This window comes from Malania oleifera, chromosome 8 (genome assembly GCF_029873635.1).
Source record: "Malania oleifera isolate guangnan ecotype guangnan chromosome 8, ASM2987363v1, whole genome shotgun sequence".
Taxonomy (NCBI): domain Eukaryota; kingdom Viridiplantae; phylum Streptophyta; class Magnoliopsida; order Santalales; family Ximeniaceae; genus Malania; species Malania oleifera.
Window position 1 is genome coordinate 26907492 of NC_080424.1, and position 72089 is coordinate 26979580.

At 35.8% G+C, this 72089-nt stretch overlaps 1 protein-coding gene across 4 annotated transcripts; it reads right to left on the reverse strand.

The window, feature by feature from the left end:
• Positions 1-1654: 1654 nt before the first annotated feature.
• On the reverse strand, positions 1655-37637 carry LOC131161964 (uncharacterized). Of its 4 annotated transcripts, XM_058118041.1 has the most exons (10): positions 37270-37637; positions 37088-37135; positions 21759-21864; positions 20249-20562; positions 19902-20007; positions 19408-19764; positions 19260-19336; positions 19058-19182; positions 2830-3102; positions 1655-1879 (listed from the first exon to the last, which is right to left on the reverse strand). In XM_058118041.1, exons 1-10 carry the CDS (start codon positions 37506-37508, stop codon positions 1860-1862), a joined length of 1665 nt encoding a protein of 554 aa, XP_057974024.1. In that variant the 5' UTR covers positions 37509-37637; the 3' UTR covers positions 1655-1859. The 4 variants fall into 4 exon arrangements, with proteins under 4 accessions (XP_057974024.1, XP_057974023.1, XP_057974025.1 ...); XM_058118040.1 differs by lacking the exon at positions 37088-37135; XM_058118042.1 differs by lacking the exons at positions 1655-1879; positions 2830-3102 and adding an exon at positions 16952-17164 and having other exon boundaries at positions 37270-37615.
• Between the last annotated feature and the right edge of the window lie 34452 nt (positions 37638-72089).

Consider the following 72089-nt stretch of genomic DNA (forward strand, 5'->3'; position numbering starts at 1 on the left):
ATGACCTACAACTTTAATTAAGCAATAAAATTCCTTCTCATGCCACACGATTTGAGTGTTTCTCATAATTATATAAACTACTAGAAAACAAGTCATTTTATACTCAATATCTGTTTTACCGAAAATACCTGTTTAATTATCTCCACTATTTATTTAACTCAAAATATGTATTTAAAGGAAAAATGGAGATAACCAACCTTACTTTAATTCTTTACAAAATATGTATAATAAATCAAACTAATAATTTTAACCGGTCAAATCATTCAGAAAATCTACTACAATAATCTAGAAATCAAATACTTTAATTCAATTGGTTCAATTTTAAAATAACAATTATTATAAAATCCTTAGACTCACAAACACCAATTCTATTAACTCAAAATAATAATAATAATAATAATAATCCAAAATTCAATTTCCATATGCCAAAATATTCAGATAACGTGTATATAATTCTTGTAATCTCATAGTACAATTTAATCAGTTAAATTATAAAAATTCCTGATATAATTTATTCCCCTTAATTTAACCTTGGAGTGATGCCTAAGAAGCCTAAACCTAAAATTTATTTCGATTAACTTGCTAAGGATCGAAGTTGGGATCTCATGGTGGTGTTCGTTTTTAGAGAGAGAGTGAGAGACGGAGGAGAGCGAGAAGATGACAATCTGTGGGAGGGATTTGGTTCTAAATCTCAGGAATTCAATTCCTAAAGCTTCAAAAGAAACTTCAGGATGTGCTATTATATATATATATATGTATGTATTACTTTAATCCATATATATTTATGTATGTATATATGTATATTTATCATTTTATTTTTTTAATAGATTTAATTTAATAATATTTAATTAATTAAGTAATAATTAATGTTAAATTCCTTTTTTCCCCGGGTTACTAGATGTACAATTTTGATTGCTCTCGTGCCACTCGCTTCAACAGAAATGATTAATATGTCCTTAGGGTTGTATAAGAAAACATGAATTTTAAGTACCAAATTTAAATTTGTTTAAATTTAAACAAAACTTCATATAATGCATATTTTATTCTATTCAAATCCATATAAATTCAAATCAAAAATATAAATTGTAAACTCGCGGACATCATATATCATGCCATCACAAACCAGCTTCGTAGTCATTATTATAAAGCATGTTACGTCCACAAATTAATTTTTCCTTGAAAATGAACCCTGCCCAAAGTATTGGGAAAAAAAATTAGGATCAAATATAGAGGGCCTTTCATAGTTTTTCTACAAATTATATGTTACACACCCTATCAAACATCAAATTTGTTGTAGAACTTCTAATTCGTTGAGAGCACGAATCTCGAATTTTTAATTTAAATTTGCGTAAATTCAACAGAAATTAAATATAATTTTACATTATAATCTTTTTAAATTCAAATAAAATTCAAATCCACTTCAACACTACCCTGAGAGAATGTCCCGTGGCCGCATTCAGAATCATGGAATTGGAACCTTACAATTAGAATTATGAGACTACACCAAAGTACAAATTTGCATTGTGCAAGACACCTTTAAGTTGTACACAGCCAGAGAAGGAAAAGGTTTACACATAACTCTCCTTCAACTGAAAAATCAAACTCTGTTAGAGGCAAAGATAATCGCCAGATAATGAAAAACCGTTACGAACAATAGCAAAAATAAATAAATATATTATCAAAAACTAAATTAGAAGAACCTAATTGGCAGAGTTCATGCAAATTTCCCATCAAAGGCCATCAGTTTCCACATCCAAATTAAAAAGATAAAATATACGAAAATACATAATACATTTTTTACTCTTTAACAGGAGAAACCTACTGTCATCAGTCACTTTACTATTCAGCTCGTGCAGGATTTAATCGCTGTCCTCGTCATCTGTGAAAACAGCGAAATTCACGTAAGGAAGCTGAAAAATTACCTCAAATGATACAACCTAGGGGGGAAGGGGGCGTCTAATTACAGTAAATAAACAAGTACGGTATGGCAGCTTGCGCTGTAACACACCCTGATATTGCAAAAGTTCAATTTAGAGTGTGTTTTAAAGGACTCATCTTCTCTCAATTTGCATTCTAAAGTCTCAGAGGAATCCGTTTATTTTTCCCCCCAGCAAGTTTCCACTTTTGCCTGATGAATAACCAACCAAGAAATATGCACAGCAAGAAACTAACTTCTTTTAATAATCATTTTAATGATTAGGAGGAGGATTTACCTATGAATCTCTCTAAAAGCCAAAGCCAAGTAACTGACAAGATAATCTACTCCAAACTCCGAACAAGGGCAATTATTGCTATATGTATTGACGCTTCTGAGACTTGCATATCTCAGGATAGAAGGGAATTAGTTTTTTTCCAACATTTTTTTTCCAAACTTACTCCATTTATCCCAAAGTTCTGATTTTATTAGATTCCTTGTGTTACTAACCCAACAATCATCTGAAAACTAACACAGATACAATATCCCTAAATTAAGTATTGGGAAACATACAATAACTTCCACATTGATGTTGAATAATTTCACCGCCTAAATATGGAAGCACAAGCTTTATCAAATATCCCTCTACCAATCAACAACAAAATTAAGTATTGGGAAACATAATTTCACCGCCTAAATATGGAAGCACAAGCTTTATCAAATCATGGATGCTGTGATATATGGTACTGGAACTACATAGTCCAAGCAACAGTGAACTTCTCAAATTGTACAGCTACAGCACCACTAATCACAGGATCCAAGTTGTCAGAACCCTGTGGAGAATTCATATTTGGAAGTTTATGAAATCACTAACCATGAACAGCAAAGCGCAAAATAAATCCATATTTGCTTACCTTCACTAAACTCTTCGCTCTGGCTCTCTTCATCGCCATCATCATCATCATTCTCATCATCCTCATCATCCCCTTCATCGTCATCCTCATCATCCCCTTCATCGTCACTATCTTCTACTTCATCATCACCACCAGTTTGAACTGGCACTATGGGCTTTGGAGGAGCAATAAAACTTGTCGTGGACCTTCTGCGTGAACTTGAGACAATGTTGCCCATGTCAATGCCTTCAAGTTCTTTTGCTCTTTCTTTTTTCTTTTTGACTTCCTTAATTTCTGTGCAGAATATTTCATGACAAAAATTATAAGCAACTACATGAATTTAGGCAAGGAAATGCAAACACATGCTTTCGGTGCAGAATATTCACAACAAAAAAGTATTAACTACATGAATTTATGTGTTTCATATGTAGATGCACAGCCTCATTGTCCATAGGGCCTTAACAGCTCAAGGTACCTTTGCAACCAAATTTCAGGAACCAAATTTCAGGATGAATTGTCTAATCTTAATGAAATAAATTCTAAATGAACTTCGGAGCAATTGCCACCAAAAATTATCTTGCAATTCTAGTAATCAACAATCACACCAGATCACATTACCAGAGACTGCTTAGTTGTCCATAAAATATCATTTGTCAAAACCACAGTTCCCACTTGAGATTCAAGAGAATTGCACAAAAAAAGTAATAACAGAAACTACTCAACACAACTGCCCAATTTGCATATGAGAAATATGATTCATAGATACACTCCCCTGTAACCTTAATGGACAGCCAGAGCTAATTTCTTTGTCAAGGAATTACCGCAATGATTACATTCAAGCAAATCATTCACCTCATTGTAAGTAGGTATTTTATAGGAATAGCATACAAACTACCAATCTAACTACCAGTTGATCAATTTTGCACATTTTGGCACCACAGAGTTCGCTACTCAACATTTATTTCTAAAAAGTCCATTCCCAGTAGGCACCTTTGCACCACTATGCAACCACTTTGTATAAAGAGTTGGTATGATCTTTTCAAAACATTTAATGAGTTTTTTTTTTTTTTAAAGTAATGGAGGGTGCACAGAAGTATTAGTTCCACCTTTGTTAGCCTTGAGCCTAAAAAGGATCAGTCTAACGGGCTCAAAATACTAGCATTAGGTATTTTTAGCACATTAGTTGTTGATTATAAAATTCTACCTAAAGTCCTCTCCGACAGATTGGATGAAGTGTCGACACTATTTCTCAAAGTCAGAGTACTTTTATTGGTGGGTTGCCAACTTATAAATGTAGCTTCAGTGGCAAATGAGGTTATGGAGGATCTTATAATCTTATTAGAAGAGGAAGGCATTGAAATGGGACTTGGTGAAGGCAAATGATTGTGTATGTTAGGCTCTTTTTTATAGGATTTTAGAGAGGGCAGGCTTTTGGCTGGATGAGATGGAGCGAGAGGATTCGAAGATGCCTTGCTTCTGTGGTTTTTATAATCTTTGTGAATGGAGAGCCCAAGGGGAATTTGTTTGATCTATGGCTTTTTAAATAAAGGTTATATCTGAACAGGTTCACTAAATAAGTGAATTGACTAAATATTAGAATATTTGGTGGCAGACCTGAATTTTCTCAAAATTCTTTTGATAGAGACAAACATGGAATCATGTCTGATTCAGTAAGAAAGAAATTCAGAGATTACTTTTCCAATTTTATCCCCTATAAAAAAACAAAAATAACAAAAGAACTCAATACCCAAGTGATTAAAATTAAAATAATAATTTTTAAGCTTTTACAATAATAAAATATTATATTTATAATTATTAATTATATATATGACAACAAAATATCATTTATGTTAAGTTAAAAACTTTAGTTTATGTAATTGCTTGTTAAACTTATCACATATTTATGGTCCCAAGTGTTCAGAAGGTTAAAATTGGAAAACAATATATATTCAAATATTAAATACAAAATAGTTACAATAATTCAGATTTTTTTTTGTTTGGATAATAAAAGAAGATATATTAGGAGAGAGAATGTACAATCATAGCTAGGATACTAAATCCTCAAAAAGAAAGGAAAAATAAATAAATAAAAGCGAAAAAATAAAAAGATACGAAAAATATAAAAATAAAAATAAAAGGGCATGAGGCGTCCTTGGGTCATAAGGCTCCCCGCTTTGTGAGGATAAGAGGAGGGTCGTCACAATGTAAGCAACCTTACCCCTACTTTTATGCAGAGAGGTGAAAAATTCCATCCTTTACCTTATGTTCTTCTATAGGAAAGTCGTCATCAAAAATATTAATTCCATCTAACCCTTTTAAAGGAGGCAGCATGTAAAATAAATCCCCAAGGTGATCAGTAGAAGAATCAGAAGAATAACCATGTTGATCTAGAATTCGATCCTAAAGTAAGCCTTGTCACAGTCAAAGTCACTACTGTCTGCACTATCGTCATCCAAAACATCTCCCCATCTCTTACGACCCTTGGTATAATTGACCCACCTTTCAAATCTCTCTTAAGATTTATTTTTATTTTTTGGTGATTTTGCTAGATGAATCTCAATTTTTTTCAATATGCTTCCTCATTTTAAAACCCTTTTGCGCTTCCTTATGCAGAACATAAACCTTTTGATCTATCTGATTATCTGAACTAGCTTGACATTCCTTCTGGACCTACAATAAAGTATTGAATTTCATTCTCACAATAAGTAATATTCGTAGATGAATCTCCCTCAATTTCATTCTCAGAGCCCTGCCCACTAACATACTTCTTCTGAACAAGGAAAAAAATACCCTCAATAATATTAACAGACTTTTTAGAAACCAACCTTTCTATTCCCACCTCACCTCCTTCTCTTTTATGTTATCAGAACAACTACTCCTCTCCTCTTAACCATCATGGGTCTAATTTGATGTTGACTGAATCGCTGATGCAGTTGCAGCTTGCTTCTGCTCCGAAGGAAGTTGAAGTCCTACTGCATCACAGAATTTAAAAGCACTATGGGCTTCATTCAAATAGGGAGCCTGACTTTCATCAGGACTATTAACACCAGTAGGAATAAGCTTTTGAGTCTGCCCATTAAGTTGGCCCAACTGAGGCCTAACCAGATTGCTTTCTTTCTCAATAAACAAACTCAAAGTAGGATCAAATTTCTGATTTTGGACCTCCTTAGTCGAAAGGCCCATCATGTGCTTTCAAAGGCCTATGTTACTGTCAAACAGTAGGCAAAGGTCTAACCTAATTGTCAAAAACCCAGGCCCAACCCATCCAATCTTCATCACACCTTCGTCCAAGCAGGAAGCCTTAGCTGCTTCTAGACTCAGCCCCTTGGTCAGAGTCCTTGTCAGAATACTCAGCCACACTAGCATCTTCCCCCACAGTGAACACACACCACCTCCAGCTTACCCTTAGAAGTTGTGTGGGCACCAGCATCAGCTCTATTACCTGAAACTACCTAACTCCATGAATGATTATTATTACTCCCTACGTCATTAGTGACAGGATGAAGAGAGTTTACCAGAGCACTGAATTCTTCTCCAAATCAAAGCCACCCATCGCCTTTGGACCCTTCAGGAACAAATATAGAATATCTCTTTCCTCTCCAACCATACCCTAATTACAAGAACTTACTTGCCTTCATGGCATGTATCACCATCCAGTATTCACAAAGCCTACTCGAGCATACATCCTTGCTGGACCTTCCATCGAGAGATAAAAATACCTGCGAGAACTGTGTTGCAGCAGCCAATGAAAGTCTTACCCATCGATTGCATAGCTGATTCTTCTCAAGAATGAAAAGAGCTACCACCTTACCCATTTTATCCAATCTCAGATCCTTCAATGTCCATTTGTCCGGAACATAAAAAAACCCCACCATTGAAATCTACAAGCTCCATGACAAAGCACGATATCGACATGGGAGATAAGAAGGTTTTTTCACATGAGAGAAAACCATCAGGAAATAGCATCAGCGTTGGAGCACAGCTAGGCCAGCATCGGAGCAGCACCGACTACATTAGAAACCCTAAGGACATTTGTGAGGGAGGGAAAATCATTTCGTGAGAGAGAAAATAATTTAGATTATAGATTCAGTAACCAGTTCAAGTTCAATTCAGAATTGGTTCACAAAATCATAATTAAATTCAATGTTCAGAACTTACACTTAATTTTACAAAACATCCTCTAAATCTTGTTTTTAAGCATCTAGGGGTGTTAAGACAAGGGGAACCACTTTCTCTCTTTCCATTAACATTGGAAATAGGTTCTATGATTTGAGTATATGGAAGCCTAGTTGAGGGATTAGGGTGGGATATATGGATTCATCTATCTGCCATGTGCAGTTTGAGCATCAAAAGCATTCCTTTCATGTCATATGATAAGGACAGTTTCATAATGTGTTAACCATCTGTAGATTTTGTCAGGCCTGAGAATTAATTCTCAGTGGTAGTGGGAATGGGGGTAGAGCCAACTGTTCTTTCTCATTTTCATTAATAGCAGATTATAGCTTCTTAATTTCGCTTATTAATAATCTACATGTCCCCATGGACGGTAACACATAGCATCTTAATTATTAGATAGTCTCTAGGAGATTAGATGGATGAAAAGGGAGCTTTGGTTAAGTTAAAGAGGCCATATTACTCTTATTCAGGTTTGTCCGTCGTATATCCCATTGTATTTCTAGACCCTATTTAAGATTCTTGTGAGGGCAGTCACTAAGAGAAGTTAAATCAGAGATTTTTCTTAGATAAAGAATAAAGTTATATTGTGATTGAAGTACAATTACATCACAATGGAGGACAAGCAGGTCCTCCTGAAATAGATAGTAATGAAAAATAAACCGTAAAATAACAAACCCCTCCAGTCACGTCGCATCAATAAGCTGCAACCCCAGAAATGAATCAAACTTAGAACACCATAAAGAACCCTGCTACACACCAAATCTGATTCTATCACCCTCCAAACATCCAGCCTCCAAGCAACCTTTTCCACCACAAGATTCCAAAAGGAGAGAGCACTAGGGTTACCACCTAAAGGAACACCTAAATAAGAAATGGACTAACTATAAATAACATAACCTGCCTACTCCACCAAAGTCGTGTAAAGAAACCATATCTAGATTAATACCAGCTCAATAGAAAGATCTGCAGACTTAACCCTGAAACTTTTTCAAATACTTGGAAAAGAGCAAGCAAATTAATGAAAGAGCCTAACCTATAAGAAAGGTGACAGACAGCATCCTCAGAAAACTGTAAATGAGAAATAATCACCTCTTCTGGCCCACCCTAAAAGGCTAAGACCTTCCACTTTAGCCCCCTCCATGCCACGGCTAATGTTCTTACTCAGAAAGCAAGAAGGGGGATCATGAATCCTCTCAACAAGAACCTACCCCACCCCCACCCCAAGGGGCACAATGCAGAAAACCACAATTTAGGTCCACCATTAACCATCACTGAAAATATCACTGAAAGATGTCCCCCAATCCACTTCTAGCCAAACCCATGATCCAATCCAAGAAACTCCAACTTACACTATCATTAGTTTTCCCAAAAGTTCAACTTAAACAACCCGCTTCCTATGAATTGAGAGATGGTTGATCAAACTAAAAATCATTGGGCGATGGCAGGTCTACAACAGAGGGATAGTTGAGTTTAGGTATTTTGGTGTCTAAAAAATTTACTCGGCAGAAAAGTGGTTAAGGTGGCACAAGATAATGCACTTTAACAAAACAGGTGGGATAATAAAGTTGAAATAGCAATTACTATATGAAACCCTGTAAATTTGTTTCACATATACTAGCTATGGAGCATGCATGACTCAAATTTTCTACTATTTTTTAATTTTAAAAACCTTTAAAACATTTTGGTATATTTTTATCATTATCTCACTATTTTATCCTCTCAAAGGGCATTTAAGGAATTTTAAGAATGAAATTTTTTCTTACATTAGCAACAAATACTATTTTTCCCCAAATGTTCATTATATAGTTGGTAATGAGCATCAGCTTTTAGGAGGATCATTGGGTTCGGGTTGTTCATTTCATTCAAGCTTTCTTATCGTTTTAATTCATCCAACCCAATGTTTTAAAAGGCAAAGGCATAATGCGGGGCGTTTTATCCGTTATGAGGCAAAACATAAGCCTTGATGCATTGAGGTGTAAGTCTTTAAAGAATTTTATTTTTATAAGAATTATGTAAATAAATTATTTATATATTTAAAAATAAAAAAATTAAGAAAATTGCAAATAAAATGTAAACTATCTAATGTAATTTGTAAACTGCTTTTGCCACTTTCAAAAGTACTACCAATCACAATAGATGTACATCAAGGATATGCTTTGATCCCTTATCTTTTTGCTTTAGTCATGGATGAACTGACTAGGAGTATTCAAAATGAGGATTCATGGTGTATGATGTTTGCAGATAATATCGTCTTGATTAATGTAACTAGGGTGGAGTAGAATCTAAGTTAGATTATGAAAGTTAGATTATGAAGAGAAGCTTTAGAATTTAGAGGCTTTAAGTAAAAATAAGACAGAATCTACGAAATGTAATATCAATCATAGCAAGAGGAATATTAAACAAAGTTAAACTTGATGATAAAGAAATCAATAGTACTAGTAGATTTTGATACCTTATATCTATTATGCAAGCTCAAGGGTAAATTGAAGATGTAACGCATAAAATTAAAACAAGTTGGGCAAAATGGAGAAGTGCTTCAAGTTTGCTGTGTGATAGTAGAATACCCTTAAAATTAAAAGAGGAGTTTTATAAAACATATGTAAGACTAGCTATGCTATATGGTTTAGAATGTTGGACGACTAAGAAACAACATATTCAAAAAGTAAAAGCTGCTGAGATGAGAATGCTAAGAAGGATGAGTGGTATAACATTAAAAAATAAATTAAGGAATGAAAATATTTCCAATAAGTAAGGTGTAGCCCTTGTAGAAAGTAAGATAAGGGAGGGACAACTCATATGATTTGGGCACCTGCAACATAAGCCACATAGTGCGCCAGTGAGGAAGAGTGAGTTAGTTACTGTGAGACATAATAGAATGGATAGGGGTAGACCTAAAATAACTTGGAATGAGATAGTGAGTAAGGATTTAATAGCCTTAAATTTGTCAAACGAAATTATCCATGATTACATAAATTGGCAAAAAAAGATTCATGTAGCTAACCCCACCTAGTGAGACTTAAGGCTTGGTTTGCCGTTATTTTTGTTTGGTAAAATCAAGTGTTAAGTGTTGAACACTAAATTCAAATGTGATTTTGTAAACCAGTTTTGAATTGAACTTGAATTAGTCACTAAATCTAAAATCTAAACTATTTTAACTGTTTGGTATCTAAAATATGAATATGTGTTGTTTTTCAATTTTAACCTTTTGAACCATAGTTGTCAAATCAAGATTCAAATCATGAATTGAAATTCCAATTTTAGGAATCGAGAATCGAATCGTAAGATTCGGTAGAAATTTCCAAAATCAATTCTAAATGACATGCATATCTTGACATACAAACAGGCAACAAAATAATAAATTTAAATTTTGAGATTTAAAAAAAAATCAAATTTCATGCTTATGTTTTCCCTAAAATAATAAAAAGAGAAAGAGTTAGGAAATACTAATAAAATAATGAATTTTATGTTGTCTAAAGGACGAAATCAAGAAAAAAAAATTTAATGAACTTTGGCGTTTATCAACATTTTAGGGAAAGCATATGCATTAAATGTTCTTTGTCGAATTAAAACAATAATAATTGGCCAAAAATTGATAATAATTGAACAAACTACTAAAAAAACTACCTTTTGAATCTGAACAAAAAAACGAAACATAAGTACCACCTTAGCTAGTGAGTGTTCCGCCCCTTCTTCTCAATGGTAGAACACTATACTCCTAGAGAGGAGAATGGTTTTGTGAAGGCAAGTAAGCAACATAAGACCTAAAGTTCTATTTCTCCTTTTTTAAGCACAAAAGTGATGCACACAAGGTATTGATTTTAATATGAAAAAATAAAAGCCATAAAAAAGAAAGAGATGCTGTGTTGGGGTTTTAAACTAGTCAAGTTGGTTAGGATATGATAGTTTCCAGAATCGTGTGAAATGATAGATTCAATAGATTCACGAGGAGAATCGATAGATTCGGCAATGATTAAATTGTTTTTAGATTCTCTAGTAAGATTCAAATCAATTTGGTGTGGAATTGATAAGAATCGTACGATTGAATCGTGAATTGTAAGATTCTAACAACTATGTTCCCAACACTTGGAAGCATAAATATTTGATAAAATTAACAAGCAATTACATAAGCTAAATTTTTTAATTTAACATAAATAATATTTTCTTGTCATATATTTAAGTAATAACTATAAAAAAAAATAATAAATATATTATAGTGCAAGAATAAAATGTATTATTTTAATTTTAATCACTTGGGCATTTAGGTTTTGGTCATTTTCATTTTTTATAAGGGATAAAATTGGGGGAAGAAAAGGACTTTTGAATCTGAATCAAACATGTTTCCATGTCCAATTCCATCAACGGAATTTTAAGAAAATTTCGAGCTACTACCAAACACTAATGTATGATTGATTCACTTATTTAGTGAACCAATTCAAATATAACCTCTATTCAGAGTCCATTCAAATCAAACACCCCTTAGGTCATGCCAATGTGAAGTTATCCAAGGATGTTGGACCGTTGAAGACAAAAATCTATACAGCCAATTGGTTGGTAAGTTGATCCACTGAACTATCACTAGACCTGACACATTTTTTGCAGTGGGGTAGTAAGCTAGTTTATGGAAAATCCCAAACAACCACATTGGGATGTTGTTTCTAGGATTTCGCCCTATCTTAAGGCTATCCTAGCAAGGGTTTGATATATAAATGTAATAAAAACTATGAGATCATGGGATATTCTAATACAGACTCAGCTTACTCTATTGATGATCGAAGGTCCACTACTGGATATTATATATTTGTGAGAGGTAAACTTGTAACTTGGCATAGCAAGAAACAAACTACTGTAGCAAGATCTAGTGCTGAAGCAGAATACTGAGCTATGGCTCGTACTTTGAGTGAGCTTTTGTGGCTCTAATGTTATTGTATTCTTAATAAAAGATTCAATAGATTTGTATTTATGATTAGTCCAGTTGCCATTCTTTACATAAGGCAGAGTTTGGTTTTTTGAAGGTGATAATGGAAAAGCTGACAGATATGTCACCCTTACTGGCACTCTACAGAACCGTACATGAGATTTTCACCTCATAAGGCTCCTCATTCAATTCTTTCGAAGTCATGGCATCCCTTACCTTTATATTGCTTGCAGTTCAATGTTCCATGAGAGGACAAAGCACATAGAAATTGACTATTATTTTGTGAGGGATGCTATGTTGAAGAAGATCATGAGGACACCATTTGTGAAATCTATGGATAAATTAGGCGATGCTTTTACAAAGCCTTTATTTAATCCCGCCTTGTCTAATGGTTGTTACAAGCTGGGGTTAGGTGATATTTATACACCTCCAACTTGAGGGGGAGTGTTAGAAGAGAATATACTATTTTAGCAATTAGGTTGTCTTAATAGGGGTATTTTCATTCTTAAGTCTTTATTATTATTAATAATATATAAGAGGGCAGACCTAGAGCTATACTTTTACTCCAGGAAACAGCCACTCAGTTTTTCCCTCTTTTTCTATTCTTCTCCTCTTCTCTTCTCTTCTCTTCTTTTCTTCTTCTCTCCTCAATCACTAACTTTGCAATAGAAAATTTTGTGAATTTTCTGGCATTTCTTTATTTGCTTTTTTGCTTTTCTTATCCTCTCCTCTGCACCAAGAACTAAGAACATTCCTCTCTCTCACGCCACAAGCTTGATGCCAGAGTTTTGGCAAGATACGCAAGGGAGACGCACTTGCACGACATCTTCCTTAGACACCATGGAAGAGTCTTGCATTATGATAAACAAAAATAGTTTTTTGTTTTTTCAATGACAAAGGAAAAGTTATCAAATTTATCAATGTTTTTCTCTATCAAGCTATCAACCGAGGAATGAACATTGTTAGAGATGTTCATTTCTCTTCACAAAAAACACCGATTCTGTGGGTAAGGATTTTCAGGGCATCTAATAATTTTATTATGAAACAAAGAAGGTGAATGGCCATGGACAATTCCTCTCTCTTGAGAAGATTCCAAAGAAGGCAAATGATATGCACACCAGATGGAAAGGAGGCAGGGGATTGGAAAAGGTTTTGGGGGGAACTAGAAGCAGAGCAGAGAGGGCACTCAACATTAGACACACAAACAGTGCTGCAACAATACCAGGATTGTGGATCACTGAATGTGGATTGAGGGATTAAAAAGCTAGAACAGTTCACACGTCACCAGACTATATTTTTGAGGGTTGACAATCCCTTGCGTCGGCAAAGGTTGGAACTCCGGAGAGGGCAGCCAAGGAAGGAATGCAATGGAAATGGGTATCCTTGAACAAAGCGAAAAAATAGGAACTCAATCAGAAAGTCCACGTTATTCTCAGGTAAATATTTCAAATGGCCCAGTTAAGTCAGCTCAATCGAGCGGGAAGGATCAGTCAAACATAGCAGTCCTTTATGCCCACAATGAGAGGCCTCCGGGTTTTAGACCTAGCAGCAATCAGACCTTATATACCAATCTATAATGAATGTGCTATCTGTAAAATCCCACGATGAGGCTCATTTAATTATGGGAAGGGCCCAAAGAGTGAACACACCCTCTTTGTCCAAGGCTCGCTTTATTTGGATAGAGAATGCCTTTGTTCTCCGTATTGCATCTCTCTCAATAAAATTCTTTATTTACCAAAAACTAGAACAGTCGAAAACAGCTAGGACCATGTAATTTTTATATATATGAACTACCATGGAATAATATTTGAAACATAATTTAATAATGATACATAAAAAGAAATGATGCAATAACTTATCTTAATAGTCTAAAATACCCAAAATGATAGCTTTTGTTACTCATAGTCAATTACCCACACTAAGATGGAGACATTACGATAATTTTTGTCATATGCAATATTGGAAGGCATCACTGTTATGTGTTCCTTGCTATATAATTCACTAGGAAATGGAACCAACACGTCCATTTTTGAAGAAACAAGGCAATTGATGTTTGGAGCACTATGAGAAGAGACTAACATATGATCCTCAACTCTTCAATCGAGGCTACGTGATATTAAGCAAGATGATAAACAAAACAAAAAAAGTAAGATGGTCGAAATGATAGGCAGACTAAGGATCTTGTTCAGTGGGAAGAGATCAAATCTTGGGTTCGGACTCTTCTATACTCATCTCACATGTGTTCTTGATATTGTTCCTTTTTGGTCACATTCCTTTGTCGAGAAATCTAAGATTCCTTCCAAAGTCAGGGCTTTAATGTGGACCGTGGAAAGTATTACTACAAATAATGTCCTATAAAGGGAAAAGAAAAATAAAGCATTGTCTCATGATGCATGCTTGCTCTGTTATCTAAGTGGTGAGACAACTTCCCATGTGTTTGTGTATTGTTGCCATTCATGGGAAATTTGAGCTGCCTGCAGTATTTGAGGAGCAGCGTGGATTTACCTTTCTTTTAAGTGCAAGTTTTCTCTTTCTTTTTGGGCTATTGGTAAAGGGAAGGAGAGGAAGGTACCATGGAAAAGTGCACCATCATATGGGATATAGGCCATTTGGTCAGGAGCTCAATGCATATACTTTCAGGATACCTCAACTTCTATTGAGCAGACTTGCAGAGGAATTGGCAAGCAGCACTTTTTCTTTATAGTTTCTTTCCATTCAGCCCTTTTATCTTTATGTTTTTCATTCAACTGGGCAGGATGCCTCATTCTCTCTTTTGATTATTTTCTTTTCACTCAGTATATAACTTTTTTCATAAAAAAAATCAAAAAATAATTTAAAAAATGACCTAAAACGTTTCTTAAGTGTTGTAAGCTAATAAGGAACGAGAAAATTCTGCAAGATATCTATTAGACTAGTTTTGCACAAATCAGAATCTCTAAGCAGTAACAACCAAGGTCTTAAATTTCGATTTCGACTCAAATTTCAAAGCTCCAAAAGTACAGAAATTTCGATTTCGATTTTAAAAAATAACAGAAATTAGTTGTAAAGCATGAAATTCTTTGTGAAACTTAAGAAATGGTTAACAAACATAATAATATAAGTTTTAGGACTAATATATTACAAATTAAATCCATCTATGTTTTGTGTAAGGTGGAAAAGTTGTAAAATAGTATGTGTATCAAACATACTTGTAAGATAATGTACATTAAACATATTCAGTGAATACAAATGAAATTCATAAATCATTTAAATATTATTTATTATACAAATAATGATAATTTAGACATGAATGGTTAAATAAAATGTTACTGTAAGTTTATTTTTTCATATAATTACAAAAGCACTTGTAATAATCTTTTGTTTCGATAAAATAAATTAAGAGAGAAATTTTACTTCACTCCTAAATCTCTCATTTGAATTCCAACAAAATTTCATTGTATAGTTAAAATTTCAACAAGTTTTGCTAAAATTTTGATATTTCGATAAATTTCAGATGATTCATTGCGATTTTGACGAAAATTATGCAAGACGAAAATTGACTGCCATTCGATTTCAAGGGTGACGGAAATCGAAAATTTCGACAATTTCGTGGAAATTTAAGACCATGGTAACAACCAAAATTTAGAGAATTAACTGTAGCTGAAGCCATGTTATTGAGACTTGAGATGGATGACTGACAATATGAAAAATTCAATATAAGAAAAAATTGCACACACAAGATATTAAGAGTAACAGACAACATTAATTGAAAATAAGATGATGGCAAATTTTGCAACAATATCAATTTTCAATTTATTGAATGAAATTTCTAGAGCCAACAGCATCCTCAAGATGATATCATAATTCCTATCAGATGGATTTCATTAACTGTGACACATTCATTCAAAGAGTTGCAAGGACATGGACAACAAGCTACTAGCAAGATTTGAGTTTCATAATCTTCCTTGCAGATCAGATGAGGCTACAGGGTTTTAAAAGGCAATTTTGAGGTGTGCTTTAATTCCTTTGAGGATAAAACACTCCAATGCATAATATGAAATGTGCAACTCTTGAAAGGCAAACACCTTTGGGAACTGGGCATATGCCTCGGGCCAAAAAAGCACACTTCTCACTCTTCAAACCATCAGGCATGCACATATATGGATTCCCCCCCCCCCCTCCAATCAACTTATTTTTGCAATATATAAAAATACAAAAGGACTTAAAAAAAAAAAAAAACAAGCAGTCAGCACACGAGCAGCCCTGCCTCCCTCAACGAATGCTCTCCCTCCTTTGACAAACACCTTCATATATTCTCTGACAAGACTGCTACTCCAACATGATGACTGAGCCATCATCCCTGTCTGGCCAGTCAAGAATGAGGTTCTCTCTTCGAGAATCTGTCATTTAGATAGTTTCCCCTCTCTATTCAACCTATTTCCTGCATTGAGGACCTGATTCAGATCTTTGAGACTCAACTTGATTGAGATCTACTCCAGATCTTCGCACTCTGGAAGCCTCTCTTTTCGCCAACAACTTATCTTTCGTGTCAGCTAGCCAAAATGAATAAAAGATAATCTCTTCAATGAGAGTCAAAAAAGAGAGACGAGGAAGTAACTTTTTCTTTAAAATATTTATGTCTTTTTGGCAACAGTGTGGCTCTCTTTAACAGGTAAGGCAACCACAATAGTACAATATTTATGCCCATTGGATGGGCACATGCAGTGGTCCTGTAATACATGGGCCAGTGCACCCATTGGCAGCTTGAGTTCCTCAGTTTTGACTCTCTATGCTGTTTCTAGGGGTACATTTTACATAACAAATTTTATTTAACTATTTAATAAATTAATATTATTTTTTTGTATGCATGGTTTAGTTACATATACTTTTAAATAAAGAAATTAAATTCAAAATGCCTTGAGGCTTATGACTTGCCTTGTCACAAGTAAAATGTCTTGCCTTACATCTTCACCTTTTAGGCTTTTAAATCACTGGATGAGTACAAAGAGTCTTTCACAGCAGCATTGCCAACTTGATTGAAAAGTCATAATATGATAACAAAATTTTCCTCACCTTTTTTGTTTGAGCTCAGGACAGAATAGGTCTGTTTCTTCTTTCATTGTAGATCTGGCCAGTCCTTTATCTTCATGGCATTTTCACTATCTGAGACCCTTGAATGATAGAGAGACGAAAGAGTTATCCTCTTTGTTAGTCTTGTTGAGTTTCTGTTGGATCTCTTTGGAAGCTGATAGTCGATCCTGGTCTTTAGATCCTTGAGGCTTTATCCTGCAAATCTTTTTGTGAGTTCTTCACTAGAACTGATTTTTCCTTCCCTCTCTATAAAATTATTCTGGAGGCCAAAGTACCCCCTAAAATCAAAGCTTTTTCTCTGGTTGATTCTGCTTAATAGGACCAACACCAATAATTTGCTGCATACTAGGAGGCCTTTGAAGGCTCTCTCTCCAGATGTATGTGCACTTTTTTTTAACGGATCGGAATCTGTTCCACATTTTTTCATGCATTGTGATTTTTCCTGGAGGGTATGGAACAAGTTATTTAATTATTTTGGAGAATGTTGGGTTTGTACAAAGACAGTGGAGGAGTTTTTGACAATTTCTTTTGTCGGCTTCAGTAGGAAAAAGGAAAGAAAATGGAAGTGTGCTTTATTTTGCAGTCTTTCTAGGGCCTGTGGACAGAATGAAATGTGCATATTTTCTCAGGGAAGAAGTTGTCATTTCTGTTGGCTTGGGAGAAGATTCATGATTTAGCTTCTCTTTGGTGTGTAGGTAATGGGAAATTCAAGGTGTGCTTTTTGGATATTCAGTGCAACTGGCATTCCTTGTTGACTTGTTAGGGCATGTTGATTTTTTTGGGTTGTTTTTCATGCCTTTTGGTTTTCTTTGTCGCTTTTTCTGGGGCTACCCAAAGCTTGTTAAGAAGATATCTTATTCTGCTGTTTGCAAATTCATAATCCATCAATGAATTTCTTTTACCATCACAAAAAATAAAGATGTAAGAAAACCTATTCTACTCCCAATGGCCAAGTGACTTACAAAATGTATCAAAACCACCACCTTCTAGCATCCTTTTCCCTCCAGAAACCTCTAAAAATAAGTAAGCAAAAAAGCCTCCAAAAAGCAATGTGAAACACTTAACAATCTCCAAAGTAAGCAAATGAAATATTAAGCAGCTAAGAAATGCAGAAAAAGATTAGAATGTGACTCATCACAACCAAAACCCCCACACAAACATCAGGGAATGAAGCATTGCTATATCTCCAAGTCAGAAACAGTTCTTTGTACACACACTGTTAAGGGCTTCCATCCATATAAAAGCCTAACCTTTAATAGAACCTTAGCACTGTTGCAATTGACAAGCAGACAAGGAGTAAGAAATGAATCAAATAAGGGTAGAAGAATTTACAAGAGTAAACGCTATAAATATCCAAAGTCAATTTTCCTATCCCTCAAAAAAGAAGACTGGAAAGAATCCAACAAATTAAGCAACAAAAAATGAGCTCCATGACCTATCTTTATTCTTTAACTCTAAGATTCTTGTGACAATGGAAAGTCCAAGGAACTGAATCCTCCTTAAATACCCAAAAAAAAGTAGGAGCATTATGAGAAGGTGACAAAGACAAGGGCAGATATTAGTCATTTCACCCATTCTTTTGCTAGGTGAATTTGCTTCAAACCATCTTATGCCAAAGAAAGTTAATTTCCAAGGAAAATGCCACAGCCACATCTCCACAGTTTTTTCTAAGACACCAAATTACCAAGGTCCAAACCCCATTCAGACTTAAAGTAGGCAACCTCTCAACTCACCAGATGATCCCTCCTCTGACCTACTCTAGACCATAGGAAATCACTATTCATGAGTACCTTAGCAACAACCCCAACACAAAATTTCAAACTGCTTTCAGGCTATGCAGTTTGAAATAAGATTCAAATCATGGAAGTAGGAGCAGTCATGAAGATGGTCTAAAATATGAAAAAAAGTCAGAGAGAAAATAATTCAGAAGATTCTCCCCTCCCTCAATTTCCTTTTAGATTTGCCTTATAAATAAAGAAGTCCAACTTACCAAATCAGCAAAGTAGTTATTCCTATTGAAGTGAAAGCTTTTATACTGCCAATCACAACCAAATGCAAGTAAAAATGGTCAATGGTACTATTGCTCACCTTTTTCAGAAGGATTGGGAGATAAACCTTCTCTTGAGAGAATTTCCTCTAGTTCCTTAATCAAGCGGGCCTCACGTTTATCTTCAGGTGCCTGTTTAACTCTCTTGTAAATTGCAGGGGGAACACTGCAAAAGGAAGACAAAGTTAAGGAATGAACATTGCAAAAAAAGCAGGGCTCATGAATAGGGTTAATAAACAAAACCTCATCCCACATGATTTGATAATTGATTTCAGATGCTCCACACGCTTTCCATAAACAGGAGTTAAAACTTCCTTCTTCTGCATTTCAATAAGAATATTACAAAAATATTCACTTGATCAACTTGAGACTTGGCAAGACAAAGCATCACCTTTACAAGTTTTTCATCAGATGACAGGAGGCGACCGTCTTCAGATAAATTTCCATCTTCTGCATCACTATCTTCTTCTGACACTGTTTCTGCAGGCTTCTGCTTCTTACTGGGCAGCTTGGTTTCCTTTGTGAGTCTCTTACGTTTTTTCTGCTCTTCAGACTGCATTTTTCCTTTGGGAGCGATTTTCCTTTTTGGTTTTATGTCCTCTTTTTCCACTTCCTCACTCCCATTGTCAGACGAATCAGAACTTCCATCATTACTGATCTTTGCAGATGCTTTGCTATGAGAATTTTTCCGAAGACTCTTATTTTTAACCACAGCTGCAACCTTAGACACTTCATGCACTTTTAATACCTGATAAATAATAGCATCAATAACAAACCAGGGTAGATGTATCTTGTAACAGTTAGCATCAATGGCAACTAATGTAGATAGTACTATTTGCTAGATCCAGAACTTAAAAGCAAGCCTTCTGACCCAGTTTCACTCACCTTATCTACCTGTTCCCCTATGAACTTTTTGTAGGGATCAAGGGTCTTCTCTTCAAGTTTAAGATCTTCCTCCAAAAATCGACGAACTGAGGCCATAGTAATTTTCCTTCAAAAAGCAAGTCGTAAGTAATAGTTTTAATGACCTCAAAATTAAAAACATTTGTGCAAGGATTACAGAATCATAGCCACAGAAACTCATAGATAAAAGAACAATAAATCAGATAGGTTATGCAGCAATGACTCAGGTGAAAATAGTCAAAATACAGTTAAATTGCATGTGTTTTGTGGGTGCATGAACGAGAGAGAGAGAGAGTAATATTGATAAACAATTTTTAAAAATAACATACTCAGAATTTTCCCTGATATGGGAAGCCCTTTTCAGAATGGCCTTCTTTATTGTGCTCTCACTTAGAGCCACTTTATTTTTAGTGGCTTTAGCTTCCTCAGTTTCAGACTTGGTTTTTTTCTGTCCTGTCAGAAGCCCCATCACTGGAGAGTCTTCCATTTTCTCCTCGCCTTCAGAACTAGGCTCCTTTACAACTTTCTTCAACTTTGCTCCTTCAGGTGACTCTCCTGCTTCACCTCTTCCAGAACTGAGTTCTTTTTGAACAGTCTCCTCAGAGATATTGGAGGCATTCTCATCATCAGCACCATCTAAGCACTAGCAGTTAGAACAAAATGTAGATGTTGATTAGACTGCTTCTAATTTCATTACAAACGAGATGATAAGTATTAAACAAAAAAAAAAAATACTTCCAACTTCAATTTTCTAGATGTGCACACAATCAGGAAGTCATGAAGCATGATTTATGGGCAGAGAATTCAAAAGAGCCTTTTGACATTAGACAATATATTTAGTCTGAGAAAAACCACCGAACTCCAACTTCAAGGACTCAAAGATTAAGAGACTGAGTTATAGGATATTGCATCAACAATTGATGAGAAATATGACACAGATAAATGAAATGCTAATAAACCTGGTCGTGCATTTTAGGCTGCATAATAAACAAAATATTCTACCCAAACTTACTTTTTGGAAACTGCTTTTTATTTTATTCAAATTTCTCCAATTACCACCACTTGTATAATAGATTATTGCGAATAATTTAGAACATAAAATATCTCAAATTTTGCTTCCTTTTTTTGCTTTTATTTTAAATATCCAAATTCTCAGGCGAACTCCCCCCAGTGCCAAAAAATAAAAACCAAAAGTTTGAGGCACATTTTGAGCTGTGCAGCCATCATCTTATCACATTCTTGTGAAGGATAGTTTTGTAGCAAAGGGAAAGGGGTCAGTGCTAACGACAGAATTATGTGTTGGGGTTGGAAATAAGCCAATTAGTGATGGACAGTCTACTCTTGATGTGACTATCAAAGTTCAAATTGTCGTGTGGCAATGCAAGCAAACGACTTGATACTGATCCGCAGATCAAAAAAGAACTTTAAAGCAAGAAAATTACAGTAGCTTTACTATTGTGGAGACCCTAACAGATCTGAGAATGCAATTGGATGAGGGTCATCATTTAAGAGAAAAAGAAATGAACTGATGAGTCTGATGATGAGTGATTTTAATAGTGGATGTGTGATACATTTAAAGAGACATTAACCAACTTTTTTCAAACATAAAAATGGAAAAGATTATTTTTTTTGTGTAAAATTTACAGGTTATATTTTTCAGAACATTTTAGTATTACGTACATAACGACCCAAGGTAAGCAATTAAGCATACACTATCCAATGTTTTCGCAAGTTTTACAACTAAGAAGAACAATCATCTTATGAAAGCAACTTAAAATGAAAGGAAATGTAAAAAGTTTGATAGGATGTTCAGGACAGTTGTTAAATACAAAGAGGTACCTCCGACAAACACTGCTTGACAAATCTCTTATGCACATCCAATGCATATGTCTCCAGCCCTAAGTCTTTCTCTAATAATCTTCGAACCCCCTCAAAAGTCAAAGAACTGCAACCAGAGACAACAACCATAGCCTTCAACCCATAAACAGAATAATATAAATTAAATTATTTGGTTCCAATTTTTATTCAACAAATAAAATACAAAACATGAACATAAATCATTACTCAAAAAAAAAAAGTTTTGAGAACTGATGAAAAGATATATTCCCAAAGAAAAAGATTAAACAGATAACTTAACAAGTTTTTTAAGATAAAAGAATAAATATTATCAAGATAAAGGAGTAATTATGAGGGGCAGAGGACAAGTGGTCTTAAAAACTAGAAAACAAAAGCAAGAGAAGTACAATAAACTAATAAAATCATCCAAAGCCGCCTTTTTTTTGTAATAGAAGTTATATTAGATATAGAAAAAGAAGTTACAACGAAAGAGGACAAGAAGTCCACCCCATAAAAATAAAATAAAATAAATTAAATTTAAATAATAATAAAAAATTAGCAATTAACCAAGGAACCCCCACTTCAATCCTTTTCCTTCATAATTCACTGAACAATTCAAATTAGCTAACTCCCTTTGACCCTTTTAGCTCTGCTTTCACACCCATCAAAACACACTTCATTTCCTCCAGGATCACCAAACGTTAAATCCAATTTATCCATAAGATCTTAAACTTCTAAATCCTTCCTTGAATTTCCTCCACTAGTGCTGGTAAAATTCAATCCTTGCACTGCAGATCATTAATCAAACCATCATTTACAAATATAGAAACACCTCCAATCCTTCCAAAGTGGATGGATGAACATATGATAAGTCCCCTATAATGTCACTGGAATCAGAAAAAATCCATATTGTTCCTTAATTTCATCCAACAATAAACCCCCACCACAATCAAACTCACTAAGACGGTCACTTTCATCATCTAACAAATCTCCACCCCCACCCCCAATTTTGTTACCTCCTTTCCTTTGCTAACCCTATCACAAGGATTGTCCATCTTCTTAGCATATATGTCTTCCACCATACTTAACTTCCTTTTAAATTCCTCTTTAAAATCTTTGGCACTACCTCACCAGAGTGCAGTCTCTTTCTTTGGACAATTTTTTCATTTCTGCACCCATTAGTGCAATCTTCCAACAAGCATAAACCCTGGGATCCTTAAATCCCTCTGCCTTAGGTACGAGGTATTATTTCCATCCAAAAAAACCATCACCTTGTAAACCTTTGCTGCAGCATCCTCTTGCTCCTCTGCAAAACCAGAATCTTCAACCACTTTGACACCTAATTATTTCTTCTTTATTGTCAAGAGACTTTGCCGAAACCGAGCTACTGGCATCCTGTAACTGCTCCACAATATGATACATTCCACATCAATCTTGGGGAGCTGGAGTGAGATTTTGACCTTCATTTACAAATGGGTGAAGATCCTTCTTCCTATATTCTCCACCTGCACACTGGGGATTGGGTGTTGGGCTGGCCCATTATGATTGGCTTCAATCACCTTTTCCCTTAGGATGGACATCCAAAATTTGGCCCTGAACACAATGGGCCTGTTCTATTAATAAGCCCATTTTATATAAAAAATGAGGCTCCTCCTTTTTTCCATTAAACTTGCCAAGGTCCAACATAATAACTAACCGGCCCAGCCCAGACCTTTTATCCCCTATTCCCCTATTGTAACCCTAGCCGCCTCAACTGGAGTTGCACCGTCATCTGAAACCCTAGCCGCCTTAGCAGTTTCAGCAAGCCCAATTGGCTAAGCAGTACAAATGTTAGTCTTTGAATGCAGATCTTCTGACTCAGCACCCCGACAACCTTCAACTTGAACCCACCCTCACATCAGATGCACATCTCATCTATCTCATTCAAAACAACCTACTTCACTTGTCGGAACTTGCTTTCGCAGCCTTCTCTTTCACCTGCCTTCCCTTTCAAAACCACTTGACTCTACAATCTAAGCATAGAAGGGCTCATCACAACAGCGCTCAAGATTGAACATGCAACTCTTTGGCTAGTTCTCAGAAATAACCAAAGAGAAAATCATACCATTCCATCCCAACCCTAACTCCAAGAATGCTTAACCGAATGAAATCTGGAAGACTATTGGCAAACCAAAAACTGCCTCCTTCGAAAGTTTAATCCATTGAGTCCAAGAGGGGATTTAAATTAATTGATATCTCCCACCTTGTCCAGTCTCAAGTCTAAGGTCTTCCCTTCAGTCTAAATCGTGAGCTTTGACATCTCCTATTACATTCGAAACAATTGGGAGATTCGTGAGAGAGGGGAAGTCATTTCGCTAGCACCCCCCATACCACAACGAGGAAGAAAATTAGATTGAAGCTGAAAACTATGGAGAGTAAGCCCATCAAACTTCGAATCTGTTTGAGTAGTGGCAAGGATAACTTCCAAACACTTGACCAGAAATTTAAGTACACCAAATGCGCAAGTTTCCATAACAAACTAACCTCCAAAGCTATCAAATTGCTGAAGAAAAAAGCTCTCCAATAAAAATGGACACACCAATGCTCCCCAAACACATCAAAAAGCCTACTGAAAATGCCCAATGAAAAAGGACGGCAAATATAAATGTGCATTCATTTCACTGAATCACTGCCTTGAAACACAAAAGCAAACAACAAAGCTCTAACTGGGCCTTCTAACCTTAAGTAAATCATTAGCATTAATCCTGTTAACTGTTAAGAACCACAGACCAAATAAAATAATACCCAATAAAATTGCGGATAAGATTATCCAATATTTACAAGAAAAAACCACTCGAATCAATCCAAATCCTACAATCATGTCCAGAAAAAAGATCAAAAGAATCAAGCTCTCCTAACAGCTAGTTGAGATCCATTGTACTTTCTCATTCAGATTTCTTCATAAATAAGAACTCCAAGAAACAATATCTACCTCAACAAGATAGTAGATGTAGTAGCAAGACAATGAAGACATGGAAAAGAAAAAAAAAAAGAAATAGTCAAGATCCAAAGCTCATCCCAAAAATAAACTCTTTTCCATTACCAAAATGAAATCCAATGCAAGGAAGAGATGGAAAATTCAAAAAATAAGCTTTCAAATAATTTGCACAAGTGGCATGAATACCAACCTATCGAAGTGTATATATATATATATATAAAATATACATATATACATATATATATATATATGTACATAAACATATATCTAAGAAAGCATATAAAAATTGCTCAAATACCTATACCTTTTCAAAAATATTCCTGCAAATATCCAGTAGAATGTGCAAGCAAATACCTATACCTTTTCAAAAATATTCCTGCAAATATCCAGTAGAATGTGCAAGCATTTGAAACACAGTACACATTGTCACACGTGTTTTTGTTTTTTAACTCATTTGACTCCAAATCATCCCTTAGACAAACAGTATTACCAGGTAATGAATATAGGACGGGATACAGATAAGGCTTAAGAGAGGGAGTCTGATCAAAATTTATGATATATATATATATTTATAAGAAAGAGTGTGTGTGTGATGCCAGCTGTCAATGTCAAAATTAGCAAGTCATGAGCAAATATCACAAACCATGGTCACCCTATGAACAGCATAGTTTAAAGCTCAAACTGGACTGATCCAAGGGATGTCACAAACATGGAAATGTGACAAACCATGGTTAACCTAGGCAACTCAGCGCAACCAGGCCGGACCTAGTGAGTCGGACAGGTTGACTCAGGCTTTCATTGGGGGAAAAAAGTTTGTTCTTCTTCGGCAGGCAGTAAACCCAGGACCTCCTGGAAGGAGAAGAACTTCCTTGCTGCTAGCGCTAACTTGGTGACACTTTGCCCAATAAATAATATGTATATGATCAATTTATTCATCAATATATACTCATATATTTACACGCACAGGCATATATTTTAACTCTTTACCTTAAATAAACATTTTCAATTGGAATCAAAATCCCCTCTCTCTTATTCAATTTTGTTTTAATAGCGAAAAAAAATTTCATTAATAGATTAATTAAGAATATACAAACAAGAGAATAAGACTCCTTGACAAACTCTAGGATAACCCAGAAAAAACAAAAAGGAGAAACCAAAGGCAAGGAGAAAATACAGAAAAACGAGCACATCCTAACAAGTCAAAAAAGAATGCTGATCATGCCGAATATCCAAAAAGCACACCCCTTTGAAGTACACACAACCCACGCACCAAAGAGAAGCCAAATAACGAATCTTCACCCAAATCAACAAAAACAATTTCTTCTTGCGCATTACATTCCATCAACAACAACAAGAAGACTAAGACTTAAGTCCCACTAGGTGGAATCGGCTATATGAATTCTTTTCCGTCAATTTATGTGATCATGGACCATTTCTTTTGAAAAATTCAGGGCTATTAAATCCTTACTCACTATCTCATTCCAAGTTATTTTAGGTCTACCCCTATTCCTTCTACTACCCCCCACAGTACCTAACTCACTCTTCCTCACTGACACACTATGCGGCCTACGTTACAAACATTCATACCATCTGATTCTTCCCTTCCTCATCTTATCTTTTATAAGAGCTACACCTAACTTACCGTGAATATGTTCATTCCTTAATTTATCTTTTAGTGTTATACCACTCATCCATCTAAGCATTCTCATCTCGGCAACTTTTACTTTTTGGATATTCTATTTTTTCGTCGCCCAACATTCTGATCCATATAGCATAACTGGTCTTATAGTCATCCTATAATACTTCCCTTTAAATTTTAAGGGTATTCTATGATCACAAAGCACACTTGAAGCACTTCTCCATTTTACACAACCTTCTTTAGCTCTATGCATTACATCATCTTCAATTTCTCCATCAGCTTGCATAATAGATCCAAGGTATTGAAATCTACAAGTGTTATTTATTTCTTCATCATCAAGTTTAACTTTGTCTCCAATATTCCTCCTACCACTACTAAAATTATATTTCATATATTCTGTCTTCTTATTACTACTTATCCTAAAACCTCTAGATTCCAAAGTTTCTCTCCATAATTCTAACTCAGTCTCTACTCTGCACCTAGTTTCATCAATTAATACAATATCATTTGCAAACAACATATACCATGGAACCTCATTTTGAATACTCTTAGTTAGTTGGTCCATCACTAAAACAAAAAGATAAAGGCTCAAAACAATTACATCATCTTCAATTTTTCCTTCAACTTGCATAACAGATCCAAGGTATCGAAATCTACAAGTGCTATTTATTTCTTCATTATCAAGTTTAACTTTGTCTCCAATATTCCTCCTACCATTACTGAAATTACAACAACAACAACAACAACAAAACCAAGCCTTAGTCCCACTAGGTGGGGTCGGCTATATGAATCATTTTCGGCCAATTTATGCGATCATGGACCATTTCTTTTGATAGATTCAAGGATATAAATCCTTATTCACTATCTCCTCCCAAGTTATTTTAGGTCAACCCCCCTACCCTCTATTGCCCCTCACATTACATTCCATCCAGTCCCAAAAATACTACAAAGAAAGCACATTTCCATAACGCTGTCCCTTCCTTCTTCCTTCAAAAACCGACAAAAGAAACTGCCAAAAACGCCTCTATTTATAAATTTTCAATGGGACCAAATCCTCTATCATTTAATATGTGTTTGACTTTAAAAATTATTATCATCAACATTTATATACATATATATTACTCTTATATCACTGGTTTGGCCGACCTGGTGGCATCATCCTGTTGGTCACAAGTTTTAAACCATGATCAACGGGCATGTAGTTTTAAAAAAAAAAAATACTGATCAGCTGGCATCTTATCACATGGCCAAAAAGGTACTTTAAGAAACTCATATCATGTTTACCTTGTTTCCAGCTTATGCCCTGTACAAGCCCTATCTTCTATTTGGCTAGTTATAATATGTTCACTAAAAGGACCAGATATGAAAGCCTTTATGAGTCCCACAAAAGCTTCTCAATATTTTTCGGGATATTTCATAATCTGTATCTTATTAGACTAACTCCAACTTACAATTTCCGTTAACAGATTTTTGAGTTTGAATAGACTCCAAACATAATCTTGTTAAAAAATTAGGCCATTAATCCTAAAGGTAAAAACCATTGAACACAGATAATGGAGACCAAATCCTATGAATAACTCACACAACCAAGGTTTTAAATCACAATTACAACTGAAATTTTGAGGCTTTGGAAGATTTGTTAAGATTGAATTTTCAAGTTCAGGTTTTGAATCTCAAATATCAATTTCAAGAATTTCCATATTCAAATTTTCAAAAATTTCACTGAAGGTTCAAAATTATGACAAATCAGAGATGATTCATGGAAAAATCAACACAAATTTTGTAGGATGGAAATTGACTCTCATTTCAAATTCAAAGGTGATGAAAGCGAAAGTTTCTTTGTAGAAATTTAGGACCATGCACGTAACGTAGGCTACTACAAGTCAATTGGGCATCACTTGCAAAGTCAACATTTTGAAATAATATTAACATTGAAAAATGATTGTAACCTCAAGGAAAGCAGGAAGTGAGTGAGACATAAACAGACCATAATAACATTGGACATCAGCCATACATAAAACATTGTTTCATTGACACAATTTTCAACTTCCATTAGGGAATTCAATTAATATGATCTCACCACTTTACAAACCTTGGGCTTCAATTCACTAGATATAGCAACAAGCCTGCCCAAAACATAAATCTGGTCTGATCAATAATAAGCAAGATGGCGCAAAATTATTTTTTAGATAATAAAACAAGTCTATTAAAAAGCATAATTACAATGAAATGATGATAAGAAATCCCCCAATAAAAAGCGCAAAAGGGAAAAAAAAATTTCAACAACCTAAAAGGGATACTTTTAGATTTATCACGAAAATCGACTGCCTAACTAGGTGGCCAAGAAAAAATAATTGGGTCCCTATGCCAAAAGCTAACCGCTAAGATAAGTGCAGATGACACTGCCAAGAAAACAAACAGGACACTTATTTGACCTCAGTGGATTGATTGCCACAATTGAGTCTTTTAAGTATTCATCGAGGTTAGTTTGATTGAAAAGAGAGGACAAAATAGAAAAGACGCTCCAGCAAAGATAGATGGAATCATAAAACCCTATCACTATTAGTGGTGTCCTCACTCCAAATTTCTTGCACCTCAAGTCTCCAATGCTATTATCTTGTTAATTTTGCTGTTAGATTTTGCCTTTTGAGTACCGAAATCATTTTAAATTCATCCTTACCTGGTGTTTGGGAACTCGGAGTTCAAACCTTGGATTTGGATTGTGTGGGTTTCAAAAAAATGCAGCACAAGATTTTATTGATTTGTATCCAAATTCATCCTCCCAACACAACATTACTAGAAATGCTTTATGGGGGGTAGTGCAGCGCTCGTTGTTATCCAGTTCCTGGAGTTACTATTTTAATTTCAATCAGTTCTTACATCCTCCTTTCATTTACTTGTTTATTTTCCTTTAGACTAGACAGTGGTTGACTCTAAGTGTCCTTCCATTGGATGTAATTTGGCCGATCCACATACACTTTCACCATGAGACACGCCAGTTTCAAAATCCAGCCAACATTTCGACAAAACTATTAACTAAGGGCAAAAGCTAGCATAAAGCAACCTCATCGTCCAAACCCACGATTAAGTCTCATTTCCATCCATCTTTTCCTACTTTTGGCCAGAATTTGCACTTAATAGTTTGAAAACTACAGCCCATGACTTCAATAATGTTAATTGTGTAAAATGGAAGACATAAACGCAAGGATAGATCTCTCCCTCTACTTATTATATATTTAAGTTCAATAGGAATAACCACAATACCCTTACTAACTCACACTTATTACTAACAAAACTCTAACACATAATAATAATGCTAAAAGACTAAATAACCATTAACAATACCCCTCAAGCTGGAGCATATATATCATATGCTCCTAGCTTGTTACAAATGAATTTCACACGAACACCACCCAAGGCTTTAGTGAACAAATCAGCAAGCTGAAACTCAGACTTCACATGAGTGGTCATAATGAGCTTTTGTACAAATTTCTCTCAAATAAAGTGGCAATCAACTTCAATGTGCTTTGACCGCTCATGGAAGACAATATGAATAGCATTTCAATTATCACACATCAACTCCATAGGCTGAGAATTGGAAAACCCAATTCTTTCAACATGTTCTTCAACCAAACAAGTTTACATGTAGTGTGTGCCATAGTCGTATACTGACTCAGCACTCAAACTGACCACCAGAGTTTGTTTCTTACTTTTCTAAGACACCAAATTACCATTGACAAAGACACATTACCTCATTGTGAATCTTTGATCGAAAGGTGATCCAACCCAATATGCACTTGCATATCCCAAAATATAAGTGTGACCCTGATCCTGATGTAAGAGACCTCTCCTGGCTCACCTTAGAGATATCTCAAAATGCAAATTACTGCATCCCAGTGACTTTTTCCGACAACAGCTAAGGAGAATAGGGTTTAGCTTGGATCACACTCTAATACCACGTTGAGTAATTAGGTAAAATGGAAGACCTAAACTAAATGGTAGGTCTCTCCCTCCATTTATAATATATGCAAGTACAATTGGAATGACCACAATACCCTTACTAACTCACACTTATTACTAACAGAACTCTCACACATAATAAAAATGCTAAAAGACTAAATAACCATTAACAAATAGAACTAACAAAGTTTACTTGTATTTTTCTCTCTTCTCACATTTACCCTTTTCTAGTAGCATAATTTTGAGTATACTAATTACATCATCTCAACAGTACACCACCAAAGCCCTTAATCAACACAATTCCTTCTAGGTAAACTATATATAATCTTAACAAAGCACTCGGCAAAGTTGACGCGATGCTACTCCACAATGCCTCCCTTTTGCCAACAACCCTCGCTACTTCCCTTCATTGTCTCCCTTCATTAACGACAATGGAGGTTCTCTTCTCACAATTCAACCTAAACAGAAGACTCCATTCGACCTCGCCTTCTCTCTCGCTCAAGCAGTCCTCTTACTGTCCTCTCATCGCAAGCCCTAGTTTGAATCCCCTCTCTAGTTTTTTCCTCAACTTTTCTCTTTACTTTTCGATGCTACCAAGCTTCCTCCTGTTCAAAGCTACCCTCAGTAACTGGATCTAGTTTCTTGGTGTTCGAAAGCTTCTCTTTGTTTTTTTTGCGCTCACAAGCTTCCTCTTGTTCGAAGTTGCCTTTCCGTTTGGCTCTGCTTCACAAACTTCTATTTTCTAGTGTCCGCAAGCTCCTCCAACTCGAAGCTAGCCGCTAGTTGTTCCCTGGAAGGTATTTTTCTCTCGTGGACTTTACACTCTCGAAGGTTTGGCTTTATTTGTTTTCTGACTACCTTGAAGAGGTGTTGAGAGATCATAAGCATACTATGGCAGTCGAAAGGAAACCCTCCAACCTAGTCATTGAAGGGGGAAGTTCTTATTTCCTTAGAATCACTGAATACCGCAAGGGAAGAAGGATCTCCATCTTCCTAGAGATGGAAGAGTCAGATAGTTCTTTGAATCTTGGAAGGATTCTAAGCTTTGAAAAAAGCCATACCTAAGCACTTCTTAGTTTTGTTGAACAAGGAACAAGGAAAGAACCCCTACTTTGCAGTTAAACTCGAACAAATATGGGGACTACCTCGTCCTTATGGAGACCAATAGTGGTGCCTGGAGAACCCTCGCGTTTCCAGAGGGTACGAATCCAAGGGTTGGATGAGGATCTCCTCCTCGGTAGCCGAGCTGAGGCACCGTCTTTTTCATCCCGCCAAGAAAGGTTTAACATCTTCAGTCGTTCAACAGGTGGAGAAGAAGCCTACGGCCTCCCCAACGGATATGAACCTATTCCACAATAGATCAGCTCCCTTTGCCCTTGCCCTCATTGTGGTAAGCCTTTGAGCCTATTGCTGAGATGTGGCTTGACACCCAACTCACAGGTAGTGGGGAAGACAAGTAACCTCATGTGATCCTTCTCGAGTGTTGTACTAGAGAAGAGCAATGTTGCATACGGCTTTTTCGATTTCCCTGAGTAGGATAAAGGCAAGCCTAAATCTTTTGTCTTGTTTGAGGATGTCAAAGTGGGCCTTAACTTGGGCCTTGGAACCCCAAATATAGGGATTATTTTTGGCCTTGCGATCGCACTTGACTACTTGAAGTCCCAACTAAGCTCTTTTTCTCCCGTTAAGCTGCATGATGGTCCTTCTAAAGCTACTAAAAACATAGTCCACTTTGGGAATGTTGTCCCTTTTCAAGATCTCCCCTCACAGGCAGTTGTAACTCAAAAGGAGGTTGTACTAGAGCAGGAACCTCCTAAATCTCAAACTAATGCGAAATGATTAGCCCTTGTCCAGCCCCAAGCATTGGCTACAACACTTTGTGTGTCAATCCCAACATAGTAGTCAAAAGTGTGGCTGAGGTGCGTCTAGGAACAAGGCAGAGAGGGGCGATGGGGCTAGCACCTCACCAGGGCTGAGGCAAGGCGACCTTCAAGAGGCGCAGTGAAGTGCAGTAAGGCTCAAGGCGCAATGAGTTGCACCTTGCTGTATCTGACCTTTAACCTTTTTTTTTTTTTTCCTTTCAATAAAGAAAAAACTGACTTCAAGCTAGAGCTAGCAAAAGAGACCCCAGCCCTAACGCAAGAGAGGCTTCGCCTTGAACCAGCACAAGAGACCTTCGTCTCTAAGTCTTCAAGCCTTCCGCCAGCAAGAGAGCCTTCACAAGAGCCTTCAAACAAGCAAGAGGCTTCGAACCAATTGAGTCGTCATCGCCAGTCTTCATGAATCGTCAAGCTGCTTCAAGCAAGTAAGTCGTCTTCTTGTTCCTGTTCTTCTTCTTCTTCTATTCGACCATGTTAGGCTTACTGCCAGATCTTGGTGTTCTTCTTATTACTCTTTTTCTTCTTTGTAACTTAGCCTCAAGGCTCAGTATTTTGCTGCTGCAGCCTGCTGGTGGCTAGCAGGCTGCCCTGCTTTTGGCCAGTTATATAATAACTTGTATTAAGCCATTAAGTTTAATATTATATAATATGTAATTTATTAATTATGTAGACAGTAGTATTGTAGCTTAATGCAAGTTAATATATACATTTTTTACTGAATTTAGCTGCTGTTTTTTTTGGAAATTGTATACAAACTATACATTTTCCTGAATTTAATTTATTTATCAATTTAAGTGATGATTGAGGAGGATTTTTAGACTTCAGACTTTGGAATATTAAATTGTACTATTTTCTTCTGATATTGATGTGTTTATATATCAATTACCCATCAAATAGGCTTTGTACACAATTTTAATAATTGTGTGCCTCACCTTCATGAGCCACATGCCTTCACCTCATGCCTCGACTCCAAGTAACCTTTACACCTCGGTGCACCTTGCGTCTTTGACTACTATGAATCCCAGCTTTGAGGATTTGATTGATAGACCCAAATTTGATAATTTGAATGACTTGGTCTTTGAAAACATTCATTTCAAGAATCAGGTATCTGTTTGGGTTCTTCAGAATCTGAAATCAATAAGTAAAACCATAGGCGCATCCTTCAAAGGGTTTGAGGACAAAGCCTTACAATGTTTGAGGATACAAAAAGAAAGAGAAGAAAGGAGATGGAAAGTAATCTCAAAAAACCATCAGGCAGTATCAAAAAATTGGATACCAACAAGGAATTAAAGCACTTAAAATTCATAGTGAACCATGGAAAAATAGGAGGAAGCTCTGAAATGGCAAAGGCATGCAATAGCCAGAGCCCTTGTGTTAAATCATGTTAAGGAAAATCATCTCCTAAAATATGAGGGGTCTAAACGACAAATTCAAAAGTATTGTGACTAAGTCCTTTCTTAAGGATTGGGGGGCAATGTGGTGTGCTTGCAAGAAACTAAGGTGGTGACAGTGAAGCAGCTATTGAACAAAGATTTGGAGCCAAGACAGTTGAGATTGGATATCCCTTGGAGCAGTAGGTAGCTGAAGGAATATTCTTGTCTTGTGGAAGCATAGTGTTGTGGAATTGTTGGACCACTCCATTAGTTCCTTCTCAATCTCCCGTTCGTTCAAAGCATGAATGTTAACTTTTAGTGGATTTCCACAGGGATCTATAGCCCAAGTGAAGGACGCTCCAAGTCTCTTTTCTGGAATGGGCTCTTCAAGATTAGGAGTAAATGGGATGGTCCTTAGATCATTGGAAGTGATTTCAACATGATTGTGTATCAGCACATAAGAAGTGTGAGCAGCCTTGAAACTAGTAACATAAGAGAATTCCTTGACTTTATCAGCGCAAATGCCCTTATTGATCTCCCTTTCATTGGTGGCAACTTCGCTTGGTCTAAGTCAAGCAAGCCGCCTTCCTTTTCATGGATCGATATGTTCCTAATTTTGGTAGACTTGGAACTTCACTTTCCTCGGAGGATTCAAAGTCTGCTTCCTAGGCCCATCTCAGATCACTTCCCTATTACCCTTGACACCAAGAGAGTTAAATGGGCGCCAATCCTCTTTCTCTTTGAGAATATATGGTTAAAGCATGATGATTTCGAGGAGTTGGTCAAAACTTGGTCCTCTATTCAAGTCAAGCAAAAGGCTAGTTTTTTGCTCATCTCAAAATTGAAAGGAATAAAAGAAAAGCTAAAAATATGGAACAGAAACACCTTTGGGAATGTCCAGGCGAAGAAGATTGTTATCCTTAATGCCATCAAAGAACTTAATAAGCAATAGATAATGCAAGGTCTTGATGATGAACAAAGAGCCAAAAGAACTATGCTTAAGAAGGAATTGAAGAAGGAATTGAATGAGGTTATCAATCTTGAAGAAATATCTTGGTGGCAAAAATTTGGAGCTTTATGGCTCAAGGAGAAGGACCATAATACAAAATTCTTTCATTAGACAACAAATGCTCATCCTAGAGGCAACACCTTATCCAACATGAAAATTGGGGAAATCACCTTAACCAGGGAAGAGGATTTTAAGGTTGTGATTTATATAAAGACCTTCACACTAAACCTAAGACTTGGAGACCTACAATGGATGGCATCAATTTCAGATCTCTCAGCTCATTCACTACGGGGTGGCTTAAGAGACCCTTTGATGAAGCAAAAGTCCTCCAAGCTATTAAAATTTGCAAAGGGGATAAAGCATCTGGACTAGATGGTTTCTCCTTGGCTTTCTTTCAGGCCAATTGGAGCCTTTTCAAGCACAACATCTTAAACGTGTTCAAGGAGTTTAATAGATCAAAAAATTCATCAACTGCATCAATACCACCTTTGTCACTCTTGTTCGAAAGAAAGTTGGGGCTATTAACATCAAGGATTTCCGTCCAACTAGCTTGGTGCGAAGAATTTATAAAATGATTGCCAAGGTCCTAGCTAAGAGGTTCAAAAAATCAATACCAGAAGTCATTGATTAGCATCAGCACACTTTTGTGGCTGGAAGGCGGATAATGGATGTCAGCGTGATTGCTAATAAGGTAGTGGATGCCTATTTGAGGGAGGAAAAAGGGGGAGCAATGCAAAAATTGGACATAGAGAAAGCTTCTGATCATGTCAACTAGAACTTCCTTCTTTATCTCCGTAGGAAAATGGAGTTTGGGGAGCTCTGGTGTAGTTGGATTGCTCAATGCATCAAAACTTTAAACTTCTCAATGCTCATAAATGGTCGTTGTTCTGATTTCTTTCGCTCCTCCAGAGGCTTGAGACAAGGAGATCCCTCGTCTCCTTTTCTGTTTATTTTGGTTATGGAGGTGCTTAGCCTCGTGCTGATGAAAGCAACTGAAGAAGGGATCACTAAAGGTCCCAAGGTGGGCAGAAATGGAATGCTTACAAAAGTTTCTCATCTTCTTTTCGCAGATGATACTATCATTTTCAGAGAATATGATTCCCTTTATCCTCTCAATCTCCAATGCATTTTTTTAGGGTTTGAGAGCGTCTCATGCTTGAAAGTGAACCTTGGTAAAAGTGAGCTTATTCCAAGTGGAGAGAACATGCACCACTGCCGAGGGGGGGGTGCAGACCTTCCTTGTTGTTCTTTCGGGTTGCAAGATGGGATCCTTTCCCATTGATTACCTCGGTCTCCCTCAGAGCCAAATTCAAGGATGGGATTTTTTTCCAATAGATGACATTTCAAGTGATAAATGGGACCAATATTTTCTTCTGGCATGATGTGTGACGTGAGAATGGTAATCTTAAAGTTGTCTTTCCTTCTATCTAAAGCTTAGCTTGTGACAAAAAATGTCTTTATCGGACATCATCTTTGAATCAGTGACCAAGGAATTTTTCGAAATATTCCTTTTACTAGGAATGTGTCAGATTGGGAACTTCACGCACTCTCTAATTTTTACAAAAATCTCTATAATTTCCGTTACCAAAACATCCCCAACGACCCAAAATGGGCTTTGGACAAAAATGGTGTTATCATTGTTAAATCTTTCTAGAAGAAGCTCTCCTCAATGGGAACAAATTGCAACAACTCCCCTTGGATTCACATTTGGAGGACAGCAGCCCCTTCAAAGGTTGCCTTAGTCCATACATGGAAATATTTTAACCATTAACAATCTGCAGAAAAGAGGGCTTACACTCACAAATAGGTGTTTTCTTTGTATGGCTGATGCAGAATCAGTCATTACATTCTTTTCCACTGCCATTAGAGACAAGGAACTTGTGGAATTTGGTTCTATCCTTGACTGGACCGCAGCTGATAATGACAAATTCGGTTGGAGAGGAGATTGGGCTTGGAAAGGCATCAGAGCCACCAAAGAGAAGCAAAAGGCTTTAAACCTCATTCATCTTGATCTCGCCATCTTTTGGTGTGCTTGGAAAGAAAGAAATATGAGAGCCTTTAAAGATACAACTACTATGATTCATATTTGCAAAGAGCAATGGATTGCTGTTGTTTCGAGCTGGCTTAGTGGTCAAATTGTTAATGATCATAATGTAATCCTTAATGTTTGCAACTCTACAGAGTGGTTGATGTTTTGTACCACGAAATGGCATCCCCTTGATGCCTTGCTAATATAAATTTCTCTTTACTGATCAAAAAAAAAAAGACAGAGCACTCAGCCACAACCCCTGTGTTTAATAAAAATATAAATCATTTGGTTATAAAGGAACCATGCCTAGTGCTTCTTTCCCTTGTCCCGCTGCCTTAGTTACAATTACTGGCATATTTCACACTGACAACCTAATCACAAGTATCAGCACAACTAAAGTCCGGCCCCAAAAAATCAAAACTCTTGAATCAAACATACAATTAAAACTGCAAAATGAAAACACACCAGCACGAAGAGAACCCCAAATGCACCTTTAAAGCACTCCTATTGCTTCTGAAAGAAGTGGGGAAAACTAAAATTACCTCAAGAAGTAGAAGAAACCCAGATGGAATAAATTAAAGAGTAAGATAAGATTTGTGCGTGCAAGGGTGCAGAGAGAGAGAGAGAGAGAGAGAGAGAGAGAATACTCGGCTTGTTCCTTGAACTGGCCTACAAGGGAGCGCATGGCACTCTTTATCCGGGACTCCATGCCCTGTGCCTCCTCCTTCATCTCTTTCCTGCCGGGCTGGCCAACTTCCGCAGCCGCCGCCATTTTGATTGCACAACCTCCGCCCTGCAAGCTCTCTGCTTCCTCACTCCCACGCAGGGCCGCGCTGAAACATTCGGTAGAATTCCCTACGGTGTGTCTGCCTGTATATATATACATACACCTTCCTCACCGTATTAAAATCAAAGGCTTTTTCAATCGGTGACTCTCAATTTTCAAACTTTCTTTCCCTTTGAAGACTCAAAATTAAAACCTAGTCATTTCTGGAGCGGTCCCAAAATCTTTTTCAGATTAATCATTTTATTTTGATATTTATTCTTTAAAATTCATGTGTTTTTTTATTTTAACAATTTTTTGCCTCCATTTATATTTATAAGAGGAAGGGGTAAAATTAGAGAAAATTAATATTAATGTTTTACATTTTCCTATCTCATATATATCATTAACAACAAAATTTTATAAAAAATTTATAATTAACATATAAAATAAAAGGCTTGTTCATTCATTTTTTATGTTTTTTTTCTTTTATTTATCAACTAAGATAATAAATATATAGCAAATTAATAAACAAACGTCTACTTTTGTATATAATTAACATTTATTTTTTCTTAATTTATCATATTAATAAAAATTTTATTTTCATCAATATTTTCATATAAAGGGAAAATACAATGGAAAGTGAATCTTTTTCATTTTTCATTTTCTTTCTTTTTTATTAAATAAAATTATTAGATCTAAGTGGAGGCTTTGAGTTTTAAAAAAATTTATAAAATAAATAAAAAATAAAGTATTTTTATTCTAGGGTATATCTCTTTATTTCGTATTTATAAATTGTTAGTTTTACTTTATTTTAAAATAAAAAATATTTTCATTTGTGCAATTAACCTCTCAACTAATAGTAATCAAAAATAAAGACAATCATTTTTTTGTTAAAAGTCAAATATTCACAAGAATTGCTAAAATTTTAATTGTGTAATATTATTTAGTGCTCTACAAAATAAACAAAGTGCACGGTCAACTTATGTAAAAAACAAATCAAAATCATGTAGAAAATGTGCAAATTTTGGCAAATCTATAATAATAAATATTTTAAATATAATTTGGTGCGATGTATTTTTTTCAAACTTAATTCTTTTTTAAAATGATTTTTCATACTTTTAAATGCTTAAATACTTGTGTTCACGAAATGATTACACAATTCAATTTATAATTTTTTATATACACTTAGATGTAAATTATGTCAATTAAATGTTTGTAGAAATACAAAAATGAACAATATGTCATTGAAATGTTAGTTATGAAAAAAAAATATATATATATATATATATATTTTTGCTCTCCATAAAGAGGGGTGAAAACACAAAATATTTCAAATTCAAATCTTAGCCAAGCTAAATTTTTTTAAGTAATTGTCTTATTTCTCAAAAGAATTTACAATGATCATATTTCTATAAAAATAATAAAAATAATTCTCTTAGAACATATATGTGTTTATAAAAGGTGTAGATTATCTGTCGGACAAGGCTACCATGAGAAGTGACCCATCCTATTCCTGAGCTCAAATCCTTATGCATTCATTCTTTGTGTTTAAACTTTGAACACCTTTTAAAATTTTATTGTTGAAGTGTAGGGATTTTCCTATGATATGACCTTTCACTTCAACCTCTATACTTCTATAAAGGGGATTGTCCCATTTGGTGTCATTTTTCTAAAGCCCAATACTAACCTCATACAATTATATATTTCATTTGTTAAAAAAATTAGCTACTAAAGATACAAAAGTCAAAAAAACATATAACCCACATGCAACAATCCCATCAATAGTGAAATTAATTTTTTCTTTCAATTTCTTATACTTCTTATGATATGATGTTCTCCTCTTCAAATCAACAATTTCCTCTCCATTAACATTTTTTTTTCCTCATTAATGCTCATAAAAAAATAACAAACATAAATTCAAATTGTCTTCATCATTTTACAGCAAATTCATGGTTTTTCCAATACTCATATGTTTTCTTCCATCTTATTTTCATTTATTATCGTCTGTTGCTGCTTTGCTGTCTTTGACACCCACCTTGCATCTAGGTTTGCCGACAGCACCATCCATCTCTTTCTCCTACACACCTGCCTTCACGTCACCGCCCTCCACCCCAACCATCGCAACCGCCTCGACCCCTTTTCATGCGTTGTCTCGAACATCATCCTCTCTAACACCTGCCTCATGGTCACCTTCCTCAATGGTGATATCCATGTTGCCGCCATCAACGAAGTCACCCCTCCATGGTGGGTCATCTTTGGCGATGTCTTCATCGATGGTGTGTTGGTGGACTTCACCAACTGTAATGTTAGCTTTGATGTATTCCCAAGAGGGGGGTAAATTGGGTATTTCAAAAAATTAATCCCTTAGGTTCAACTAATCTAGCAAGCAGTATTTCACAAACCTAGGGTCTTTTTATGTATTCACAATCTCAATAAAATATTTGAACGATAAACATAAACATACAGGTGCATAAAGTAAATTGCGAAAAATAAAATCAACGTCAGATATGTTATCAGGGTTCGGCCAACTGTGCCTACGTCCCCGCCTCTAGCTCGCAAGCCCTAGGATTCTACTAATGCTCACTTAACAGGTAGAGCGGCACCGTTTACAACCTAGTCAATTAAAGGGGTTGACCTCAACCAACATGCCTTACTATGATGACGCACCTAACTTTCCTAACCGAATCTAAGCTAGTTCGGGACTATTCAATAGGGCTGGTCTCGCTCTTCAGGCCCACGTCTAGATTACAAATGATATAAAATTTTTCATACAATCAAAGCGCTTCTAAACAAGCATATTATGTACCAATTCAGCATATGTAATAATCAACGCACATCAATATATATGAACTATAAGCTCGGTGCTCTACGTGTGCAATCAACACTCAATATTATAGATAATCTCATATATATGCACAAGAGTGTATAACCAAGGTTTTCTTTAAAACACAATATAAAATATCTCAATGCAAGCTTAGGGTTTCAAAGATGCCAATCAGAGTATTCAAACAATTTCAAAAATATTTTCTCAAATGTATCTAGCACAAGAGCTGTTTGAAATCTAACTTTGTAAAATATTTTTGCACACAAAAGAATAAGCCCGAATGAGTATTGTGATAATAATGCAAACTCACTTAGCTATAATATTTTTCCCACAAAAAGATTTATCAAATAAAATCGAGGGAAAAATCAAGCTAAACCCTCAATATGAAAATTACAAGCACAAGAGCAAGTGAGGGTTTTTTAGCAAAATGGAATAATCAATAAAACACTCACAAATTATTTAACCCACGAGATTCGGGTGCCCGATCTGAGGTTCGGGTTCCCGAATAGACTCAGTCAGAAATTTAATTTTTAAAGGTTTGGGTGCCCGAAGTCAAGGTCAGTTGGCTGAACCAAAGACAAAAACTTTCTATCTGCGGTTCGGGTGCCCGAAGCTGATCTTGATTAACCGAACCAACAAGTTCGGTCGCCCAAGGCCTTATTGAACGCGAAAGTTCGGGTGCCCGAGTTTGTGAAAAGCACTCTGACATGGGTTCGGTCACCTGAGAGCGATACGTTCATTACAGGTTCGGTCACCCGAAACCTGGTCAATCCGCTGACTTCTCAGCGGTTCGGCACCCGAGGTGTTTTGAACACATGGGGTTCGGTCGCCCGACCTTTCACATATTTTCAATTAAGTCCACATTTTACTTTAATTAATTCTCATGATATTATAAGTGATATTAGGGACTTTCTTACGTGCAAGTGCTAGGGCTTAAGGTCTCTCTAAGGCCTTTTTAAGTGTGCCAAAAAACCTAGCGTCAGTCGATCGAAGGGTGTTCCCTAAGGTCATCTAAGGTCTTGAGCTTTAGTTCTTACATGCATGTCATGCATTAATTATTACAGACCGTTCCTATATTACTATTACAAACCCAAATTACACAAAATATAAATTACAATGAGTCTTTAGGGTCTTTAGTCTTCAAGTCTTCCCATGCGCCAACATATGATCTGATAATATAAACTTGCACACAAACTTGATAGACATTAAATATCAAGGTATTTGTCATGATCAAAATAGGGTATGACCCATGGGGTCAACTGTAATTGGTGGGGTTTGTTAGGTTGGGGTGGATAGATTTCTACCAAAACTCCTATATATGTATGTGATGATTTTGTAGGGATCTTTGATCTAATCTTATCTTATCTAACGATAAGGATGGGAGCGTAGCATACGGTCGGGAAGACCTCTTGGGTTGAAATGTTGTTGACCTAATGGGGTATATGACCAAAAGGCTTTTGCTTCTCTAATACTATAAAGGGGAATCTCTTTTTGGCATCATCTTTCAAAAATATAAAATTTGTTGTTATAATACTATAAAGGGGATTCTCCTTTTGGTGTCATCTTTCAAAAATGTCAAATTTATCTCTATAACTATCAATAATCATTCCAAAATACTCCTTTAACTACCCATAATTATTTTGAAATGCCCTTATAATTATGTCAAAACTAACCACAATTATTTTAAAAGACTCTTATAATTATGTCAAATATATCCCTATAACTACTCATAATTATCCAAAAATACCCCTATAACTATCTACAACTATCCCAAAACACTCTTATACTCTTTAATTTTCTATATTTTCTTATAATATTTTATATTTTTTTAGAATAGAGAGTCATGGAGCTCACACGTAATGCATGCTCATGGCTAGTTTATAAAATTTCTACAGCAGAAGTTGTAGACTGTAGTATGGAAGAAATGGGGTTTGTTGGTTTGGGGTGGATAGGTCTCTGCAAAACTCCCTCATATGTACACATGGATGTTCTCTGTTGACTTTTTGATTCCTATCCCATTTTGACAATGACAAATCACAGCATCTCATTTGTGCATTGATTATATGAATAAGATTAAGTTTTAGAAAGCACAAATGACCGATGCAAAATGGAAGCCATAAAGCAATCAAACTAAGACATCACATGGCACATTCCATGGCAAATTGAAAAGCAAAGCTTGAAGATGTGTATTTTCCAATTGTAAAGTATTTAGGTTTCAATGCATATGCATGTCTCGATTGATTTGATATGAAGCTCACTAATGACCATAGATTGACCTTAGGAACTCAAGTTTTCATGGAAAACCTTTTTATTAAAAATGATAAACTAATTCAAAAGGTTTGAAATGAGTTTGAACTTGAAAATGGTTAAAACTCAATTTCATAAGGGGTTCAGTTGACCGAATGTATAACCTGGTCGACCGAAGTTCATCTTGGTATAATCCGGTTGACTGGATCATTAAGCCAGTTGACCAAATGGTGCCAAAAAGGAAAATCGCTCTTGGGTTGGTCGACCGAACCTCAGTACAGTCGACCAAAACTCTCAAATTTTGGCAATTCTGGGCAAAAAACGGTCATAAATTTTGAAATATAATAATACTTTAATGCCCCAACGGTCACATCTTGCTTTTGCCTATAAATACCAAGGTTAAACACTTGGAGAACACTTTTGATGAATCATTAAATACTCTTACACTATTTAAGCATCTTATATACTCTTTTCACAAATCAAAAGTTCTCTTACTCTCTTTATTTGCAAAAGTCGATTTGAGAAAATAATTTCCATCTTTATTGAGCTTCATTCATATCTTTTGAGAGTGCATTAGAAAGGTTTCTTCATTTTACTTATTAGCTATTGAAGGAGCATTTTTTGTACACAAACCTTATTTCCATTTGTTATTTTGCGGTTCAGGTTTGAACCATGTCGAGCGAGGGTATATAACTTGGAGAGGTATCTCCACCTATAAGGAGGATTGTAATGGGTATCTCCGCCCGAGTGAAGGAGGGTTTTACGAGGTAGCTCTGCCTTGGTTGAAGGAGTCAATAGTGTTATCCTCAAGTGTTTTTCTTAAGGTAAGGATGTAGGCGGGGAATAACCGAACCTTGTAAAATCGTTGTGTTTGTTTTCTTTATCCCTACACTTCTTTTTATTTTCGCACTTGTATGTTTAAATATTTGTTGCATTTGTGATTGGTTGTTAAACTCTAAACTTGGGATTGATCTTGTTGAAAAATAGGTTAAATTAGTTGACCTAATTTTTTAATATCCAATTCACCCCCCCCCCCACCCCCGCTTTGGGATTTCACAAAAACTAACAATTGAAATCAGAGCCTTGTTACAAAAAGCTTAAACGTATTTGCATAAAGATCATATGGCTCAACTTGGTGTATCCCCTTTTGGTGAGGGACAATCATCTTCACGCCCTCTGATCTTTTGTGCTGTTAACTATATGTCTTGGAAACAAAGAATGAGGATTTTTCTTCAAACCATGGATGGGAGAGTGTGGAGAGTTGTTTCCAAGGGAGACTATATACCTATGAAAACCGTTGAAAATAAAAGTGTTCCTAAAACTGAGGATGATATGAATGAAGATGACATGAAGTTATTGCAAGTAAAATCTAGTACTATGAATGCTTTATATTGCGATTTAGATGCAAATGAATTTAATAGAATCATGGCTTGCAAAAATGCTAAAGAGATTTGGGATAAATTAGAAATCACATATGAAAGAACTAAGGATGTTAAGGATAGTCATAATACGAAGCTTTCAAAATGACTCCTAATGAATCTATACAATCTATGTACGCTAGATTCACACACATTACAAATTTTCTAATGCTCTTGGAAAAACTTTTCCTATTTATGAAATTATTAGGAAGGTACTGAGAGGATTGCCTCCAATCTAGGAGCCAAAAGCAACCGCCATAGCTGAAGGGAGAAATTTGAAAGAAATGACACTGGACGAGCTCACTGGATCCCTCATCACCTACGAAATGGCCATCAATGAAAGGATAAACAAGTAGAGTAAAACAAAGAAGGTTACAACTCTCAAAGATTCTGCAAGTAGCTCCAGTAATGAAAGTGATGAGGACTGTAACGAGGACATGGCCTTGCTGACCAAAAAGTTCAGCAAGTTCTTTAAAAAGAATAGGAGATTTGCTAGAAAATAACTAGGCTTGATAACATAAAGAGGAGAATCAAGCAAGAGAGAACAAAAGTTAGATCCTTCGACGTGCTACAACTACAAAAAGGTTGGCCACATCAAGTCGGAGTGTCCATTGCTCAAGAAGGACTCCAAAAAAAAAAGGCAATGAAAGTCGTCACTTGGGATGAACCAAGTTCCAGCAGTTCTGACAGTGACTCGAGCAGGAATGAAGCTGCAAATCTATGTCTAATGACATATAGCAATCATGAGGTACAATCTTATTCTTCCTTCACTTCACATTATGATTCTAGTGATGATTCTATTAGTGATAGCATGCCTTCATATAAAGAATTGCAAATGGAATTAATTCACGCCTTCGTTGAATTAAAAAACACTTGGCTAGCTCCTCATGCACCACTGATCCCATGGATATTAGCTCTGCTTCTGCAAGTGATGATGGCAGGGATGATGAGGACTTGAAGGAAGGGAGTGATGCTGAACAAGAGGAAGATATGGAAGAAGAGGATAGTTCTGAGGACAAAGAAAAATATGAAGAAGATGAAGAAGAAAATGATGATGCTGACAACTGATCTTTAGATTTTTTTTGTACTCATAAACTGAATTTTGGATCATTCTGGAAGTATTCAGTATTTTGGATGTAAAACACTTCATTTGTTTGTTTCCTTGCTTTGCTTGTATTTATGTATGCTTGACATGACTTCTTACCTTGTCTGATGGCTTGCTGCTTTTACACCTCGTTTTTTTTTTTTTTTATTGATGTCAAAAGGGGGGAGAATATTAACAGCAAAGATGAAAATTATGGAAATATATTGTGGCACATATGATGACTTGTGAGATTGTTGAGTTTTTTTTTTTTAGAATATTGAAGATGTTAAAGTATTTTGAGCATATTGAAGATATTAAAACATATGAAGCACTCTACACATGCTACATTGAAATAAAATGGATTCTGTGTGTTCATTAGCTTGATATATGTGTTTGGCAATCATATACTTAAATTGTGATCTTCTTTGAACTCTTTCATATTACAAATACAAATTTTTCAAAGAATGCTAAAACGAATGCTAATTGTAAGGGGGAGCCTTTTCAAAGGAACCCTCATCATTGCTCCTTGTTTGTCATCATAAAAAAAGGGGAAATTGTTGGCCTAACATGGCTTATCAATATTGTTTTGATGATAACAAATGAAGGATACCTTAACATGTGTTGTTTAAGTGACAATGTTTTAGGATTGAATGTTCAAAATGCTCACATGCTCATCAAGGGAGAAAGCTTACAATTAAAGTCAATTAAATGAAAGCTTACCGGAATATAGAAGTATTGCATTTAATGGAAGATGACAAGCAAACACTTAAAGCTTATTGGGACAAGAAGTCAAGTTGGACCTCAAGAGATGGAAAAAGCTTGAAGACTTAGTACTTAATGTGTCTATGATTAAGAAGTCATATTTAAGTACTTCATTCAATATTAATATAGATATATAAAGCTCTTTAGGATGCAATATAGACTTAGAGAGTAATTTTTGAAAACCCTGGAAAATGATTTTTAAAGTCACATTTGAGTTTTTCAAAAATCAAGGATTTAAAGTTTTAAAAAATGAAAGTTTTGACAAATGGATTGTCCTGCCGACTGACCAAATTTCTCAATTGACTGACAATTAATTCTTTTAAATCCTTGACAGACAAAATAGACTTAGTACTGACCCACCCTATACAGAACAAGCGCAGTCGAGTGACCTAGTCGACTGACCTGTGCAGTTTTTAAAATTTGAACTTCAATGGGAAATTTTCAAAAATTAGTTTTTCAAATCTAAACGTTGTAAAAACTTGGGGGACACTCCAAACAAGGTGGGAAACAAGGAAACTCATTCTAAAAACTCAATAAATACTTCCTAAACCCAATGAATGAAATCACCAAGCACATAATCAGCATTCAAGCATTCTAATTACAATCTCTTCTAATGCTCACTCTTGCTCAAATTCTTACTAGAAGAATACTACTGATTTTTTGGTGATCAAAAGCCAATGGTTTTTAATTTGCTAGTGAGATTTCTCAAATCCTAAGAAAGAACCTCCAGTGATATCTAATCTTAAACTTCATATTGTCTATTTAATATTTGATTTGAAGTATCTAGTGCTTGAATTTGTACTAATCTCCTCTATGTGAGAGTATTATTGTACGGAGAGGTTACCTATTGTTTCTTGTAGTTTCTTTGATGATTCCAAGTTGTTGGATCGTTGACCAAGTGTGGGGTATCACTTGGAGAGGTGCAGCTCTAGCCTATTGAATGAGTGACCGGGCGTGGGGTATCGTTGATTATGTGCTTAAACCACGTAATTAGGCATTTTAATCCAGACATTAGGGGTTATAATTTTAATTAAATGCCTAATTACTATCATTATTTTAACAGGGTATCTTATTTATAATATTTGGGTTTTATTGAGCAATTTATGAATTTTTGGCATTTTTTTTATCGCAGAAAAATTATCGGGAGCTAAAACCATCATTAGTTCATAATTCGTACATAACTTTTTCGTCTGAGCTCTAATTGAGACGATTCAAAATTCTAGAGAAATATTAAAAGATTACCTACAACTTTTGTGTTTCAAGGTTTGAGAGATACAGGCTCCATGAGGGTCAAGATTGGCTTCGTTCGTAAAATAATAAAAAGAAGAAAGAAGAAAGAAAAAAAGAAAAAAAAATACACAAACCTCTGATGTAACTTGGCCATGCAGGCCGGGTTGGATCCTCTAGTTGGGTAATCCTATCTCGCCGGGTCGTAGGGCTTCTCCCCTCCTTTTTTTCTTTTTTTTTTTATGAAGCCTCTTCTCACTTTTTCTCTGGCAAGCCCCCGCACCCCCATCTTCCCTTCCCCTTCCTCTCTCTCAGCTCTCTCCCTCTCATTCCCCCTACTCTCTCGTTCTCTGACTCTCTTTCTCCCCTGTTTTCCCTATTCTCTCTTAGTCTCTTCCTTTCCCCCTCTAATCGCCCCCCTTCTCTCTATCTGCTGCACCACGAACTCCACTGCTCCGGCTAACCACTTCAGAAACTCTCCCTCGGCTGTTGCCTCAAGCCACTAAGACCACAGCATTGCAGTCCAGACAACAAAGCCTTCGTAAGGCAGCTGCTGAAGCCGAAAAGCCATCCCCTGCTGTTTTCTCAAGCTGCTCTTAGCCAACCTTAGCCCAGCCACCAGCCATGACCGAGACCTCCAGCTAGCCACCATCTCTACAACCCAGCTACCGCTGCTCCACACTCGAACGCCACCCCACTGCAACATCTCTAGAGCAAGCTGCAGTGCCTCCTCTAGGCCACTGCTCATCCACAGCCATCCCCACAGCTCTCTCTCTCTCTTTTTTCTTTTCTTGTTTTTTTTAATGTCATCTGAATATTGTTTTATTTATTTATTATTATTAAGGTTTATTTGAAAAGTTTAGGTTTTGAATAATTATATAGGGTATTATATTATTATTGAAGCTATTTATTTAGTTGAATATTGCTAAATTTTTATTGAGGTTTATTGGAGAATTTTAGATTTTGAATAATTGTTTAGGGTGTTTTCTTATTATTGCAGTTTATTTATTTATTTTCTTAATTAACTTTCGCGATAGATTTAATTAATGCTTCGATTTATTTAATTAGTCTAGTAAGGTTCGGTTTGGTTCTAAAATTTTAAAAAAGAATAAAATACAAAAAGAAAAAAAAGTGTTTTTGTTTTTAAGAAATTATATTAGTTGATCTTTTCAAAATTTAAATTTCTTGTCGAAACTCGGTTTAGTATAAGGTCAAGTCTTATTAAAGTTTTCATTTTTATCGTGTTCAGTTTAGTTTAGGTTGTTAAAGGTTAATTTCTATTTGAATTCTTGGTTGCCTTTAAATTTTGATTTTGGTTCGAGTTCTCGATTCTCGTTAAAGGTTTAGTTTTTATTGTTTGCGTTTATGTTTGAGTGGGTTTCATTATTGCGTGTTTTAATTACGTGTTAAAGTTATCGTCTTTAGTTTCTATTCTGAAGTTTAACACGTGTTTTGATGTCTGACTGATTATATGTAGGGTTTCCGTTCTTTTTATTTAATTCAGTGTATGCCAAGATTAAGGTTTAAATTGTGTGTTCGTTTAATTTGTCAGAAGAAATCTCGACCAATCCTGAAAATCCCAAATCTGAATTGAGTTCAGTAACTTTTTATTTTCGATTGGAAGAATGTAAAATTTGAGATTAACCCGCATTCCCCGAGGAGACGATCTGGCATTTGGGCTGAATATTAGACGACATAACTCCTATACTTGGGATAGCTTCCGAGCTGCTCATTTTTCGAGTGAGTCAAGTTTTTGGCGCCATTGCCGGGGAGTGCCAGTTTTAATTTCAAAATTTGTGTTTTTCCAATTATTTCTGATTTTTCAATAAATAAAATAAAATAAGTAGATTGTTTTGCCTTTAAGGGATGATGAATCATATGGATAGTAAATTTCGAGGACGAAATTTTATAAGGAGGGGAGAATGTAGTGACCCGGAAAAATTATGGTGTTTAAATAATGAAAGAAGAGGGAAAAGGAAATTATAATTTTAATATTTAAACAGGGACTCGTTGGCGAACACAGGGGATTCGTCGACGACAACACATGAGGGGCTCGTCGACGGGGACGTGTCTCATCAACGAGAAGATATCGAGAGGATTTATCGCAGTTCTGAACTTCGTCGACGAGGAGTAAGCATTTGTCGATGAATTTCCTTCTTGACCTTGTCGACGAAGGCCAGTGTATAAATAAGCCTAAACTTCATTTTTGGCTGAAATTTCATGCACAAATCTCTCATTCTCTCTCCTCTTCGGTTTCCCACCCTTCTCTCTAAGTTTTTGGGTCCATTTTTCACGGATTGACAATTCGAAACCACCATGACACTCCTGGTGAAGTTTTCTACAAGTCTGCTAGAGTGGATCATCGGTGCGGCTAGCTTGAATTCCATCCCAAGTTTAGGGTAAGACATTTTATTCAGTATTTGACTTTCCTATAGTTGTAGAAATTGTAGTAGTCCAAAAAATACTGAAGTTTTGTTATGAGAAATGTTGATTTCAGGGTGTTGAACGGGGAACCCTGCAGGTGCAGGACTGGTATATTTTAGGGGCTCTTCAGGAATCAGGTAAAGGGATTAACTAAGCTAGTTGATTTCATGAAAATGTATGTATAATTTTACAGCATTTAATTTCAAGAATATATATATACATATATATATATATATTTATATATTGGCATTATGTTTGGGAAAATACTATTGTAAATGATGATATGTTTTAAATATGTGCAATACCCATTTTGTGTGGCATGAGTAGAATTTTATTATGAATTATTATTTTCTGGGAAAATGTTAAATGATACAAAGTTTTTATATGATATATCAGCGTATGGGCCGAGGGTTTTCTTATATGATATGTCGGCCTACGAGCCGAGCCTTTTACATGATATGTAATACGGCGTACAGGCCATGATTGATAAAATACGTAATGCCAGCGTAAAGGCCGAAAATTTTCATATTATGTTATGAAATGATATGATGATATTGACTTGACAATTATTATTATGAAATAGTCATGTATCACAATTTGAAAATATGTTATATGTTATCAGAATCTGGTTGGTTTGGTTTAGGCTTATACGAGCACGGTACCGTAACTATATGATCACGATCATGATATGTTAGTGCTACTGCTAGCCATACGGGGCAACGGGAGAATGACAGTCGATGTGGTTTATTGTAGTGTTGACACCCCTGGTGTACGGACCAGTAGAGGTAGACCCATCGTACTTACAGACTTTTGCTTTTGATTCGGCAGTGGTCGACCAGCCAATGTCGGATCCCGCCTTCGAGTCGCACAACCCAGTCATGTGGGGGTAAAACATGACACCAGCCAGCTAACCTTCTAGGGTGTTTTTGTATTATTATTATATGAGATGAATTATGTTTACGAAAATCTAGTATGTTCTATCATTTTATGATTATATATGTTTTCCCAAATATGATACAGACAGTTTCACCAAATATGTTTATATACTGTTATATATATAACACGAAAATGCTCATATTGCCACACACTAATATTAGTTTATTTTCCCTTACTGAGAGGTGTCTCACCCTAAATTATATGAACATTTTAGGAGCCCCAGATAGAAGAGCAAATAAAGCTCCACAGCGCTAGTGTTCGATAGTCTTACCTTACTTGAAGGGTAAGTACTTGTTAGGATCAGACGGATTTTTGGGTAGCGACCCTATGACTATTTTGGATATTTTTGTGATTGTGTATATTTATGTGACGGTTGTAGTAAACTCTGGTATTGGGTTGTATGGTAATCTAATTAAATATGATTTCACGTTTCTTGCTGCTTAGGTAATGGTGATTAATTACAGGTTACCCTTGGTACCCATGGGTCTAGGTGGATTTTGGATTACTAGAATATTATTATGTGGAAAAAAAATCTATATGATAATTAAGCAGGTCGTTACAAAATCTGTATATATATAGAAACAACTGTGATAATACCTTGGGAACTGAATGTCCTGATTTAACCCCTCATAATAGGGTTGTGCGGCCTGTAGGCGGGACTTAACTCTGATTGGCCTACTAGGTAAGTCAATCTAATCTCTACTAATCAACAATCTGGCCCACTGCAGTCTCTCCGAGCATGATACTACTCTACCTCGTCAAACCGGCCACCTCAACCTAGCTTTCTAGGGAGACTGCAATCTCTCTTGACACAGTAGATGGAATCCACACACTATCTGAAATATGTGGTTGCACTCTGATCTGAAATAGCAACGGTACCGTGCTCTACTGTCTGAATTTGATTGAATATTTCCTCAGGGTCTGATACTATTTAGTACTGGTACATATAATTATCTTACTGTTTTTAACATGATATTGAAATAACCATAATATTTCAAAATTGTTCTGCATAATCTAAATATCTGACTGAATAACTGAATAATTGAATGACTAAATAACTGAGTGTTATGGTTTTGTAGTCATGACATTCTGAAAAATACTATAAATCATATTTTCTAGAAACTACATATTGATATCTTCTGCTAGTATACTGTAAAACATGATATTTATAAAACTGTATTAATATTTTACTAAACTGTTATAAACTCATGCCACACGACTAAGCAATTAGATTCTAAAGCTCTAAAATTTGTAACTCCTTCTATAATAATAATAATAATATTCTAGAAAAACTGAATAATAAGCTGATATATATATACACATAATCTTTTGATATACTTTCTAAAATTCCTAACATAGCATATTTCCCTTACCTATCTGACTGGGAGGCTGGCCTCCACTCCACTCCACTCCACTCTCGCACCCTCGGTGTACCAACCTCAAAAACCTACATTTACGTATACATATTCTCCAATAAATCGATACACCCACAATTCCTGAAATTGCCTATTTGTAAATTTCTTAAACTATAATTTACCTGGGTTCCCGAACAGATACTTGCTGGGTCCTCAATCCATGACTATAGGGGTCCAAAACACCCTATTCTTGAAAATATGACACCCCAAATTTATTCTACAAAACACCAGTATATTCTCATGGTATACAAAATCTAGCCTCAAGTAATACTGGTAATACTAAAAATACCTAAAAATTCACTTACCCAAATTTTAGGATGGTTCGCAAATTGCTCAAATTGAATTTTCGCTCCAGTTAGGTTATAGAGAATCTCCCCAGGATCACCGCGGTACCTTCTGATCGTCAAACCGGAGAGAATCGAAGCCAGAAATTTAAAGAGAAGTTAGAGGGTGCGTTTTCTAGAGAGAGAAAATGAGAGAGAGAAATTTTTTTTGCTAAAAAACCCGCTTTTTGCATATTTATAGATGGCTGGCCACTTGGCCTTGTCAACAAGCCACGTCGCCTCTTCAACGAGTCCAAGAAGGCGGTTCGTCGATGAAGTTGGTGCCCTCATCGACGAATTTCAGACCCTAAAAAATAGCCTCTCGGTAAATTCTCATCGACGAGACACGCGTCCACGTCAACGAGCCCAAGCAGACGATTCATCCCTTCAAAATTCTTTTTCCTTCTCTTTTCTTTATTATTTAATTCCAATAATTATCCAGTTTATTACATTCTCCCCTCCTTATAAAATTTTATTCTCGAAATTTACTATCTGTATACCAAGCACCTATATTGAACATCATCCATTAAGGAAAATAGGCTACTTATTTTAATAATTACCCTCACTTGTGGCGGAGGAATACCGTAATTACATTCAAGGTCCTGGGAGATTACAAATATACTCAAAAAAAGAAAATTCTCCCAAAACCAAAACATTACCTATCCTATAATCTAAAATACAATCATATATATATATATATATATATATATATATCACTCTACACTAAACAAACTTTATCTTTATCTAAACAAAACTGACTAATACTATAATTCATTAAATAAATGTGGGTACTTCTATCTAATTTCTTCCTCAAGTTCCCACGAAACTTCTTCTATAGCATGGTTTCTCCACAAAACTTTCACCAACTGAATTTCCTTGGTGCGCAATTCCTGTGTCTTTTGGTCTAAGATCTGTACTGGTGCTTTCTCATAGGCTAGTGAATCTCTAAGCTCTATTTCTACATAACTGATTATGTGGGACGGGTCTGAGATGTATTTCGTTAGCATGGTTACATGGAATATGTCGTTTATTCTAGACAACACTAGTGGTAGAGCTAGCCTGTAGGCAATTGACTCCACTCTCTTTAGTATCTCAAAAGGGCCAATATACCTAGGGCTCAGCTTACCCTTTTTCCAAACCTCATAACCCCTATCATAGGAGCTATCTTCAAGAATACCTGATTTCCCACATTAAATTCTAACTCTCGGCGGCGAGTGTCTGCGTAGCTCTTTTGCCGACTCTGAGTTGTACTAATTCTTTCTTTAATTAGTCAGACTTTATCATATGCCTACTGCACCATCTTCAGACCCAAAACTCGTCTCTCGCCTACTTCATCCCAGAAAAGAGGAGAACGACACCTCCTACCATACAGTGCCTTGTAAGGTGCCGTGCCGATGCTCACCTGATAACTATTATTATAAGCAAACTCAACCAAAAACATAAACTAGGTCCAACTATCCCCAAAATCTAGCACACACGCACGAAGCATATCCTCTAATGTCTGGATCGTCCTCTTAGTCTAACCATCCGTATGAGGGTGAAAAGCAGTGCTGAATGCTAATTGTGTTCCCATAGCCTCCTGAAAGCTTTTCCAAAATCGTGAGGTAAACCAAGGATCTCGGTCCGAGACTATGGATACCGGTACACCATCAACATGAACTATTTCCTGAACATATATTTCTGTCAGTTTGTCCATGGAATAGCTGACTTTAATAGGGATGAAATGAGCGGTCTTTGTCTGATGATTAGCGATCACCCAAATAGCATTCAATGTCTGTCGCACTGGTGGTAGCCCAGTAACAAAATCCATAGAGATGTGATCCTATTTCCACTTTGGAATGAAGAGTGGCTGCAACTGCCCCACAGGTCTCTGGTGCTCAGCCTTTATCTGCTGGCATGTCAAGCACTACTTTACAAATTCAGCGATATCCTTCTTCATACCGCTCCACCAAAAGGATTCTCGTAGATCCCGATACATTTTAGTACTACTCGGATGTACGGTGTATAGAGATCTGTGAGCCTCCTCCAATATAGTTCTCCTGATCTCAGCATCTATAGGAACACAAAGTCTAGTATGGAACCATAGGGCTCCGTTATCTGATATGCTGCAATCCTCCTCATGTCCATCTCTAGGTCAAAATTTTGGCTAGCTTTAATCCTTTCTTGCAATGTAGGCTGAATCACCAAGTTAGCAATGAATGACTGGTGATCATCCTCTATCAACTCCATGCCTAATCTCTCCAAATCCATCATAATAGGGTGTTGAATCTCTACTCCTGATAACACTGCTCCCACTGACTTTTGACTCAATGCATCAGCCACCACGTTTGCTTTCCCTAGATGGTAGCCAATAGTGCAGTCATAATCTTGAATAAGTTACAGCCATCTTCTTTGCCTCATATTTAGCTCTTTCTAAGTGAAGAAATTTTTTAAACTTTTGTGGTTCGTAAAGATTTCACATTTTCCTCCATATAGATAATGCCTCCAAATCTTGAGAGCGTACACCACTGCAGCTAACTCCAAATCATGCACATGATAGTTTTTCTCATATTCCTTAAGCTACCTAGAAGCATATGCAATAACCCTATCATGCTGCATCAATACGCACCAAAGTCCCTTTAGGGACGCATCACTGTATATCACGAACCCGTCCTGTCCTGATGACCAACTGCTGCTTCAATTCTTGAAAGCTCTGTTCACAGTTATCGGTCCATTCAAACCTCACATTTTTCCTCGTAAGTCGCTTCAGCAGACCCGATAATTTGGAGAAAACCGTCAATAAAGCGTTGGTAGTAGCCGGCCAAACCCAGAAAACTCCTAACCTTCTGGACATTTCCTAGTCTTACCCAACTCACCACTGCCTCTATCTTACTCAGGTCAACTGATACGCCATCCCTGGAAATCACATGACTAAGAAACGTAACCTGCCTTAACCAGAATTCACATTTCTTGAATTTTGCGTACAACTTTCTTTCTCTCAATCTGCAACACCAGCCTCAAATGATACTTGTGCTCCTCAAAACTCCTCAAGTAGACCAGTATATTATCAATGAATACTATAACAAACTGGTCCAAGTACTGATGAAACACCCGATTCATTAAATCCATAAATATTGCTGGTGCGTTAATCAACCCAAATGGCATCACTAGAAACTCGTAATGCCCATATCTAGTTCGGAACGTCGTCTTTGAAATATCTTTTGCCTTAACTTTCACCTGATGGTAACCCGACCAAAGGTCAATTTTAGAATATACTTGGGTCCACTAGAGTTGATCAAACAAATCATTGATTTTGGGAAGAGGATATTAATTCTTGATTGTCAGTTTTTTTATTTCCCTATAATCTATGCACATCCTTATGGTCCCATTTTTCTTCTTCACGAGGACAAATGTGGCTTCACTAAAGAGGAGACAACCGGTTGACACCTTCTCTGGCGTGACCCTTTGACTGATGGGGTATGAGCTTATTGGGAACATCTAGACGCCCTCTAAAGCAGCAGCAGCGCAGGTAGAGGCCCTACAGGAGCCACCACAACCTTCACAGCCATCAAACTTGGATCTTATGGCTGCGATCACCAATTTGTCTGACTCGTTCACACAATTTCAAGGATCAGTCTAGTCAGTTGCGGGACTTGGCATCGTCATCCACTGCACTTCGTGAGGAGTTTCAGCAGTTCTCCATCTCCATTACCAGCCACTTTACAGATTTGGAGCGATCCATGACAGCCAGCTTTAGTGAGCCGAGTTACCGCATTCAGGAGATGCAGGATGAGAGAGATCGGATGACTATGGACTTCGATTTCGATACTAGTGACGGTGGTGATGGCGGAGATGATGGAGGGGAGTTCTAGACTCCAGAGTTGTTTGTAGATCAGATTGTGTGGCTTTGATTCATTCTATTTTGTCTTATTTCATCTGGTTTGTACTAAATAAAAACAGCTTTTACTTTATTTTGTATTCTCATGATACTATGCTACACTACCCTATTTGATTATGATATATATCTGTAGTATCTTGATTTGCTTGTGCCTTTAGTTAAATGATTATTTTATCGAGATGCATGAATAGTGTAGAATGCCTACTGCATGGCGGATGTAGTTGTTGAGTATTGCCTGCTGGTAGATGATAGGTTCTCGCATACCTTACTTCTATGATACTGTATGTTTGAGAACTATTTTTGTGTAGGTGAAATTTTTGGGAAATGTCATGTTTACAGCCGGCATGCTGCTGAAATTTCTGCAGATATTTGCCCAAATTTGGAACTTCCCTGTGTGTGCAACATGTCACAATTGATTCATTTACATTGAAATGTTACACCCCTTGGAGTTAATTGTGCATATATATATATATAATTATATTTATTTGAAGTAATTGTTTCATAACTTGTGTATTGTTAGGGGGACCTTTTTCATGGGAACTTTCCATGTCTTGGCAAATAATTCAATTGTTGATTGATCTTCTTGCTTTAGACTTTGTGAAAGTCAATTATTGACAGTGTGCACACTTTATACCTCTATTGCATGCTTATATTGTTTATTATCTATGTTGCACAAATTGTTCAAATGCATGTTCATATTGACATTCCATTTGCTTGATTGGACCATACTGAACTGTTTGAGTAGTTGTGGATAAATTGATAAGAAATTTAAACTCAAATAGGTTACGTTTATACAGGATGTCTTTTGAAAAGTCCAATTTACAAACGGCACTCTGCCGAAATTTTTCAAAAATCTTTCCAAAATTTATCATGCAGAAATGTATAATCACCCATTGCCTAGGATTTTAATTCAAATGGCCCTTTTTGCTGTTGCCAAAGGGGGAGATGGAAAGAGGCAAAAATAAATGGGTATGGAAAGAGGCAAAAAATAAATGGGTAGAACTTTTGTTTACAAATACATTAGATGCATATTGTGGGGAGCCTTCTTAGGCTTATCCCTATATTTTTGCGAGACAAAAATAAATGGATATGGAAAGAGGCAAAAATAAATGGGTAGGACTTTTGTTTACAAATACATTAGATGCATATTGTGAGGGGGAGCCTTCTTAGGCTTATCCCTATATTTTTGCTTGTTGTATTTGTCATCATCAAAAAGGGGGAGAATGTTGACCTTATAGGTTACGCCCGGTTTTGATTATGACAAATACTTATTGCATCTAATGGGTGTTTGAAGTTTTGTACAGGAACCAAAATTGTTAAGATCGAGATGTGCACAAAGAGAAACTCAGCTAAAGACCCATTTATCAATTGTCTTGTATTTAATTCATATGCAAAGGGTCTGTAATAGTAAATAGGTTTTGGTTTGTTATAAGTTCACACACATCACATGTATGATTTATTACATAAGCTCAAATAAACCGTAAATAAGAAATGACCTTAGAAAGACCTTAGGGTTCGGTCGACCGACATCGGACTTTTTCGGTGTATTTATAGTCACAAAATGACCTTAGGACACACACATTTGCACCTATGTTTGTTAGACACTTCATTAGGATTTGTGTGTGTTAAAACGGGACTGAAATGCACACTTGGTGCACTTTCGATCGATCAAACCAGGTAGTTCATTCTGCCCTGGTCAACCGAATCAGGTAGTTCAAAAAGCCTCGGTCGATCGAAACCTCCCTGGGTCAACATTTTGACCATCTAGTCGACCGAGCCACTTTTGTACTCCAATTACCTAGTCGACCAAGGGTCCTCGGGAGAAATCCTAGCGTTCTGGTCGATCGAACCAGCCAGTTCAAAATGGTCTGGTCGACTGAACCTCGGAAAATTAGGAAATCGCCTTCTCCTGGTCGACCGAGCACTTAGTTCAATATTCCCCTAGTCGACCGAACCATATGAGACTTGGTCGACCGAAACATTTCTGGTCGATCGGACCTCTCAGGTCGTTCTAATTTTTACCGTGGTTAAATATTTTTAAACAGGGTTAAAATGTTTTAAATATCATTAAACTTTCTTAATAATACCAATAGGTCCCCAACGGTCATATTTTCTCCCATGTCTATATATATAAGATCATTTGTGCAAATTAGAATGGATTGGCCACTTTGATTAGGGGAGAATTCTCTAAAATCCCAAAAGCCTATACAACTCATTTTTTAGCCTCATTCACTCATGCTTATCTTCTATTAGTACCCACATCATTTGTAAGTAGATTGAGTGGTTGTTTCCATAGGTTTGCTCTCCTTGCCTTGTTTGTTTAATCTGATTTTATTGAGAGCAAAACCTAAGTATTCTTAGGGGACTTTGTTAATAAGTCTCTCCTAAGAAGACTTTTATAAAACTTCTAAGTATTGCACACTCATTGCAATATCTCGAGAAGTTTGTATTCTTTTTGGATTGCAAAAAACTTCTTAAACATTTTCAAATATCTATTATGCTTTTATCTTGAAAAACATTTGAAGAGATATTTGTTTGTGTGATAAATCTTTGTTGCAATATTCATCAACTCACATATCCTTTGCTGAATACAAAGATTGAATATCTTTTGCGAACCGAACATATATATTACTGGAGCATCATATGATTAAGGAAACCTGCTCATTGAAATATACATATATATATTGTCTGGCTAGTATCTTTGTGTGAGCTATTAGATTGAACATATCTTGTGAAACAAAGATTGTTTGTTTGACACTCTCATGTACGCATTACACTGATAGAAAATACCTTTGAGAGTTAAACTATCTAGACCACACTGAGCTTACATATTGAATCATATTTGTGGTGTATGTTATTGCGCGTATTCGGGTACATATCTGCTTTACATGAAAGCACAATCACTGTACCATTTGATTGTAATACACATCTGTTGTATTTCCAGGCACGAGCTTGAAGAGGGAGACTAGCCCTGGAATAGTCCCGGATTGGCTTAGACTCGATTAGCGGGGACGTAGGCACTGTTGGCCGAACTCCGATAACATATCGTGTGTTTGTTTATATTTCTGCATTTTATATTTACCGCACATGTATGTTATGGGTGAGTGATGCGTATGACTTAATTTCCACAATATATTTATCTATGCATTTGGAAATTGCATAGACAGACCCTAGGCTATATATACTATTGTCGGATAGATTAACTTAGGAGAAAAAGTTTTTCAAATCCAATTCACCCCCCCCCCCTCTTAGGATACACCAAAGCTAACAATGCTAATATATGTATACATAATCTTCTGATATACTTTCTAAAATTCCTAGCATAGCATATTTCCCTTACCTATCTAACTGGGAGGCTTACCTCCACTCCACTCCACTCTCGCACCCTCGGTGTACCAACCTCAAAAACTTGCATTTACGTATACATGTTCTCCAGTAAATCAATACACCCACAATTCCTGAAATTGCCTATTCGTAAATTTCTTAAACTATAATTTACTTGGGTTCCTGAACAAATACTTGTTGGGGTCCTCAATCCATGACTATAGGGGTCCAAAACACCCTATTCCTGAAAATATGACACCCTAAATTTATTCTACAAAACACCAGTATATTCTCATGGTATACAAAATCTGGCCTCAAGTAATACTCGTAATACTAAAAATACCTAAAAATTCACTTACCCAAATTTTAGGATGGTTCCCAAATTGCTCAAATCGAATTTCCGCTCTAGTTAGGTTATAGAGAATCTCCCCAAGATCACCATGGTAGCTTTTGATCGTCGAACCAAGAAGAATCGGAGCTAGAAATTTAGATAGAAGTGAGAGGGTGCGTTTTTTAAAGAAAGAAAATGAGGGAGAGAAAAAATTTTCGCTGAAAAACCCGTTTTTTGCATATTTATAGATGGCTGGCCACGTGGCCTCGTCGACGAGCATGTCGCCTCGTCAACAAGTCCAAGAAGGCGGTTTGTCGATGAAGACAGTGCCCTCGTTAACGAATTTCAGGTCTTGAAAAACAACCCCTTGGTAAATTCTCATCGACGAGACACGCGTCCACGTCGACGAGCCCAAGTAGATGATTCGTTCCTTTAAAATTATTTTTCCTTCTCTTTTCTTTATTATTTAATTCTAATAATTATCTGGGTTATTATAGAGACACACACTCAACTCAACTCTTCTCACACTTTTCTCTCTCTCACCTGTAGCACTCTCACACTCCTTGCTCACTCACTTCACTTGCACTCTTCACACAATACAAATATTCTTATTTATAGATACATAGGATATATATCGAAGGAAATAAGTTATTGCATTCTAATGGATAATGAGCACATGGTTTTTAATGGATTATTTGAGCATGTGCTAATTCTATTTTTGATGGAATGAATTTGGCATGCTTATTCTCCTCCACTGCAGCTCATCCTCTTCAAGGCGCTTCCATTTTCTTCATTTCCATATTTTCTCCATTTCCATTTCAGCTTAACAATGAGTTCAAAAAATTAAGGAATATGCATTGCCAAAACTTTGATTTTGATATCATATACTTAGTTACATGACTTAAATATCATAGTTGGACTTTGTTTTTTGTTTTTAGAAATCCTCCCCTTGCATAGCACATGTCTCAACTAGTAAGTCCTAATTAAGGACAACTACTAAAATAGATACCCTTTTAGATACTAAGGATAAAACTATAAAATTAATGAGGAAAAAGGAAGTAAATAGGGGGAGAAGATGATGTTAGTATTGTATTCTTTTGTATTATATGTAGTGACCCAAAGAATAATAGTATTTTAATAATAAAGAGGGAGGAAAATGGAAACAAGAACTGAAGGAGGTAGTAGACTTTGTCGGCGAACGCGAAGTTATAATAATTTCAAGAAATTTCCAGGCCTCGTCAACGAATACAGGAGTTTGTCAATGAGGGTTCTTTAGGACCTCGTCGACAAGGACCCGTCTCGTCAACGAGAAGATACTGAGAAGGATTTTTGAGAAGTTTGAAATTTGTCGACGAAGGTGCAGTTCGTCGACGAACTTTCTGCAGGACTTGTTGACGAGGTGACGTGGCTCGTTAACGAATCCCGCAGTATAAATAGCCCTAAACTGATTTTAATCGTAGAAATTTGCCGTAAACCCTCTCTCTCTCTCTCTCTCTTTACCCCTACGACTCATCCCTTTTCTTCCTTTGATTTTGGCCCCGTCAGTCGCCGGATCAACAATCTGAGGCCACCACGACGCTCCTAGTAGAGTTCTCTATAAGTCTGCCGGAGTGGATTGTCGGTGGAACGAAGTTAGAATTCATTCCAAAACCAGGGTAAGGTCTTTTATTCAGTTTTTGGCCTTCTGACAGTTGTAGAAAATGATGTAGGCCAAGAAATAGTGACATTTTGTTTTGGCAAAAATTATTTTCAGGGTGTCGAGTAGGAAACCTGCGGGTGTAGGACCTGTCTCAGTAGGGGGATTTTAGCAGGAATCAAGTAAGGGAAATATGCTATGCTAGGCAATTTTACTATGTTTCAGTATAAACTATACGTTTTTATCTGATGATTATTCATGATAGAAATTTATACAGTTTATCATTTATGTATAATATGTTTAAATTTCTATGTGGCTTGAGAATATGAGTATAGTAAAGAAACATGTTTTACAGTATTTTCAGGATGTGATTTACGGAATATATAGCCAGTGGTTATGTTTTATAGTAATTACAGAATGTCATGATTATACAGTTTCCAGCACCATGACTTACAGATTACAGTTCAGTTTAGAAACACAGTTGATACAATTACAGTTATTTCATTGTCATGGTAAATACAGTTATTTCAGAATCATAGTAAATCAGATAGTTGTATATAGAGATGTATTATATAATATCAGATCCTATTGGACCATACAGTTACAGAGCACGGTACCATAACTACATACAGTTCACAGAGTGCAACCACCTATTTAGATAATACGTTGTAGTAGGTCGATCGTATAGTGCCTTGACATGGATAGGCTCCCCATCAGATATGGGTTGAGGAGGGCAGATCAGACCGAGAGAGTATAGTGGTTTACCCTGGTCGGCCAGCCAGGGTAAATCCCGCCTATGGGCCGCACAACCCTGTCATGAGGGGTTAAATCATGACACTAAGTTATTCACAGGGAAGTTTTTAGTTATTATTATGTATATACGGATTTACAAGGACAGAGAATATACTTATGTACATTAGAAGTATTTTGAGTAGAAACCTAAAATATAGATATGTTAAGCAATATGTAAATGGTGGTGATTCCTATTACTTGTACTATATTCACAAATCTAATTATACGTGATTATATAGCAACAGATTTTCCTAATATTGTAACTTAATTGTCACACACTAGCAATAGCATATTTTGTCTTACTGAGCGTTGGCTCATCCCAATTACTTTAACATTTTTCAACTGATCCAAGTAGGCGAGCAGATCAGGCTCGCAGATAGAGGGGCCTCAGTATTACCCTAATATTAGAGTAAGTATTTTTGGGAGTATTTTTGTATAACCCTAGCCAGTTGAGGATATTTTTGGGGAACAGTTATATATGTATATTTTGGGAAACAATTTAACACTCTAGTATCGTATATAATTACACATGGTTATGTTTATTTGATTTCTGCTTCTCGCTGCTTAGGTTAATAGTTAGGTTTAATTCAGTATGGTATCAGAGCAGTTAAATGTCATGGTATATAAAAAAAAAAAAAGTCCAGCTAAATAGCAGGTCGTTACATTACATGAATGAACATATTTTCTTATATAGAGATAGAGATACACTTTCATAAAAAAGAGACATCTTTTAGAAGATATTACCATGATTATAGAGTGAATAAACATATTTTATGAGAAGAGGTAATTCTTGAAAGACACATGAAGATAGAGGAGATGAAGTAATTCTTGTATTCTTATATATTAAACTAGTTGAGACCGTGCTATGAAGTTTAAACCATGTAAGTATATTAAAATTTTGATAATAGGCGTTCCATAATTTTTTAACTCATAAAAACACCGACATTAATTACATATAATTCAAAAAATAATATGAACTTTTAAAAACTCTCAAAATTCAAATATAAACTTAGTTAAGTATCGGCATCATCCCTTTTTATTTCAAGTATTTAATAAATTTGACTAACTATAATATATGGATATTATAAAGTCAACCCTTTTATGGAGTTCATTTAACAGTTTAGCATTAAAGTCAAAATGTCCCTATATTATAATCAATTAATTTTGAAGAATTAGTTTTGATTTATGATTTTCTAGTAATACTATCCAATAAAATCTCCTTGTAATTTTATAATTTGTTTCTCAAATTGATAAAATACTAATTAAATTATTTTTTCATAATTCTTAATTAATAACTAAATTAATAATTTTGGTAGTCACTAATAATCGATTATATTTTTGTAATTTCAATGTGTAATTTAATTTTTTTAATCTACTATTAATAATTATTTAGTGATTTCACAGTGATTGAATTAATAATTTCTATACCTGTTATTAATAAATGAATTAATTTATGAGAAAATAATTTAACCAATTAAAATATTTTGAAAAAAAAAATCCTCATGAGTTAGTACTTTGAAACCTCCCCATAAGTTTATAATTTAATTTTTATAACTATTAATAGTCATTGAATTAGTATTATTGTAACTATTAATTGTAATTAATTGCACAGTTAAAAAATATTAATTTAATTGAATTAATAATTTTCATAATATCTACTAATAACTAAATTAATAATTTTATTAATCGTTAAAATTGAATTAAATTTTAAAATTTAATTTTGTAATTTAATATTTCAAGCCTAGTCTCCCAATTCACACCAGGCCCATTTGATAAATACCAATCAAGCCCAACCAAGTTAAGGCCATAAATCATTTTTTTTAAAGTAAACAAGCCCACACATGACTTCCGCCCACAAGTGCACGTAGGCACGTGACTCTCTCGGGACCACTCAAGTCTTCGCACTCGCTTGAGTTGACTAGCACGAGTCAGCTAGAGTTCTACCCACCTAGTCGGAGACGAGTTAGCACGTCTCCACCTTATTCCCCAACCGAAACCCTAACCCTGCAACTTGAAACCCCCACCAACAACGCTCACACATCAAATCTCAAAACAAGAACCACAGAGGCAACCAATGTTCAAATCTTCTACATCACTCATCAATAAAAAAAATTAATAAAATAATAATAATAATAATAATAATAATAATAATAATAATAATAATAATAATTTCGAAGATACTCAGCTCGTGGTTCTGTCTTCAAACGACCTAATCAATTGAACCTCCCTCTCAGACCCTGTGTTCGACCTCACCCCTGGGACTGCCCTTTGAGTTTGAAGATACTCACCTTGCAATTTTTTGATTTTTTTTTTCTTTCAAAACCTGATAGCAATTAGGAAAGGAATTTGCAGGAAGGGATTTAAATAGATGAGAGAGTGAGAGCAAAGAAAGAAGAAATCATCAGGGAGTTTCTTCAAAAGGTGGAGGACATAAAAAAGAATTCACGAACTAGGGTTTCAAGCTACAGAAAGCTCAAGAGAGATCAAGAGAGTCACAGGGGTCAAAGAAACCCTAAGGTTTCTTGGCGTTCAAATGACAAAGAGAAGAGAGGTAAGAAGAGAATGAGTGGCTGCCGGGCAAGGGTTTTTTTAGAAAGGAGAGGGAAGAAAGGAGAAGAGGGAGAGATGAGAGAAGGAGCGAGAGAGAGAGAGAGAGAGAGAGAGAGAGAGAGAGAGAGAGAGAGAGAGTTCTCGGACGAAAGAGACGAAAATGATGAAAAAAAATTGGATTTAAATATGTTCACCATTGAAACCGTCTGTCCAATTGGAACACGTGGCTTCACCTTGAAGGTCTAATCAAGAGAGTTACATGGCCTCCTGACAGCTCTCGGATCGTCGTCCCCATTAACGGTTGAGATCCTCGCATAAGAGAGCAATTGTTGCGCTTGTCCCCACCTCATCAGTGGCTCACAAAGTGCCATTGGATCCTTGCGCACCCTGGACGGCTCCAATTTAGTCAATGACAACAATCATGATGATCTCCATCCCCTGCCGTTCGATCCCCCATGCATCAACGGCCATGATTGAAGCGTCAAAAGCAATGATGGCCCTCCACCCACTTCTCCAACGCCCGACACGTGGAGCGCTCGGTTACCGCACACGCGATACGACGCGTGTGTCCCTCCAGTGTTGTCTGATCTTTGTTTACGGATGATCAAGATCATTCCATCACGCCAAATCCCAATCCATCTGCATCTTCCAACGAGGCATTGACACGTGTACCAGTTCGGTCTTGACCCGAACCTTAAAACCAGTCTCCCTCAGACCGGTCAAAGCTTGACCGGTCCACCCCCTAAACCTAATTACTCTGGTTCTTCTTATTTTCTTTATTTTATGTATATGTCCAAATAATTCCTTTTAAAAATGTATAAAGTCCATAAAAACATATAAAAATTCAGAAAAATTCCCAAAATTCCAAAAAAATCTAAGAATTTCTAAAAAAGATGTGTTTTTTTTTTTTCATAGGTTCAAAATAAATTCATACATCAAAATCACATACATACACACGTGTTCGTCCATACAACTAGACACTCATAAACTCATTCACAAATTCATGCACACACATGCATACATGCACACATCCACACACTCACATAGTTACACATTCACATACATACATGCATGTACACAACACTTTCATACACACATGCATGCACTCAACACCTTCATACACACACAATCACTTAGTCATGCATGTGTTCACTCTTAAACACACATACTCTTGTTACAGGCACACGTGCCCATTCATACAAACTCACACACGTGCTTATGATACATGTATGTCGACGTCCCGGCGCGCGCGCGCCCCGGGCGGCGAAATAAAAATGAGTTTTATAATTTTCATGAAAAACAAGGAATGTCGGAGTCGCCACTAACCTGTTGTGTGGTTAGAACACATGATTACTACCCCGTTAGGGGTAGAATGGGTCTATGTTACCAGAGTTGGGCTCGGGAGTTCGGTTATGCAAGGGGAAGGTACGAACACCCCATACACGCCCGTTCTTACAAACGGTACCTAATTAATTTGGAATTATCCCTAAGTCAATCTAGTAAGTCTTTAAAATTACTCCTCTAGTAAATTTACTAATACACGTACAAAGTGGATAAATGAAATAAGTAAATAAATAATAGAAAAATATATATAAAATATAAATATTTACATATTCAATCAGAACCAAAGGTACATAAAGCCCAAAGGTTCATACCCCAATATTAAAATCATAGGGATAAAAAAAAAATACTTTATAAAATACACTCCCAAATTTTAGAAATTTTATGGGTTTTCCTAAGTATGAAAATACTAGTTTGGGAGGTTTTGGATAATAGATATAATAATTTAAACATAATAATAAAGATAAAAAACAGTAATAAACTAAAATATTAGGATACCATAATACATACTAATCAACATATATAATATAAGTTAAAATATCCAACATACCAATAATAGTAGAATATAAAACATATAATATAGACTAAGATAATGAACATACCATAATATTAGAATACTACATGTACATCATAAACAAAAATACTCAAACATACCATAATACACATAATCATGATAATAATAATAAATATCCACAAATACTATAACACTATATATACTAAACATATAATATAATAGCATGATACCAAAACACCAATTATATTACCTAAAATATTAAACTTACCATAATAAATAATACCTTATATATTAACATACTAAAAGTATCATAATAATAATAAATATATATTATTACTCAAGATGCTATATTAAAAGTTACCTAAAATACTAAATTATATGTATGATGTTACTTATAAATCCTAAGTTATTAAATACCTAATATGACTAACATTCTAGAATACTAAATGCACATACAACTATAGTTCTAAAATACCACATATACTACAACTAATCTATTAAAAATCCTAACATGATATATAACATGACCAAAATTCTAAAATACTAATAATATAATATAAAGTTAACATACAACATGAATAAAATAATAAAAAAATATATCTTACACATAAGAACCACAACAAGATAACAACCCGAAACCTAAAAATATATATTACACATACAACTTGAATATTGCGTACTAAAAAAAATAAAAAATAAATATGACAACAGAAATTATTACATTTAAATATTACAAACGAAATCTTACCTTGGCAATAAAGAGAAAAAATCCTACAATAATGAAGATAAACAAATTAGTATTTATAAATATGGACATTAATTATTAAAAATCCTAAAACAATAACTAAGAAAAATTTAAACTTTACAATAAAAAGGTGTGTGCTGTGTGTGTTTTACCGTGTGTGCAGTGTGTGTGTTGCTGTATGTGCTGTGTGTGTGCAGTGTGTGTTGTGTGTGTGTGCTGAGGAAATTACAGAGGGTGCCGGAACATGGGTCGTGGAGCAGAGAAGACAGCCGAACCTATTGCAGTCGGAACGTGGGTCGTGGAGCAGAGAAGACAGCCGGGGTTGGGGCAGCTGGTGATCAGTTGCTGGTAGGAGTTCTGGCGGGATTCACGGTGACAGCAGCAGATGTAGCTGGAAGACTGTGGCTCGTGGGCTGTGCGGAGGCTTCTGCGGGTAGCCTGGTGAGGAGGCTCGCCGGAGGTTCGGGTTCAGTCTGGTGTTGATGGAGAACGCCGGTGATGGTGGAAGTTGCTGCTGCTATCGCCGAAGAAGGTGGTTGCGGCATCGTGGGGTCGTGGCCGTGAGCAGCAACGGGTGCGGCCGTGGGAGTCTGAGTGCTTGCCGGAGCAAGGAGTGGTGCTGGGTCTGGCCGGAGCTGTGGTTGGCGGCTGCTGGTGCTCCGGCAGGGAAGTTGGTGGCTGCGGGTGATCTGCAACAGAGGAGAACAAGGGAGAGGGAAGGTGGGCTGGAGCTATAGTGCTCAGGAAGCAGAAGAAGAAGAAGAAGAAAGGAGAATGTTTTTTTTTTTTGCTTTCTTTTTGGCCTCCGCGCCTGTGCGCCCCATTATATAAAAAAAAATTCTGAAAAACCCTAAAAAAAACTTCCTTTTTGACTTTATTTTTCTTTTTCTTTTCTTTTTCTGCTTTTACTATTATGGTAATAATGAAAATAGTAATAGTAATAATAATCATTATAATAATAATAATAATAAAATCAATAAGGTAATAATAATAATAATAATACTACTACTAATAATAAATAATTATAGTAAAAATAAAAATAATAAAGATACTATTAGTAAAATAATAATAATAATAATACTAATAATAATAATAATACTAATAGTAATAGTAAAAAATACTAAAAATAATGACAATAATAAAATAATAATAATAATAATAGCAAACTAACAGGAATAAAAATAAAGTAATAATAATAATAATAATAATAATAAAAGTGATAATAATAATAATAATAATAATAATAATAATAATAATAATAATAAATATATTCAAAATAATAATAGTAAAGTAATACTAATAATACTACTGGTAATAAATAATAATAAATAAAAATGATTATAAGAAAGTAATAATAAAAATACTAATACTAATAATAATAATAATAAAATAATAATAATAAAAATAAGGTAATAATAATAATAATGAAAATAATAAGAGGGGACCCCTTGTTCTATTTGGTTAGGGCAAAAATAGGGTGTCTACACATGCATGCATACATTAATGCAAAACTCACACATTCACACTCATGTTACATGAATGCAAACATTTATACGTACACAACACATTCACATACTCATGCGCATGCATGCATAAGTTCATACATCCACCTATGTCCACAGATACCCATGGCCATGCATTCATGCATGTACGTACTCCATACTCATACCACCCACATGCACATACACATTCATGCATGCACATAAATTCACGCACGTACCCATTCGTGCGTGCACACACATTCATGCATGTGCTCATCCATACGTGCACCCACATTCACATCCATGCGCACAACTCACGCACATGCCCACATCTCATGCACATGCACACACATCCATGTGCTCAACATCCATGCTCGCGTCCATAGACATACTATTAACCCATTGGTCTCGACCAAGACCTTTAAGTAGTTTTTCCTCGGACCGGTCAATGTTTGACCAGTTCCCCCCTCCCGAATCGGTTGACACTGATTTTTTTCATTTTATTTATTTAGTATCATCTCAATGTTTGAAAAGTTCACAAAATTTTTAGAAAACTCCAAATAATATTTTTAGACTTTAACTTCCATGGTTTTCGTCTTAATTTTATTCGTGCTATTTCAAGGTTCGGGAAAAATATCAAAAAATCACAAAAATAATTTCACACTTAGAAAAATCACAAAATTATTTTTTTGGCCCAGAAAATCATTTCCATCTTAATCAAAATTCCAAAAGCCTCCCGGAATATTATTTTTCATACTTAGAAAACTCTATAAAGATTTCAAAAATCTGGGAGAGTATTTCGTACTTTATTTTCTTGATTTTCCATCCTGATGATTGCAACAAAGGGCATGAACTCTTCGGAGTATTGGATTGCCCCGGTTTTGAAGGAATACCTATATAGTATCTATTTTGTGCACTTTCTTTTATTTTTGTAAATGAGTAATTTTAAAGGCTTATTAAGTTTGTTTTGAGGGATAATCTTCGACTAATCTGATAACGTTCATAAGAACAGGCGTGCAGAGGGTGCTAATACCTTCTCCTCGTGTAATCGTACTCCCGAGCCCGACTGTCGTGACACAGACCGATTCTACCCCTGATAGGGTAGCAATCAAGTGTTCTAACCGCACTCCAAAAGGTTAGTGGCGACTCCATCATACATTGTTTTTCCACGGAAATATCTTTTTCAAAATACACATGCATTTTTTCCAGTTCGCAGCCCCACCCATTGCAAGAGTGGTTTCTGGCGGGTCCTGGACATCGTGACAGCTTGGCGACTCCATTGAGGATTTTGAGAGTCGAGCTAGTAATTAGTCAAAGATTATCCCAAAATTCAAATTTGATAAGCCTTTGTGAGTGCTCCCTTTCATTTTTGTACAAATTGATAATTTGATTGTACTTAGGTGAATAATTGTGTGTATAGGATTAACTGTAAATGTATGGCTTACTTTTGTGTTTGAATAAACATGTGATTGTTTGGTTCCACTTGTTGTTTGAATAACCATGCATACTTGGTTTCCTTTGCTAGCATGTTGTTAATTGTAAATACTTGGTTTCCATAATTGTTTGAATAAGCATGTTGAATTGTAAATATTTGCTTTCACATTTTTGAATAAGCATGTTGAATTATGAATATTCGTTTCCATATTTTGGAATAAGCGTGTTGAATTATGAATATTGGTTCTCATACTTTTCAATAAGCATGTGAATATTTGTGTAAATATTTGTTTCCATAGATTGTTTGAATAAGCATGTGTTTAATTGTGAATAAATGTGGGGATAGTAGGATTAGGCCAAGCTTGTAAATTCACACACTTTTACCAACCTTCTACTCAAGCTTCACCCTTTAGGAATAGAAATGAGCACAGTACTGTTAGCCCTCATGGTACATGGTCCTTGGGGGCACGCGAACCACTCCTCTTAGTGCAAGCTTTGTCCGGACCTCTATGAGAGAGAGGATAGAGTTTCAATTTGGGAACCTGTTGTCAATAAGTATTAGAGCCTTGTAGTAACCGGGAAAAAAAATAAAATTTAAAAAAAAATAATAATAAAATAATAAAATAAAATTAATTAATTAAATTAACAAGTAAAATGAATAGTATGATAAGGACAAAATATATATATATATATATATATAATAATACAAGCTTCTTCAAAAAAAAAAAAAAAAGCTTCAAAAAGTCAAATAAATTCAAACCACAAGCTTAAGCTTTGAAAAGTCAAATAAATTCAAACCACAAGCTTAAGCTTTGAAAAGTCAAAAAAAAAAAATCCAATTTGAATTGGATTCATTTGGTGTGCGTGAGTGCACTCTTCTCTCTCCTCTCTCTTCTCTTCTCTCTCTCTCTCTCTCTCTCTCTCTCTCTCTCTCTCTCCTACGACTCTCTCTCTCTTCGATTCCGGGCTAGTTTTACGTCGGATCGACAAACCGAAGCCACCACGACGCTCTTGGCGAAGTTCTCTACAAGTCTACCAGAGCGGATCGTCAGGGAAACGAAGTTGGATTTCATCCCAAATCCAAAGTAAGCCTTTATATTCAATATTTGGATTTTTGACAGTTGAAGAAAGTGATATACGCGTAAAAATACTGAACTTTAATACTGAAAATTTTCAGTTCCAGGGTGTTGATTGGGAACGTTGGGAATCATCCCTAAGTTGAGGTAAGACTTTTTAAATCGAATTTGACTTAGTGGTAGTTATAGAAAATGTTGTACGTACGAAAATACTAAACTTTAATTCTGCGAGTTTTCATTTTCAGGGTGTTGAGTTGAGAACCTTGTGGGTACGGGGAAGATTTTCTTAGGGGCTTTTCAGGAATCAGGTAAGGGGATAAACTAAGCTAGTTTTGTTTTGAGAAAATGTATGTATATATATATAGCATCTGGTTTTAGGAAAAATAAATATATTTATATATATGATTTATATATGGAAAATACTGTTTAAATGATGATATGTTGAATATGTAGAAAATGTTGTGAAATACTGTTTTTTTTTTTGAATGGGGACGATATGGATTTCTATGATGGAAAATCGGCGTACGGGCCGAGATATTTTTATATGTATATGTGATTTGCCGGCGTACGGGCCGTGCTATGTGGTTGAAATTTGCCGGCGTATGAGTCGTGCTATGTGATTTGCCAGTGTACGAGCTGTGCTATGTGGTTTGCCAGCGTATGGGTTGTGCTATGTGATTTGCCGGCGTACGGGCCGTGCTATGTAAAAATGTGTAATACCGGCATACGGGCCGATGATTTTCATGATACACGTATATATGTGAAATGATATGATTGATGTGAAAATAAATGATATGAGATATTTATGTATCACGGTTTTAGTATATGTATATGATATCAGAACCTGGTTGGCTTGGTCTAGGCTAGCACTTGCACGGTACCGTTGCTATGTGTCCATGGTCCTCGTGATCATGATATCTGTGTTAACGCCGTTGTACGG

What these genes read in the sequence shown, in the direction of transcription:
- LOC131161964 (XM_058118041.1), bottom strand. Translation starts at nt 37,508, where the DNA reads ATGTATATATATACAGGCAGACACACCGTAGGGAATTCTACCGAATGT. An exon ending in TCAAGCAGTGTTTGTCGGAG is followed by an intron (nt 20,563 to 21,758) that starts GTACCTCTTTGT and finishes TCTAACTGCTAG; the next exon opens with TGCTTAGATGGTGCTGATGA. An exon ending in TCCCAATCCTTCTGAAAAAG is followed by an intron (nt 3,103 to 19,057) that starts GTGAGCAATAGT and finishes TATTCTGCACAG; the next exon opens with AAATTAAGGAAGTCAAAAAG.